The 72089-nt window shown below is 43.8% G+C and overlaps 2 protein-coding genes across 2 annotated transcripts in view; both read right to left on the reverse strand.

Moving 5' to 3' along the window:
- Positions 1-12505: 12505 nt before the first annotated feature.
- Positions 12506-47235, reverse strand: CFAP65 (cilia and flagella associated protein 65). Its single transcript, XM_044438470.1, has 29 exons — positions 47179-47235; positions 46216-46382; positions 44922-45118; positions 44350-44495; positions 43904-44126; positions 42220-42485; positions 39959-40159; positions 39117-39479; positions 38804-38941; positions 36956-37201; positions 35362-35586; positions 34928-35086; positions 34450-34615; positions 34224-34352; positions 32605-32821; positions 32227-32355; positions 30896-31072; positions 30340-30406; positions 28787-28897; positions 27697-27888; positions 26002-26160; positions 22277-22420; positions 21731-21847; positions 20463-20600; positions 15758-15972; positions 15149-15319; positions 14248-14526; positions 13286-13423; positions 12506-12632 (listed from the first exon to the last, which is right to left on the reverse strand). The coding sequence occupies exons 1-29, from the start codon at positions 47218-47220 to the stop codon at positions 12506-12508; spliced, it is 5049 nt and encodes a 1682-aa protein (XP_044294405.1). The 5' UTR covers positions 47221-47235.
- A 10371-nt stretch (positions 47236-57606) lies between these two features.
- LOC123027536 (motor neuron and pancreas homeobox protein 1-like) overlaps positions 57607-72089 on the reverse strand; it is an 18662-nt gene continuing 4179 nt past the window's right edge. Inside the window, exons 2-3 of the mRNA XM_044438471.1 lie at positions 59749-59909; positions 57607-57918 (exon numbers count right to left, since the gene is read on the reverse strand). Coding sequence (XP_044294406.1) covers positions 57607-57918; positions 59749-59909 — 473 coding nt within the window. The remainder of the gene's footprint in view (positions 57919-59748; positions 59910-72089) is intronic.

Below are 72089 nucleotides of genomic sequence, written 5' to 3' on the forward strand. Positions count from 1 at the left end.
ATCTGCCAAACACTTCCTCTTTTTCTTTCAGCATCATCCAGTGTAGCAGGGAATCGATATTGATAAAAGGAAAAGCAACACCTCTTGTCTGTTCCTATGTTGTGGTTCTACCCTTACCTTGCACCCCCATATGGATGACCATTCTGCTTTTATATACAAACTTAAAGAACAAATTGACACAAGATATTCATAATGTGTCGAGTAGTTGTGTTGCTAACCAGGAAGGTGAAACCCATAAGGATCACAATTAGGAACAAAAATAAGTGAGGGAACCCACATTGGAAAGGGGTGCAGTAGAAGGAAGTGCTCTTGGAAGCCAATCAAAATACTGTCTCTGTCATAAAATCCTGCTGGGTTTTTGGGGAAATTATTCTGTTTCAGCTTCTCTGAAATGACTCCAGGAGCATTTGCACTATTCAAAGGGATCTCAGAGGAGCGATGAAATTACGAAGGCCGACATAGCAGGTTGGGGATAAAATGGGTACCAGTGTTACAGGTCTCTGTCCTGTGCTGGCTTTGAAGTACTATTCTTAAAGGTGCTTGTACCTTTTGGAAAGCCTTTTTCTAAGCATAGCTGCTACGTATTTCCAGCCCAAGACTGCAGACAAATATGTCAAAAGATCCCGTTGGAACTACTCTTGGAGAACGCTGTGTGGGGTCCAAGTCCACCATATTGGAAAGCCACTCTGCTTGTTTCTCCGATAGGCTGCAGTGCTAAATACAGTTTGTTAGAGGGCCTGCAAATTGCATGAATAGGGGGCAGCAGCGTATGGTGCTATGCACACACATACAGAGCCCTGTGCACGCACAGTACATGTGGGTGTGAATGCCACCTGCGTGCCACCATTCCCATCCCACACGCATGCCATGTGTTTGTAGACAGGCTGGACCTGCCTAACGCGAGCCGAACGAACAAAACATTCACGTCAGGTCTTGTGCGTGGGGCTCGACGCGAGGCAAGCACAGCAAATGCCCAAGCAGAGGCCACCCGGGCTGGGGAAAGGAGCCCATTCATGCCAGGTTCTTCCACCACTGAGGACGTCTCAGCGGCCACCTGTGCACCAGTCAGAGTATCATCTGGAAGGGGAGTTCTTGGCATCTGCAGATGAGAAAGACCACAAAGGAAGAGCGGGGAAAGAGGGAGAGTAGACAGGAATGGGGAAATAAAAGAAAAAGAAGAGTAGTATTAAAAATTAAACAAACCTTAAAATAAACAGAAGACGTGGAGAGGCAGATAGCATGACTGGCAAGCAGAGCTTAAAGTTCTCGGATTCGGTCTGAGGCAGGCTTCTTTATCCTTAATATTCAACACCGTGGAATCGGTGCCAAGTGGGACAGAGTGCTCTCTGGAGTTTGGAAGCTCCAGTTTAATTTCTCCCGAGTTACTACAAGCTATTAAAAATAATGGCAGGGGGGAAAGTTTGTCAAATGTTACTTCCCCGACTGTGTTGACAGGAGAAATTGCATCCCCGATTCTCTCCTGAAGGCAGAATATTGCGGTTCAAAGTCTGGCAACTCCAGCAGATTCCCTCTTGTGCCTCCTCTCCCCACCACCACTTTTGAAGAGATAATACTAGGTTACAGCCCCTTTGGGGTGCCCAGCCCCCTGTGAGCCCCCATTAGGGCAGCCTCCGCTGAGCTCCTCCCAGCACCCATCCACTCTCCCCCCTCCCGCCCCAGCACTGCTGAGCCTCAGCCTGGGAACGTCTCACCTGGCTCCAATGACACGTTGGCAGCTCCAGGTGAGCGAATCACCTTCCCAGCGGAGCGGGTGGAAAATGAGGGTGATGCTGGCCCTGCAGTGGCTTTTATAGGCCTGATAAAAATAGCTCTGGCTTGGCAGGCGGTGAGGGGGGCCAGGGCGTTGGGGGCTGCACAGACGAGCCGGAGGGCTGGGTTGTCACTGAGAGTGCGTCTCCCCTGCACACCTGTCATGGGCTCTGCATTTACTCAGGGCAAATATTGACACAGCAGGGCAGGAAGGCAAGCTGGGCATGTGGGGGGAGGGGGCATCGGGAGCCCCCCAGATTAGCACCAGAGCCTTTGCTAATGGGGTTGATTAGAGCCAGCAGCCTGGGCAACTCACTCTGCAAAGAGCAGAGGGGGAGGGAGGGAAGGAGATGCTCATTAAACCTTCCCTGGAACAACACCAGCTGTCGCTTTCCGCCCACCTGCCTCTCTCACTTCGCTGCCCCAGGGCTGGCAGCGTGGGGAAGGAAGGGAGGCCAGGGCAGGTGTATGGGCGGGCAGGCGGCGCTGTTGGGAACATGGAGAGAGGGAAGGAGGAGATGGGCTTGGCCGAGGGAGGGGAGGAGGAGCAAGACGGCCACATCCTGGTTCGGGTGAGAGGACTGGCAGGTGCCAAGAAGAGACAGGCTTGCCCATGCAGGTTTGGGAGCGAGGACAGGAGAGGAGAGTGGCAGGCAGAGCCCTTTGCCACACTGCCAGCTGGCCCTGCAGACCAAGCAAGAGCAACGCGGCAGGTCGTGGGGCTTGGGCTGCCCAGTTGTGCTGGGGGAGGCTGGCAAGTTTAAATCATACTGAAGGAGGAACAGAGCCTTGATTTTCCTGTCTCAGTGCGGAAGGCCTGAGGGATTAGGGAAAGTCACAGACTGAATGTGACTCAGCAAGGTAACACTGCTGTGCAAATAGGTTCAGTGTGAATGCGCACGTGTGCTTTAAAAAGCACCCCTTTGGAGAAGCACTAGGAGAACTGTGCATGACCTGCAGGTACTTGGGAAGTGACTGGGTCAGTCTGCCTGGACTGCTACTGGAAAACAAGATCCAGTCCTCCTATTAATCATTTACCCAGTTCCTGTAAATGCTTTCCAGTGTTAATCTTGTTTGACTTTTGAACACGATTGTGACACCTTCTTCCCATTATATAGATGAGGCACTGAGGCTGGCAAAACTTCCTCAAGATGAACCTCCAGTCAGGGTCCCTCTGCCTTTAGCCTTCCGTAAGCCCAACGGGCCTGTGTTCGGAATGTGGGAGCTATTATTTTCAGTGGCTTTCATCATCCTACAATTTTACAGGCCAACAAGGCCACTGACAGCCATTGTCAAGCTCAGGTGGGATGGAAAAGAGACAGTGCCATCAGGCACTGAGAATGAGATTTCTTTTACCTTTCTGAGCCAGGTACAGGGACAAGGGCTTTGCGTTCCTAAAGCAAGACTGTGGTCCTATGCATACAATTAATTAAGAGTCCCACTGAATATGGTGATACTTATTTTTGAGTAAACATACATAGCATTGTGCTATAAGACAGTTTCATATTTCTGACAGGAACAGTTGAAAGCTTGTGTGTATGTGAACACATCTGTATGTTTATTATTCTGTGACTGCGTAATCATAAGTCATGGCTTCATTTCTATATCACAGAGATAAAAGTGTACTTCCAAACTGAGTTAAACAATATGGTTTAATGAAGCAGGCTTTTTTCCTTTTAAAAAATTGAATAAAAGTGGTACTAGATATGGCCCAGAGGCTACAAGTGAATCTGCTATGAAGCACCTACAGCAGAGATCCCTAACAGCACAAAAGCTGCATCTCTGTAGATGCGACCTGAAACATAGATCGGCTGCAAAAAACAGCCATGCCATCTTGAGTTCCCTCTCCTTCCCCCATAAAACACAGTGATGTCAACATTATGCTGTGTATTCGCATCCGCCACCCTCCCCAGTTGATTGGTATCACACGGAAATGAGATTGTTGGCCTTAGAGACCCTACCCTGTGTTGGATAATGCCTTCTTGCCTTCCTACCCTGCCCTCTTACCATGCTCATGATGAAGGCTTCTTGAAAAAAGTGCCAGTGTAAGGTGGGTCGGAAATGGATTTGGCCATCATTTAGTGTGGCCTGCCAGATATGAAATCTCTGTATTTCTAATTGATGGCATCATAAATACAAATTTGCAGCCTTTGCCATAGGACCCTTTAATAACTGTAGAGTGTGAACACAAAAGAATACAAAGGATGGAGGTGCATCTTAGATGTGCGTGTAGGTTCAAGAAGAAAAGCAAGTTGACACATATGTGTAAAGATACAAAAGATCAATAGGAATGAACAACGGTTAACTTTTGGCTAGATTTTGCTCTTTGTTTCAGGGTAGCCTGACACTGGAAGGGTAGGAAAACAATGGAGATTTTGCACTGTTGTTCTGTGATTCATACAGCCTGTGTGGTGCGGCAGCGTGTTTTACTGTTCAGTTTGATTTCAGGACAGACATATGAGGTACGTAGATCCATATTGTTCCCATTTGACAGATGAGAAATTGAGGATGAAGAGATGGCAGTCTGTCAGTCTGTTTTTTCTTACTGACATGGGTTTTTTTTTTTTTTTTTTTTTGGTCATTTCTGCCTTACTTCTGCTACGGCTTTGGTTTGTGTGTGTAATTTTGTATGCATCAATGTCAGCAACATTAGCAAAGCCTGTATGTGGACTGGCATTTTTTCCAGAAAAAAATTACATATAGTACACAAAATATACAGCGACCCATATATTCAATATACAGCATTAATATAAAACAATGTCAGACAGCATAATGAAAATCCAGACAAAGGTGAACACTGACTTTTAATTTTGTTGCAACCGTCACGAACAAGGAAGGTATCCCAGCAGCCTGGTATGCATTTCCCCTTCCCCAGGCTGCTTAGGAATAACTCCATTTATGTGTCTCAGTGTTACACCATGAAGAAACAGGATACATGGGAACCATTTAAGGCAGCTCACCCCTTTTGGAATGTGATGCTCCATTTTGCCTTATCAATAGTCCTTTCAAGTCCCCTGTATATCAAAGAAGTCCTCACCAGGCACCGAACACTGGCAGCCCAAACCGGCCGCGGATGTGCCAGTAGCCTCGGGAGAATGGTATCATACATCTGTGAAGAGCAGCCGGGTGATCCCAGTTGCTGCTTTTGTTCCTTCTTTCATTTTTTCCAGCTTGACAATGGAGAACTTCAGCAGGTGTTAAATGTTTAACAGATCTCGGGATCACACCTGGCCTGAAGAGTCCCCTCCCCACTTTATTTCTGTCAGATGGTAAGCATGCAGCAGAAGCGCTCTGCTCGTTGTATACCCGCAGGTGAGAGACAGAGGAGGTTATTTGCAGTGGGAAGCTGCCACTAGTGAAATTGCCCTCCCAAAGAAGTATGAATGAGCTTCCAAAAGAAAAACTTAACCCAGTAAGGCTAAGGTAGTAAACTGGTATGTTTTTTCATTGAAAATTGGTGTTGGTACTAACAAAATAAGAAAGAATCATATTTTATTGGAGTACTTCCCCACCAAATCCCCAAATATATTGTCCATAATCAAATTATATGATCATTAGTGATAGTATTCACTCATCTCCCCTCAACCCCAATTTTGCTTTGAACTTGGGCTAGTCGAGGGGAAAGAGTAATTTGGGGGATTCTGTGGTGAGGAGATGCCGAAAGACAAGGCAACAGGAAACCTTTGCTGTGCAGTATATACATCTGTTGGGACTACAGCAATTGTGCAGAATCATAGTAATTTTAATAGTGCTTACTTTCAGATAACTATATTTAGAATTAGGGCCCAGATAGTCAATTGTACAAGACAATTTGCCCATGGCTTCCATGTGGCATCTGTCAGAAGGAAAAACCTGTTGATTCTGCTTAGTGGTACAATGTCCAGGGTCAGCAGGCTGAGCAGAAATAGGGCTCAAGTCCTGACCTTTGTTATACCCTGTGTAGCAGATTTTGTGTCCAACCCTTTTGACATATTGCCTCAAGATCATTAAAAGCTATAAATCATTGGGCCACCCGCCTTTTTATTTAGCAAAGATGTTAAAATGTCAGTCTTACGCACACTTAACTGGAAGTAAGTACTGTCTACTTGAGTGGGGCTTATTTTTGAACAGACAAAAATAGAACTGTATGTTGGGGCAGGTGGCATTTAACAAAGATAACACTTTTGATCAAATAACACAATGTTTGTCGTTTTATGGAAATCATCTTAAAACATGTTATTTGCATCAACAATAGCACTGGGATAGCACCAGTTAAAATTCAGATCAAGTATCCACATATTTAGTCTGCAATTAATAAAGCAAGACATTGATCAATGACCCTAAGTGATTAAATAACACTGCCAGACTTAAGAAAATGGCAGATCCCCAGCTGGACACAAACTCAGCCAAAATCTCTGGTTCACACATGTTCAATCTTTGTGCATGAACAATTTTTTAAAGCAACATCCTTTGTGTTGCTGCTGCCTACTAGGTATTTTTGTGGTGTCTGGCTTGGAAGGTGCTTTTTAAAGGGCTACATAGGTGCTTGTAGAAAAACAACTTTTTCCATTAAGGGTGGGGGGGGGGGGAGGAAGGGATCAACCCTTTGATAATAAATTCGGATTACTTGAGGTGAGGTAGGGGGGTGGAAGAGATGCTCTCTTCTCCTACATGTCACTGGTACTGACCTGCATGTGCCCATGACAATTCTGCAGCAATATGCTCTGATAATAGACAGAAGAGGGAGGAGATTTGGCAGCAAGAGCAATTCATAATCGGTATGCTGGTAAAACTAGTTTTGCCAGCTGGAGAGACTCACCCTAAAGGAAGGGCAAATGTGTCCCACAATCGAAGGGCTCAAGGGGTGTGGTGATTTGCCAGCAAAGTCTGGATGTCTGCTCATATCCCTTTAACAGGAGGACAAACAAGGGATGGAATTTTTTTAAAAAGGTATCTGTGAGAAAAGGCTTTCCAGTCTGTAAAGAGAGAGCAAAAGGTGGTGCCCGCTCCTGGTGGTCGTTGTCACTTATCATGCTTGAGACAGATAAACTGAACTACAGCATATGCAGGCAGTGGGAAGGCAGGTCAAGTTCACTGCAGACCATGTAAGTCTGTTGCGTAAGCAAGGATGCAGACTCAGTCCCAAGGTTCTACTCCAGTCCTCTGGAGTCCTCAAATGTTTGCAGCCTTTTGTACACGTTTTTGCTCCTTCCTAAAAGATTGGAATATCTTGAGGACTTAGCAATTGGCATCAAGAGCTTTAAGCTAAAACATGATGGCTTTTGTGTGTGTGTGTGTGTGGGGGGTATTTTCAGTCACTGGGCTGAAAGAGGTGCAGCCATTTCCCCTGGAGAATAGGATAGGCTGTTGAGGTATCTTCAAATCCTGTGGAATTATGAATGAGATACTTTGTGGTCTTGAGAAGATTTAGCATTCTACTGTCAGATTGGCTGGTGGTGTGTGTAGGCGGCAGGGGCAGATTGCATGATATTATTGGCTGGACACCGGAGCTATGCATGGCACAGTGCAAGATCACAGTATCTGCGGTGGGTCAAAAGATGGTTATAAAGGGATTTTATACTGTTCTAAATACCAAATGCCCATTTCATGGTCCCGTGGTCTGCTGCAGAGTGACGTACACACTGGCCACACTTTTATCAAAAATGTTCCACATGACTGGGGATGGTTCTGCCTGAGCCTTGGTGGGAGTAAAGCAAATATGAATTTAAGAACATATGAACATACAGATAAATCAAAGGTCCATCCAGTCCAGCACCCCATTCGCATGGTGGCAACCCACCTATACGCAGGCTCTCTCAAGCAGGCTGGACACAGGACTCTGCCTGCCCAGGCTCCTTGACAACTGGTGTATGCAGGCAGGCCACCTCCGGTGATGGAGGTAGCCACAGCCAGCAAGACTAGTAGCCACTGATAGCCTCCTCCTCCATTCCTTTTAAAAGCCATCCAGATTGGTGGTCATCACCACTTCCCACCGTGATGGGGATTCCATAGTTTAACTATACATGGGGTGAAAAAAATACTTTCTTTTAGCTTTATGGGATGATCTCAGGTTCTATTATAATGGGAGAGAAAGAAAAATGTTTCCTTCTCTACTTATTCTGCTTTATGTGTAATTTTAAATACTTCTATCAGGTCTCCCCTTACTCACCTTTTTTTCCTAAGCTAAACAGTCTCAGTTGTTGTAGCTGCTTTTCATTTGGGAGCTGCTCCAGCCCCTTGATCATTTTAGTTACCATTCTCTGCACTTTTTCCAACTCAATAATGTCCTTTTTCAGGAAAGACAAGCAGAGCTGCACACAATATTCTATGCGCAGGTGCATCAAGGACATGTATGTATGTATGTATTTATAATGTATAAGAGGAGTACTGTCTTGGCAATTCTGTTTCAGTTCTGATCCTAATTATGCCTAACATGGAGCTTGCCTTTTTTCACAGCTGCCGCTCATTGGGTCAACATTTTCATTGCGCTGTTGAAGATCCCTTTCATTCCCAGTCATTGCTAGCTCAAAACTCAGATATTGGAAGCTGGTTTTTTGTTTGTTTGGTTGGTTTTTGCTCTAATATGTATTTATCCCTCTCCATTACTGCAGTGATCCTGCTGTTGCTCCCTATTACATAAATTGGATAACAAGATGAGACAGAGAACCAGAAGGTTCCCTGAATCTTAAACAGACTTACAGTAATCATGACACCTTGTCCCTTTTATATACCATAAAAACACAGGCCAAGTTTGTTAACCATGGATTGTTTGGGGGGGGGGGTGCATGAGAATTAGCATGCATACTAGCTCCTGACTACTCAATTGTTTCCAATGCAGGTTTATGTCACTTTGGCCACAATCAGACCAGGACTGCCACCTTTTATCTGGCTGGCTCCTCTACCTTTACCAGGAGTGTTCCAGGCAGATGTTTAACAGGTGAAACTTAACATGGAGGGACTTTGATAGGGAACGCTTCACTTGTTCGTATTTCTGGTTGCCATACAACTGCTAAAGGGATGGAGTCCCACCAGAGAGAAAACGAGTGACAACACTAAGAGCTGACAGCACCAGTATCAGTACAAGTTGCCAGGGGTAGCAGCCCGGGCGTGCAAAGCATGCCGCACCATCAGTAGGGACGACATGTAGGAGCAGTGCTGCAGTGAGGAGGCCAGGCTGGAGACATTTGTGGTCCCCATGTCTGGTGGGGTGGAAAAACAGAAGATTGTCCTAGGATAGGAGCTGGAGTTCATACAAGGTTGCCAGCTAACCCCAAATACTAATATATACAAGCTGGCTTGAGTTTCTGCTTTTAATAACTTCTAGATCAGTAGAACCTTTCCAAGGTATGGAGATAATCCAAATTGTGTAGGCAAACAGCACACATCTGTTTCTCACTCCCTATTACCTGATTAAAATACACTTGTGCTTTGTGCGTCTCAAATATTATTTGGTTTATCTATCTTGGTCACTAGGGAAAGCAACCAAAGCAGTCACAGGCTGCTTAAACTAGAGAAGATGTCATCTAAAAGAGGACGAATTAAACTCCTCCCTGCACCAAGGCTTCCCTGAGGCCATTTTTGGAGCCTCAGAACATGTGCAAGTGCATGAATTGAATTAATATAATTTACTTTCTATCTAGTTTGTCCTGAAGTTCTCAAATAGACAAGCTCTGTGCTCATATGCCCTTGTGAAGGCCCACTATAGTGAAAACTCACAATCTGGACAAAAGAGAGCTATAGAACATGGGAAGTTGCTTTAGACAAAGCCAAGCCTTTAGTTCATTAGTGTAGGATTGTCAACTGCAATGGCAGCTCTCTGAGTTTTTGCAGTTCTGCTTTGTGATGTGAGGAAGTGAACTTGGGGCCTTCTACACACAAAGCAGTAATAAGCCATGCCTTTTCAGCAGCCAGCCCTTCCAAGGATGCAATCACACCAGGCCATATTCTAGTTGAATATATTTCCCCAACTTCAATTATCAAATATCTTTCTAAAGCTGCTGTTCTAAGCATCTCTACAAGGGAATGTGTCCCATTATATTGTGGAATTTACTGCTGGATAAACATGTGCTTAACATATAAAGCCAAGTCCTGCCTCCCCTGGGTATGAATGGGAGAAGGATGTTCTTGACAAGGCATCTGTTCTGGCTCCATCTGCATTTGTGACCAAATCCTACCATGTAGTTGGACAGAGCTACTGTTATCATTAGCATTTAGGTAAGGAGGTCCTACAAAAGCAAAGGGTTTAGAGTAAAAGTAATTTAGTCTTACTGAAATGAATCAGCACTCCAAATACTTCGATGAAGTATTTCCAAGGTAACATAGTCTGCGTCTGTGGCACTGAGACATATTCTGTTGTTGAGTTATTGCTGAAGTAAGCTACTTGACAGCACTCTGGCAATGTGGAGAGTTAAAAAATGCTCACTGTTGAAGTAAATTTGTGTTCAAAAGCAACCACAGTTTCAAGTGCTTGAGCACTTCCATTCACAGCAACTTCTGCTCCAGAAACACAACAACAATTTATGGCTGCAATTCAAGGCCCTTTGTCATCTAAAAGATGTTTCCAACCATGGCTTGTCATCTTCCATTTATGTTTTATCCCCTCAGCAGGAACCTAGTTCAAAATGTTGCATTATCCCTTTGCATCTACACCTCTTCCTGCTAACATTGCAGGCTTGTAAATTTGTGGTGAGGCAGAGGCTGCTTTTCTTAACAAATATTGGATTTACTTAGTAGTGCTTATACACCGTTCTGTACCCCAGTACATTTAAGGGTTTGGGGAGGAAAACTTGAAATGGGTTAGTATTACATTTTACCAGCTTACATTTTCTACTAAATGAAATAAAGAAGGTGACTATGGCAGACAAGTGTATAGGTGCGGTAGCACAAATTTAGATTTGTTTTCTTTTAAAAGAAAGGATATGGTAAGGAGGGTTGTGATAATTGGGTAAGAGCCAAAGCAATACTGCTGTTCAGACCATTCAAAGGACAGTGTCTTGTTCTGTAATAAAATACACGTTTTCATACAAAAAAAATCTCAGGAAATAAAGTGCTGAATGCTGACCTTGGATGTGGTGCAACCTAACATCCTACCTAGCCTTGGATGTTGCCTAAACAGAATAAATAGAAACATGTGACCCCTTACGTTTCAAATTATCTATTCCGATTTTCATAGGGGAGTGTATGTCTGCAAATCTGTGTTGATGCCCTGCTTCATGATTTGGAAGCAACAGCAGAAAAAGAAAAAATCCCCAAAGGCAGGAGAATTTGAGGAATGATGACAGGTTAAAACTATCAAAACTGCCTAGTGATATTGTCAGTGTACATCATTGCACAATCCACTTCTGCTTGCACCTTCTTAAAAGTTTGTTCAAAACTGGGAAAAGTGCAGAGAAGGGACAAGAATTACCAGAGCCCCTGTTTAAGGACATCATAACATATATATAAAGGCTTTTGAAAGGAGATAAACTTGGTAGAGAGCTGTAGGAGTATGATGAAACATGTAGAGAAAAGCTTTTTCTACCATGAAAACTCACAGTTCTATGGAACTGTCTATGGAACTCACAATTCCTGGGATAATGCTTTTTGTACAGATGTCTCAGCTAATTCAGAAAAGAACTGCAACAAATATTTGAAAGCTGGGCAGAGGGCAAGCTGAGCAACTAAGAGTGATTCCTATGTCAATGAGGTTTCTTATCCATTGCAGCTTTTATTCTGAGCTTTATCAGAGCTATTCATGGTTCTAAACCCCATCCCTAAAATAGATTCATCACCGTGGACAAGAAGCTACTGACATAGGAGTCTCAAACCTTGCTGGAAGAATGTGCCTTTGAAGTTCTGCAACATTGTGATTTGTGCTCCTGCAGCTACAGATTTTTGTCTTTTGGGCCACCAAAAATGGGTAGCATTCTGCTCATCCAAACAGGCTTTTATGCCTCATTCACTGCATTTTACAGGGATTCCAGGTGATGATATTCTCTATCCGTGTATATAAGTACATTTTATAAGTAACCCTTCTAAGTTTTCTCATTGTTGGTTCCAACATTTTTTCCTTATGTGCAAGAAAAAAAAGTACTCAGGAGGAAAATACAGATAGCTCCACAATACCTTCTAACTTGTTAGTGCCAGGAACCCTCTGTATGGAAGCACCATGCAGCATCTTTTTCTTTGAACCATGTTCAAAGTTTGTAAACTTCTGGCTGCTGGAAGCCAGAAAGAACAATGCAATGCATGCATCACTCCATAAATGCCCTGTTTATTAAGCAGCTGCATCTAAAGCCACTGCAGCTGAACTGTATCTTGGTTCCTACTGTTCACTGTGGCTCTGAGGCAAGTGTGTTTGGTTGTCAAATGTCATGATCACCCAGGGACTCTAGCAGCAAAGCGTAGCAGCAAGTGTGCTGAACTTGGAGGCTAGAAGCAGCCTGCACTGCCCCCTGCTGAAAGAAAAGGGGAAGCCTGACAACGCAAAAGGCTTGTAGAGAGGAAAACAAAGTCATCTTAGTTTGAAGAATCTCATCATTTCTCTCACATGGAACAACCGAAACCACATCCCCTTTGAGGCCAAATGGAGTAGCATACAGCAAGCTGCAAGGTTATTGCACAGGACAGATGAGGGGTGGGTGGAAGTTTCACACAGAATTCTTCTGCAAGGCATTTCTCCTTTGACCCATCTCCGAAGAAGCAATGTTCCCAAAGAGCTGTGGCTCATACAGGGGCCACAGAATGGGCCTAAGTAGCCTCAAAGTCCTGCAGGCCCTTAAGGGGGCAGGATAATGTGCCACTGCCCTTCGTCACTCTTGATTTCACTGAGAATATTGATCACTGGAAGTGCAGAAGGCTGAGATGCAGGTTGGTTGTGCAGCGAAACAATGGGACTGACGCGTCTGTAAGAAAAAGGTCCTTTTGAATTTTTACATTTTCACTGCCACCCGTGCAAAAGATTTTACCCATGTAAAGCCCCAAGTCCAATTTCTGGCTTTCAAGGTGTAGGGCTAAACAAGTTCATTGGCTGACACCCTGAGAATAAAACAATGAGCTTAAGACTTCTGATATCCCACCTCCTGATTTTCCTTCCATTAACAACAGCTGCCATAAGAACTTTCTGTTCACTTCTTCCCTTCACAGAGGTGGTATCACTGCTGCAGAGCTTTCTATGAGCTCAGAGTGCTTAGAGTTGGCCCCTTGCTGTTTTATTCTCCATGCCTCTGTACGTTCTTCTTGGGCTTACTGTACCCAACCCCTCTGTCCGATTTGCCACCCACTCCCCTAAACCTCCTCGCTGCAAGCCCTTCTTCCAGGACTCCTGGGCTTCTGAGCCAGCTGCAGGAGGTGCCCTGATCAGTAAGCAGATAAATAAGGAAGACAGGTGCCAAGCGAGGAACCGATAGGATGGAAGATGGGAGGAAGAACATTTCAATTGCACTCAAAGAGCTTTCACAGTCAGAACAGCCATCCTCAGCAGTAGCCCCATGCTAAAACTGAATGTTAATTTTGGAGCAATTATATTAGGATAGGTACCCACACCCCACCTACTCACTTTTGGGAGAAAACAGGAGGGAGTGCAATGATTCTGGGTCGAGCTGTCAACACCACCTCCCCGTGACTGGCCTCCACCAGTATGTTCTGGATGGCGTTGTCCAGCACCATCTCAGCCAGATTTGCAAAGGCTGGCAACCTGAAAAGAAAGAGCCGTTCAGTTCCTCCTGTCCAGCAAAGCTGGTGTTTCCTGAATACTTCCCACAGCAAAGTGCCTATCCTACTTTCTCTTATATGTTGGCAAAGGCCATACCCAGGTCTAACCAGGCAGAGAAGGTCCCCTGCCCTGCAGTGCATTCATGGTTGAAAACTTGATTTTCTGTGGGCATACGACTGCCTCTGGCCCCTGGATTCTGATGTGCTTTCTCTGGAACTTGACCATGATCGATTTGGCCATGTCCCTTGGCCACACTTCCCATCCCACCCAAAACCAGCAGCCAGCTTTCATGGGTTTCAGAATCCAATGGCCTGGAGCAGCCTTCTGCTGAGGCCAGATACTAGAGGGCATGGTCCAAAGTAGGCAACTGTGCCAGACACCAAAGCCATATACACTACCTCTGGGACATATGTTCAACCTTTGGGTTTTTAAGCAATGAATAAACACAATCTGCATATTTTCAGACCCTTTTCCTTAGCAAGATAAGTGAGACACTTTCATTTTAAACCAGGTCAATGAAGAGGAAGTTTCTCAGGAAACTAAATCCACTGTGAAAGCTCAGAAATTGTGGCTCCAAGTGCAGGTACTGAACACGGTGGGGTGCATGTGTGACTACCCTCATCTTCTGTAGGGCACAGAATGCAGTGAAACATGGCATGCTGCCGATTAGCTTTTCCAACTCCTGTATTTTTCTGTGGGCTGGGTTTTCATAATCTGTTTCATTACAGAAATATTGACCCTTGAGTACAGGTATTTTACTGGCAATCCCTAGTTAGCGATGCACTTGAATCATGGCTTAGGCTCACCTGATAATAGATTCTTTCTGCTCCCGGAACTGTTCCTTGCGGATAATGACACTTAGGGTCTCTTCAGCATCAACAGTACCTTCAGGAGATGCCTCCCTTCCCTCAGAGTCTTCGCCTTCAGTCCTAGTGCTCAGCTCTGGGGAAGTTGTTGTAAAGGTGCCACCAGGACTCTGCTTCTGTTTGGCTGACTCCTCACTCCAGAACTGGCAAAAGTAGGGTATAGGCTCTGCAAGCTTTCTGATTACTGCTTCTTGAAACTGGGACTCCTCCAGCAGGCCTCTGGGATGTCGGGAAGGACATTTGCATTGGAATTAGACATAAGAATGGGTTGCCTTTGTATGACAAGCCAACATACTTTTGAGACTATCCTAGTGTGCATCAGAGAAGGGCCAAGAGTAGGTGTAAGGACTAGAGAACCTTCCCCAAGTACATTTCTACACATCACACAACAAATCCTGCTTGAATGAGCTATGAGATGTCATGGAAAATTATCACCCTTGCAAGAAAACGTGTGAGTCAGAAAGGCATAACTGATGCATATTTACCATATGCCCATATTAGATGAAATGTTCCCTTCCTCCAGGGATTTGAACTAGATGATGTTCAAAGCTGGAATGATCTAGTAGACTTGGAAGAGGAAGCCCTCCTTACAGCCTGGGGTGTTGCTTGCCTCACTTTAACTTATAAGGTGAGGGCACCTCATAGGGTTTGGGTAGATTTTGGAGTGCAATGGGATAATAAACCCAAGTATATTACCCTGAGCTCCTTGGAGGAGGAGGAGAATAAAATTCTGGTAAACATCTCATCCTCCTCACCCTTCAGTTTTGTGAATCTGAACACCCTCTCACAGATACAGAAACCTCCTTAGTATAACAGGACTTTGGGTATCACATGCACCCACTTGATCACTGTAGATAGCAAGTCCGTCACCAGCTGGGCCTCTTGTTCCATACAGTTTTCTAGTGCCAGCCTGCTTTGATTCTTTGCGGTTCTTCGCTTGCCTTTGTTCGCACTCCCACTGAGAGAACCCCTGCCTGCAGCATCCCTTCTTATTTTCCTCTTCTTCATTTGGCTGGAAAGAGGACAACATGGAAAATTAAAACACCAATGCAAATAATATGACACAAGGCTTCGGCGAATGGGGCGGCATAGAAATTTTTAAATAAAATAAAAAATAAAATAAATAAAGGTGTTTGGAAGCACGGGAACAGGATTCGGTTTCCTGGCTCAGTTTTTCTAAATGTTCCCATTTCTCAGAAAGTGTTGGATTGTTCTGAGTCAACATTGCTTCCCCATATTGCTTTTCCTAATTCTAACATATAAAGCAACTGTCAGACAAGTTCCTAAGGATGCAATTTTTGTAATTTTTATGTACAGCGTATTTTGAAGGAAGGAATTTTGTTGGCTACTAAGTTACCAACAGCATCCCATTACATGTCTGAGTGGCAAGTAGGTAAAGAAGCAACACCTCCTTTGGGGAGAAGACAATGGGAGAAGAAGTTTGCCTCACCGGTAGAGGAAGTGCTGAGGGAGGTCATCTGGACAACTGGCCAAGAAATCATCAATTGAGTGGGACCTGGCTGTAACTCCCAGGTGCATGAGGAAGGGCTTGGGAGGCTCTGGCTTGGTCCACAACCTGCTGGCATCTCTGGGTCTTATGTGCCTCCTCTGGCTGCGGCTGGCAGGAGGGTTAGGCTCACGCATGTTCTTAATGGGAGGAAGAGTCTGTTGAGAAGGAAGGAAGGAAGGACGGATGGATGACAGGCAGGCAGGCAGGCAGGCAGGCAGACAGACGGACAAGACAGTCAGTGTCCTGGATAAAGTAGTTGATGCAAGGATGACAGAGGAGGAGTATGCAAATGTGGGTATGCATTTTCTTTTTGTTTTATATACAGTTCTATATTTGGCCTTCCTTTTGCTCCCCTATGACTTAGTACTAGGTATGAATGGAACTCTCCCTCTCGCACATACTCATTAGGATCATAATTAAATAATGCATAAATACTTACAAAGACAAGTTGCTGCACTCAAAAAGTGTATTTGCCACATTGTAATTAGATGTATGGTATGCCTGGTTACAGTCTCAAAGAAAACTGATTCTCCAGGTTAGAAGCAGGAAATAGTTTTGCACAGCACTGACTGCCTGGCAAACAGTGGTTGTGAATCTGTCTGTCTCCAGAGCAGTTCTGCAACTTCAAAAAACAATACAGATTTTACATGCCAAATGGAGTTCTGTATCACAAAAATATTGAGGTGGTACTTCCATCATCTTTTTAAAAGCCACACAACCTCCCTGGGCAAGAGGGCCTGACAAATAGGTGTTTAAAGTAGAATGTTCAATGCAGTATAAGGGAGAGAGAATCTGGGTTCACCCTTTCAAAGAAGCACATGCTGCCTCCTGTTTTTGAGCACCGCAAATACGCCATGCCCTCCAGGACAAGACCACACCAGATTGCTACCCAGTCTCTCTAACTCTAGCATCAAACAGCACTGAGTATTTCATAACACAATGAATACTTTGCTATCACAAAAATGCCAAGTTCTTAACCAATAGATTAGCTCTGGAATAAGTGCCTCATTGGCTCTTTGCCTCAACCAATTACTTGAAGGAACTCTCAGTTGCATAGAACGATAGACTAGTAGAGTTGGAAGGAGCTAAAAGGCCAAAGGGTCCAATCCTCTGCTATTGCAGGACACTGAGTTACACCATCCCATTTAGATGACTGTCCAGAGATGTTCTGAATGTCGCTAGCAAGGGAGAGCCCACACCTTTCCCTGGTAATAGGTTCCATTGTCATACTGCTCTGACTGTGAGGAGATTCTTCCTGGTGTCTAGTCTAAATCTGGTTTCTTTTCACTCAAGTTCATTTTTCCATGCCCTGCACTCTTTTTGACAGGCTTTCAGGTACTTGTAGAGTGCTATCATAACATCCCTCAGTCATTTCTTCTTGAGATCGAACATGCCCGCTTCTCTCAGTCTTTCTTCATAGGGCTTTGCCTCCGTCCCTGAATCATCCTTGTTGTCCTCTTCTGTACCCTTTCAAGATTTTCTGCATCTTTTTAAAACTTAGGTGCCCAGAACGGGACACAGTCGTCCAGGTGAGGTCTGACTAGTGAGGAGTATGGGGGAACGTCATGTGTTCTAGAAGTGATACTTCTGTCAATGCATCCCAAAATAGCATTTGCCCTTTTTGCAGCTGCATTGCACTGTTGGGTCATATTTAGCTTGTGATCTACAACCCCAAGAACCTTCTCATTTGCAGTATTGTTGAGCCAAGTATTCCCCATCTTGTATTGGTGTATTTGCTTTCTTGTTCCTAAGGGCAGGACCTGGCATTTGTCCCTATTTAATATTATTCTGTTGCTCTCTGCCCTGCATCCTAACTTATCGAGATTAACCTTTCTAACCTATTGAACCCTGTATCTTATCTCTGTCTTGCAAGGCATTTGCTATTCCAGCCAGCTTTGTATCATCTGCAAATTTAATTGTCTTTCCTTGTACTTCCTCATCTAAATCATTAATAAAAATGTTGAAGAGTACCAGTTCCAGGACAGAACCCTTTGACATTCCACCCTTCACTTCTTTCCAGTTTGAGATTGTACCATTAATGAGCACTCTTGGAGTCCAATTTTGCAGCTAATTGGGGATCCACCTAATGGATGCACTATCTAGCCCACATTTGTTAATCAGGATGTCATGAGGCACTTTGTCAAAAGCTTTGCTAAAGTCTAGACAGTTTGTTCCACTTTGGAGGATGGTTATAGTGTACTTTTATACCTTGTATTTCCGGATCTCTGCAAGTGCCTTAAACACTTTTGGAACCTCCTAAAGAAAAGGAAGAAAATTATTGCAATGGATATAAGAGAAGCACAACAATGCTGCTGTTATACAGGAGGATATGGTCAAGTATGTATAAGAAAGCCCTGACATTTTACTTTGTTAAAAGAGCCTTGGGAGGCTGCAATTTTGAGCCCAGAAGCTCAGTGGAAAGAGTGCTAAATGGTTTCTCTGGCAGCCATTTTCTACTTAAAATGCATCTTCCCAAACTGCTTCTCTCCCAAGGGTGTAGGGCAGAGACAGGCAGTTCTTTTGGTCCAGGAGCCAGATTACCACCCAGACCAAACCTAGCATGACATCAAGGGGGCAGGGCCTTGCCTGAAATCCCACTGCCTTCCATGGCTTCACTGGGACACTAGCCACTTTTTCCTTTTACTCTGTCTCTATACAGAGAAAGCAGTTCAGCAAGTGCTTGCAGGAGGCCTGCTAGCACCAGCTGAATCCACCACCTCCTTCCTTCACAGCTTATATCCCAAATGGGGCATAAGCAGCACAGGAAGAGCTCACCTGGACTCAGCCTGGATACCCCCAGCTTAACATGGCATCTGTGGAACATGAGCAGCCTGGGGACTTACGCAGGCTCTGCAAGTCCCAACCAAACACAGTGACATCTCCAGACAGAAGTTGGAGCTAAGATGGGGATTTCTTTCTTCAGCCCAGAGGCAGAGCATGGGGAGGGGGGAGGGGGGTACCCAACCTTCTTCAGGCCATGGACACTGATTAGGGCAAAGCTTGCCTTCTCCTGCTGTAGGGGCAAGGTGGTGTGGGAGATTTTTGGTGGGAAACTGCCTGCAGAGAAATAGTTAAGAAAGAGACCCCTTGTTCCTCAGCTGCCCCTTTGCTGAAAACTGCAGCCTCATGAGATCCCTTTGCATTAAAAGCAGCTGGTACTTAGTCATATGCACTGGTATGTAATATGTGTTTTGTCTTTAAGTCTTCTATCTACCTACCACCTTACATGGCAGGTTAATCCTGTACGCTCATGAACTGCACATCAAAAATAGCCTGGAAATAGAAAGCTCCAAATTCTGCATCCAGAACTTTGATAAAAACCAAAGTAAATGTGCCAAAATAAAAAGTAAATGTGTGAACACAATAGGACTGACTTTTGCAGAGACACATTTAGACTGCCAAGCCATATACAGGCATTGTTCACCTGTAATCTGGTTCAGCAGGGCTAAAACAGGAAAGGGAGGTGAGTATGCATGTTAAGTTAGCTACTTTAAAGACACTTGTGTACTTAGCCTGAAAATCTGAAAATGTAAGGACATTTCATTGTAGATGCTTACAAAGCTTCCAGTATTCTGAATCCCTGCAGAACTTCTAATCACAAATAGGGCTGAAAATAGGCTTCAGCCAAAGAGGCCAAAGAGAGGAAGATCTCTAATGCACCACTGCCTATGGCCCTTTTCCAGCTGCATCCTACTCATGTTGCAGGCAAATGCCTCCATAACTTCTGCAATGTACAGTGTGAATGTGAGAAACATATGTTTAAAAACTGTGTGTCATACAAGTGCACTATTCAGGAACCTGCAGTTGACTGCAGATCTTCACCAAATATACATTAAGTAGAATGCCAAGCGCACTTTTACATAATTTGTGAAATGATCTTGGGTTTCTGTGAATGTGGATCTAGTAAAATTCTATGAAAGTAGTGAAATGTATCAAGCTATGATAAGGTTTGCACAGCAGTACAGAACAAATGGAGACTGAATCTTCTTCTTCTCTGTTTTCTTACTTTGCTTGGAGTTCATTTTCAAAATGTGGTATTAGCATGTCTAGACAGATTAGGCCCGATGCCAGTCCTTTTATAAGTGAGAAGGAGACAGCACTCATGCATGGGGGCAATTCACTGGGCCATTCTCCTGTGAAAGCCCCACTGAAAAGGATGGGAGTTAATGATTTTTCACAGGAAGGCTTCCTAGAGGATTATGTTCTGTGTTAATTAGTGTGAGGGAAATGTGGCTTGGATTGGTGTGGGCTAGACCTACACAAAGTGTAGATGCTTAGGGAATCTGACTATCAATTCTTTCCTATTTCCCCACGTTCATTTGAAAAACATATGTGGGAAAGCAACCTCAGAGCAGCACAATAACTTTGCAATGTTTGAACTGACAAATGCTAAAACTATGAGGAAAGGCCTGGCAGCTTTCTAAAATGTGTGACTCAAAGTCATTCTCATGTCTGACTATACCACCGTTATGAAGATATTAATCTTTTATCATTTTTGGCCACTTTCTTACCCACTTTTGAATAACATGACATAAAAAACAGAAGCATGTGATGGAAGAAGCAGTTTAAGAATGAATATCCCAGCTAAGCAAATCCTACTGCTCCTGTTTCACTGGTAACATCTCTGGTAAGGCAATGCCCTTACATCTGGAGTTTCTCTCAGGTGCTTCTTCATGTCCAGATCTTTCTCTGTGATGGTAAACTCCACAGCCTGCCGTTCCTTCTCCATTTCCCATTTTTTCAGGTCTTTCTCATACTGATCTAATGGGTGCTGAGTATAAATCTATGGGGCAAAAATTATGGTTATCTCAGTATTCTGCAAGTTTGCATTCCTGCTACTTTTATTCTCCAGTGCATTGAGAGCAAGGTGAGCTTTGCCAGTCTACAAATAATAGGTGCCTTCTAAGTCTCAGTTTAAGCCCAACTCTGCTTAACTTCTCAGCTGAAAAAGAAATAAGGATAATAGCAAGTGTTAGTCCTGTGTAGAGTAAGCCCCTCAAAGTGAATGGGCCAGTCGCCAGAAGAGTCTGGACACAAAGAAACCCTCACCCTAAAACACCAATTAATTAGGAGAGGGACAAACACCATCCCATCCAGCCAATGCACTAAGGTAGAGCTAGCACTTGTAACACTTCTGTCAGGATTTTGGGGGCTTTTGTGATAGGCAGCATACCAATTCCTGTAGCATCAGTGCAAAAGCATACACCAGCCAACCCTGATTACATGTGTGCATGCACATGCGTGTGTAAGCCACTTTCAGTGCAGCCTCCCTCCCAAAGTGGCATACATCAATAAAGCATATTATAAAAACAAACACTGTAGTAAAAGCTCGGTAATATATAATTGTTGTATAATTGTTATATTTGTATATTTTGTTTTTGTTGTGAGCCACCCCAAGGCTTTGTTGTGATGGGGGCGGCATAAAAATGTTTTAAATAAAATAAATAAATAAAAGCAGCAGCAAATATTCTGAAACAACACCAAACACCAGGATAAAATAAATCTAACAACAGAAAACTAGAGCTACAACCCAGTCTGATAAAACGTAATCAGGAGAGGAACAGAATGAACTAGTAAATTTTCAGGGCCTTCTTAAAAACCTGTAATGATGGGCCTGCCAGGCCTCCCAGCTGAAATTTATTACACAGGTTCTGGGGCCAGTGCAAAATGTGTCCTCTTTTGTAGCCACTCACCTAACTGCCCTTACCAGTGGACAAATGGGATGGGCCTCCCATGTCATCTTCACTGCAGTTACAGGTATGTTAGTGGAGCGATCAGTAACAGCCACAATACAGTGCACACAGGCCCATCCCTTGGAAGGTTAGCCTGTATGACTGACACTAAAACTCCCTGAAAGCAACCGGTCTGGAGTATCAAAGGACATGAGGCTCTCAAGCACCCACTGAACCTCACCTCACAAATCAAATCCACATTGTAGAAGCATGGGTTTTCCCCGGCTTGTAGTGTAAGAACACACTGGGTGCTCTCTCCAGCCTGCACAACTCCAGTCTCCGGAATGATTTTCATTACCTAGAAACAAAGCAAGGGATTGTTATCTCTCTGCGTGTGTGTTTGATTAATGTATACTGCAGCCCCACGAAATGTTTTCAGCACTGTTATTTTTCACTCCAGATATAAATCCACTCCCTCAAATTGCCAAAGGGAAAAAGCATGTGGCTTTAGAGCACTGCATCACCAAAACCCACAAGAGTAGAATGTGACAGTTTAAAATTTGCTGTGGGGTAGTTAAATATGTAAATACGATCAGTACCATGCTTCTCCCTTTAACATGTGCTCACCACCTCTCATTTGAAGCCTATCCATTTGTGTCCCACTCTAAATGAAGCCAAATATCCAACTCTATTGATAAAGAAAGGCCCAAGTCTCTAAAAAGTTTGAAGGAAAGGGAAGAGCTAGGAGATCACCAGGAGCTAGAACAATCAAGCAGATGGAGCTCACCACCATGGCATTCGAAGACCCAGTGTGCCAAGCAAAAACAATGGCCTCATGCTCAGAGGCGTTGTTGAGGAAGAAGAGGCGGCTGCATTTGCTGTAGACAGGGATGTTGCCAAAACAGATTCGGGGCTGAGACAAGTATACTGTCTGGAAAGAAAATGAACACAGGATGATCCTCTGACCCCACAAAACGGGACCAGTTGCCTTCTTTACTTTTTCATAGAAACAAGCCAGCTGACATGCAGTGACAGCTGGTGTCACAGTGAATGACAAACACTCAAGGTCACACTCATTTTAAAAAATAGACCTGATGGATAAACAAAGCAATCCTTATCCAGAGTGAGACCAAGCTTAGCCATGTTGGGTGATGAACTGCCTATCTCATGAAACTGTCTCAGCTTCTAAGAAGGTGGTCATGGCTCGGGAACCCTCTCCTAGCAGGAGGCATAAGAAGGGAAGGATAGATATATAACTTAAAAGTTACTAAATGCCTCCTGCTGACATCTCAGTAAGAATAGTATTCCACATTTACACATAAAAATAGACCAAAACCTCAGCCATTTAACTTTCATTTTAAAATCTAGAGGGTAGTGAAAAAGCCCTGGCTGCAGCATCATACACCCGTTACACATCTTCTTTTGCTAAGAAAAAAATGAACCTGCACTCTATTATCACAAAATGCATGATACTGAGAGGTTCAAAGGAAGCTGAGTCTCAACCATAAAAAGCCTCATGTAGGTCTCCTCTACATAGATTTCCTAACATTCAGTCATACAGCCAATGCACCATGTTTTGTAAGGGTACAATGCTTCCATGCGAGACGTTAATGCCACAGCCATCTGTGTACAAGCAGCAACCTTGGGGATTGTTCTGTTCTTCTTGTTGTTTAGTTGCAAAGTCATGTTCGACTCTTTGTGACCCTATGGACAACATTCCTCCAGCTTCTCCTGTCCTCTGCCATCCCCCAGAGTTCAATCAACCCCACATCCACCTCCCCAGAGATCCCATCCAGCCACCTCAACCTCTGCTGTCCCCTTCTCCTTTTGCCTTCAATTATTCCCAGCATCAGGGTCTTCTTCAGTGAAATCCTTCCTTCTTATTAAGTGACCAAAGTATTTGAGCTTCAGCTTCAGTATCTGTCCTTCTAAAGAACGGGCAGAGTTGATTTCCTTTAGGATTGACTGATTTTATTTCTTTGCAGTCCAAGAGACTCTCAGGAGTCTTCTCCAGCACAATTCAAAAGCATCAATTCCTCAATGCTCAACCTTCCTTATGGTCCAACTCTCACAGCCATACATTACATCTGGGGATTGTTCTGATTCCATGCTAACTCCTCATATCAGCATACCTTAAGACTGCTGACTCTGGTAAAAAGACTCTTTCATGCAATCCAATTGACCTATGTGGTTGCCCTTTGCAAACGCTGTGGCCATGAGGTGGATTCCCCACAGGGTAAGTAGGTTTCTTCAGAAACCATCACACACTTGCAGGGTCTGAAGCTGGCAGTAGAAGGCCACCAAAGGACCAGAGTATGGCATCCCACTGCATCAGGAGTCACACTAGTAACAAACTGTCCTTTTAAAGAATGACTTAGCAAACTGTATTTAGCACTTTAAAATAAAATTGTATGTTTGAACCCTTTAAAGTTTTTTTTTTGAGGCAGCACTTCTATCACCATGCAGATGGTAACACAGTAATTTCTCCCATCTTTATGCCATTATTGCAGGTTGGCAGACAATAGCAAAGACTGCATGAATGGCTCATTAGTATAATACAAGGTGGGCACCCTGCCATAATCTTGCAACAACATCACTATTTCTACTGGGGAAGAATATTTACAAACTGGCTTTCCCAGCAGAGTTGCACATACTTCCAGCCTGCCAAACAATTGTGTGGAGGACTCAGAAGAGCACAGATCTGCAGGGAAACAAGGTGTCAACTTGTTACAAATGCAGTTTCCCAGCAGAATTTCTGGGAACATGGTGGCCAGACAGCACTATGGGCTGTACCACAGAGGCAGGGGATCCAGTGGAGGAGGGCAAAACTCCCTCTGGGAGCAACATATGGCCCACAAGCCATGCATTTGCCAGTCTTGGTGCAGCATATTTAGTGTGTGATCCAAATGATTGTGCTATTGCTTATACATGGTTTAAAATAGGCCTGTAGAACATACAACTCCAGGAATACATGTGACTTGATAGTTGTAAACAGTAGCTTGCCAGGTGCCTGAAGGGAAAACAAAAACCCTGGCTTTATATTGATCTGCCTTAAATTAAGCAATTGCACTAAGATCACTGTTGTTGCTCCTCATGGGAACAGAAATTATTATCAGTAAGAATAAGAACTATTAGCATGTCTGTCTGTTAAAGCCAAAGTGCCAAAACCATTAAATGACTGTCTTGCACTTAACATACACACTAATCATGTGTATGTTCCTAGAGCATGACTGCCTGGCGACAGTGACACACGCGCTGGTAACTTCCCGATTAGATTTCTGTAACGCGCTCTACGTGGGGCTACCCTTGAAGACAGTCCGGATACTTCAGTTGGTGCAGAATAGAGCTGCCAGGTTGCTGACGGAGAACTGGGGTTATATGAGAACAACACCCAGTCCCCGTCAGCAACCTGGCTCCCGATTGAAGTCCAGGCCCAATTCAAGGTGTTGGTTATGACCTATAAAGCCCTAAACGGCTTGAGACCTGGTTATCTAAAGGAACGCTTGCACTCATATATGCCCTCCCGCCCCTTGAGGTCAGCAGCAGATGCCCGCCTCTGGGAACCCTCTGTGAATGAGATTAGGAGGGTGAGCACCCGGAGGAGGGCTTTCTCTGCGGTGGCGCCCCATTTATGGAATGCGCTCCCCAGAGAGGTCCGCCTGGCATCTTCGTTATTTGTTTTTCGGCGCCAGGCTAAGACCTTTTTATTCAAAACTTATTTTAACTGTTAATTATTTATTAACTAGGGTTTTTTTTTTAGGCGCGAATGCACTGGGGGGGGGTGTTACTATTGTATTATTTATTGTATAATGTTAGTATTTATGTGTTGTGAGCCGCCCCGAGGCTTTGTTGCGATGGGGCGGCATACAAATGTTTTAAATAAATAAATAAATAAATAAATAAATAAATAAATAAATAATCAGACAATAGGGATGTACACCTTGAATTTATTTTATCTTGTAAATGCATGAATAAATTTTAGGTAATGTAAATGTGTTTGAAGGACTCAGTACCACTTTCAGACACAAGGTGGCAGACGTCCTTAACCAGCACATAGTGTTGTTGTCAATAAAGTCTGAAACCAGGAAAAACTAACAGTCCAAGGGCCAGATGTATACTGTTGTGGATTATCCCTCTCCTCTGGAGGGAACAGGTTGGACAGAACACATCCCTCCAAAAAAAAAGAATCAGTATATCATGGCAAGGGGGTATATCATGGCAAGGACCATGCCTAGGGACGCCAACTGACATGTCCTCACTTGCACAAGACAGACACAATGCATCCAGTTTTGACCACTATGTACATTTTCTGGAAGCCTCTGTTGTTTCAAACTACAGTCTCATCCAACTTGTGTGAAGCTAGGTCTGTTCACTAGTTCAAGATAAAACAAGACTGAATGGAGTTGAACAGCAATCCCAGTGCCTGGGGCTACTTCACTCCATTGGCAATTTGAAATTGGTGTTCCAGTACTTCTGCATGAGACTGGAAGAAGAGTAACCTCTGACACTTACCAGACCAGGAACTGTTAACTTGGCAGAGCCTGGTGTTCTTGCAGTAGACACTACTTTGTCAAACTGTGCCGTCTCTCCCATAACATGTGGGTCATAGCCTATCCCTTGAAAGGTTATGAGAGCAGAGTCCCCTTCAAGGATATGGATGGGCACGTCCACCTGGGCAAAGAAAGGAAGACAGAGCTGTAGCCAAAAGGTTTTTGCTTTGTTCTGGAATTATCGAGTGTTAAAATCCAAGAGGCAGAGGTTGGTCAGAAGCAAATTATATCCACCCTGTGCTGTTAAAGCATATTGTGTACACAAAGATGATGTTTTTGTGCAATAAACAAACATGTTTTTAATCTGTCAGTCATACACACCTATCCTCCTTCAAGGTTGTACCTCTGCTGCACTAATGTTTTCCCAGCATTCAAGCTGCAATATTATGTGGCAGAGAAAAATGCAAGATTGGTTCCCAGGTAGCACATTTGTTGCTTTTCTAATTTTGTGGAATCTTGTTGTGAGTTCTATATCCACCCAGTAGAAATTTCATGTGACATAATCAGTGCTATATAAAAAAGCTCTTCCTATCCCACCCCAAACTGACCCCATTATGTGAACTTTTTAAAAAGGGGTTACTTATTTAGGTCCTCACTAGCAATACACTATATCCTGTAGTTCAATTCCAGTTGAGGGATATTCATCCAACTTTTTCTTTTAAAGTGGCAAAGAAAAGCAAAGCTATCCCACCCCACAAACTCACATATCCCAGTACTCTAGCAGGTTCTGAAAAATCATTTCATTGATAATTATGTGTTCTCGTCTCCTTAGAAGGAACACACATTGGAGCAGGTGTATTGTTAAAGGGGGATGAACTAGAACAAGGTCCACCTTGGAAGAGTATTATTATTGAAAACATGTTTGGTCATCACATCAGGGCTAAAATGCACTTGTGGTGCCTTTTGGAGGATTGTGCAGAAAGGCCAAGAGGCTTTGTCCTATTCCACAAAAATTTTAGCAGTTCACACTGAGAATGCAGCTCGGGACCAAGAATTAAAGGAAGAGTGGTAAAATCAGCAGTAGCAGCAAAGTTGGAAAGATGAAGATGGTCTCAGCCTCAGCAGCAGAGTCACAGCAGTGAACCAGAGGTAAAGGTATCAAAGCAAGAGGTAGGTGAATTATCCATTTCAGTTTCTCTCAGTTTCTTCTTTTCCTACTTTTAACTTAACTTGTCCAGCTTCCAAATCAGATTGAGGTTTGGTTTTTAAAGGTTGTATGAAAAATTATGTGTATTTTCATCTTGTATTTCTGCTAATATACACATTTTTGAATGCACTTTTGCCTAATATATATTTTGCAACAATTCCCCCCCAGTGTTATGCATTTTTGTATGTTACCTTTAATCATATACACACTTCTGTGTGCACTGTTCTCCAATTTTTATTGGAGAACTGCATGGAAAAATTCAGAGAAGTGTGAATGTTGAAGGATAACTGTGTTTTAGTTTATATGTTGGTTTAAAAAATGTGTGAAACTGGGCAGTTTACATTAAAATGCATACCAAATGAATTTCTCCACTTCCCTAATCAAAACTCAACAGGAAAAAAATCAGTTGGAGAAACACAAGTCCTAACTGGCTCGGTAGATAGTATCAAGAATGCCAGGGGATACACATTCTCCAGGAAGAGTTCTTGTTCCTAAAAACGAGAGCCTTACCGAATACATTTTGGCTTCCAGTGGGGAAAAGATCCATTCAGTGTGGGCTGTCAGGCCTGGACCAATCTCTCCTCTTGGGTTCAGGCAGATAAATACAGAATGCTGGTGATTCTCTTCCTGTACTTTGGTCAGAGCATCCACCTGGATTTCATACATGGCACTTGTAGAACCTCCATTGTAGAGTTCATAGATCTGAAAGGAGAGGCCAGAACGATTTAGTTTTCTGGGAGAAGACTGGCTGTCAGGTTGCTCATATGGACTTCACATGTCTTCATTTGGTGTGATTACTTCTTCCTGGTCCTCTTCTTCAATGGAATCCCTCTTGAAGGTACCATAATCTTGGCACCTCTTGCTTGACCAAATGATTAATATGTTGAAGTAATTTAATATCACCCACCCCGCAAATTCAAAGCTATTATCAATGCAGGTGCTTTAAACAAAGTAATTTTACTAATGGCATCTAGCCAGTTACCCATCTCCTCTCAGAGTGCTTGAAATAGTTCAGGAAAGTGTGTTTGTGACAAAGATTCTTCCTGACAGATTATTTACATTTCTCACTCTTTGCCTTGCACAAATGAAATGGACTGATGAGTACGGAAACAAGCTTCAAACATGGACTGATGAGTGCTGCCTAATCCTCCAGGGCACTCTCTAAAGCTAAACCTGAATTTTGCAAAGTACATCAAACACAGGGGTGAATAAACATTTATAGGAAAGAAACAGGAGAAAGATGGTTGTCTGAACCACCCTTGTGCCCTCCATTTTTCCCATGCAAATGCACCTTTTCCCCCCACCCCAGACTTGCTTCCAATTTACTAAAAAGTGAATTAAAAACAACCTGGCATGGCACTTGCAGGGTCAAATACACCACTGCCAAGCATCACTTCTCTTTTGCAAATGCTGACATGGCTTGTAACCCTGTGTTTGCCTTATAATATACAGTACCACTCTCAGCCACAGCATGTTGGGTTCCTTCTATTGGGAGAGTCTCAATCTGGCCTCTCAATTCCCCCTTTTGTCTTTGGTAATGCTTTCCCACACTTTATTATGAAGCTGAGAATAGCTATAGAAGACATGAATTTTACTATACCTGTTTAGGAGGGTCATATGTGCCAATAGCAATAGGTGTGAATACATGCTTGGTCGAAGTGAAGTGAATGTAGTGGCACTCCAGATTCAGGGTCACACCAATGAAATTCAGCTGCAGAGACAGAATAAAAGGGTGACAGGGGAAAGGAGAGGCTGTTAGCCTGCACTACACAATCACTTCTACTATAAACACAGAAGGCATCTTTGGGATTGCTTTAGTCAAAGAAATGATACATTTCTTCCTGCAACTGCATGAAATAAGGAGTTTTTCATGTCCTTTCTTGGGAATATTAAAGCATTATGACCTTGGAACAAATGACAAGGAATTTCTGGCCACATAGGATGCATGCCCTCCAGTCAGGACTCTTGTACTCAACTGCCCAACTAGGCAGCCAGTAAGACTTGTGCCAAGTGGGCTGAGCCAAGAGAGCCCATCCAAAGGGCTTTGCACAAAAGCACAGTTAAGCCTGTGTTTTCACAGCCTGCTTAACTGGCTGGATTTTCAGCTGACAGCAGTCCATAAATGGGAAAGAAAAAAATAAAAATAAAAGGCTGATGGGAACACAGGAAATCTTGGGAGGGTGATGGGCACCTGGTACTGGTTCAGTGGGGCATGAGAAAGGTGTCCACTGGAGTGGAAGGGAAATCTGGCTCTAACTGAAAAGTCAGCGGGGAGAGGAAGGAGAAACGGGGATGGCAAATGGAAATAAATAGGGTAATGAAATAGTGGAAACACTAGTGGGGTAAAATTGCAGGGCAGAGAATAGGTTGGGATCTACAGGCACATCTCCAAGTGCCTTACTTGGATCAGCAAGGGTTCTGATTTTCAATGGTTTAAGATCAGATAAAACAAAAAAGTGTTGTTCTGCTCCTAAACTAGGCTGCTACCATCAAGAAAGCTTGTGGAAAAACAGGAGCAGATTTGAATGTGAAAGGATCTATGTGCAAGCTCCAGTTCTAGTGCTGAAAACTGCTTCAGCATCAGTTGCTGGTCTGGTGGTCAGAAACACCTAATTTCACAATTAAGCTTGCCTTCTTGAGCCACTATTATGCACCTGGCTCATGAAGGAAGCCATGTAATCATGGAAAAGGATCCTTCTGACCGGGTGCAAAAGGGAGATAACCTGATGTCATGGGACTGTGGTTCCCATTTCTGCTAAATGACCCAGCTGTGTGTGTGTGTGTGGGGGGGTAACCTCCCCCACCCTCACCAAAAGGCTACACTTAATTTGATTGCTGCTTGTATAGAGGAGATGTGAACCAAATATAAGGCTTCTGCTGGGGACAGGCTGGCTACTGATGAGAAAATGTTGCCATCAGTCCGGCTATACCATGGAGTAGGCACAGTAGTATGCAACAAAGGCAGCTATGGAAGAGGGGCTATGCATCTTGGATGTGTTATGAAGTGTGTATGTATACCAAAAAGCACACTTTGTGTTTCCATCCAAGAGAAGGACATTTCAGCAGTACAATGTCTCCTGTTGCTAAACCCACAAAGGAATTTGATGCTGGCTTCAGGGTTCTAAGCCTCTCCTCTTCTTCCTAGTATCATACCAGAATTTCTCGACCATGGGAGATCTTCAACAGGACTGGGAGTCGGTCAGTGCCAGTGAAATCATGTCTGGTGGCAGAAAAACAAATATGAGTGTCAGGAGCACACACAGAAAGATGAAACTGGTCCAAACTCTGAGCTGGAGAATCCCGCCTCAAACAGCAGATTAGGGACAACTCACTTCCCTGCCAGAGAGTTGCACTGTTGCATGAAGAGCTTCCTGAGCACAAGGACAGCCATGTCCGCATGTGCAAAGTCTGGTTAGAATGGCCTTGATTTCTGAGCTCCATGCTAGAAATACAGGACACCCAGTACTCAGAGAGAAGCAGAATCAATGCAGTTTTCTGTGTTAATGGAACCCATGATATGTCTGGGCAGGGGGAGTGAAGTGCTGGTTCCGTCTAGTTTCTTATCCAGGGTAACTATAATGTTGCCCAGTGAAGTGGATCTTGTACATGCCAGAGCTTGTGCTGGTGCAGCCTAACGAATGTGGGAGCACTTGGATTTGTGAACATTTTCCATATGAGGAAGGGGTTTTTTCCCATGATTTGTGGGTACCTGTGGGATAACTGTAAAATTTGTTCTTGCCCTGGAAGAAGCTTTCCTGCCTTGGGAGTGATGGTGAAAAGCTGATTATCCTGGATCCGCATCTGATGCAGCTCATTAGGGTCAAACTCAGCACTTTCTGCCCAATATTCCATGTCAATCTTCTGGTCAGAAGGAAAGAGAAAGGCCCTAGAAAATAGTCAAAACCAAATTAAGAGAGAGGAGCCCTATCATCAGAAAGCAAAGTTAATCAAGATTGGTCAGGGGGTAGATTGCCTCATGGTTACACTGACAAAGCTCCTAAACCCGAGTAGGGCTCTATGTATTCAGTGCTTTAAAAAAATAAATAAACTTTTAAAAAGGAAAACTAGATTCTGTGACCTACATAAATTATTCAGATTCAGCAAATGGGCATGAACTTTCTTATTTGAAAATTCTGAAATGTTTATTACGTTGCACAATTTGTTCTGGATTTGTTAATTGAAGGGACAGGCAAAAAGCCATATAGATTAGTGAAGCCACATCCCCAAAATCCTGGGAATCATGTTCAGTTCTCCCCTTAGCTTCCCAGAAATGAATTGTGTGCAGTTCTCCCCTTTGCTTCTCAGAATTCTGTAGGCATTGTTTAAACACTTTCAAGAGTCTTCATAGCCATACGGAGTAGAAACCAGGTTTTAGCTTAAAAAGAGAGATCGAATTGCATGGCCCTGACCATGGTCCCCATTCACCATCCTACTATTGCTTCCACAAAGCACACACCCAGCTTGGATGGTGTCCCTTAAACACTGGCTTGCAGCAACCCCTCGGTGTCCAGTTCAGCCAATGCAAGGGCAGTGCCAAGTAAGGGGCCACACATATGCACATATGTACTTCATTTCTTTCCCCCACCCCTTCTGCATTCTGATACAGGCTGCTAGGTAGACCTGGGAGAAGCTTTAACCTCAACCAGCTTCCAGTGACCCTGAGTAAGATCAGAGGAGTGGTAGCTTTAACCTGCTCCTCAATGCAAAATGTTGAGCATTCTTTTTCCTGGCACCTGTGCAAACCTTAGAATGCTGGCGAGAGAGAAGTGGAGGAAATCATCCCTGCACACTCTTCTGCAGTGGAGGCAGCTAGAGGTCGGGGGATTTAGGGGTGGGGGATGTGGCACTGGACGCCCATGGTGGGCCACCAGGTGGCCTCAGAGGGTTGCATGCAACCAACAGGTTGCCCACTGCTGTACTAATGGATGAGGTCAATCGCTCGTTCAGGTCAGGACAGTATTCTGTCTTTGACTCTAACCAGAAGCAGTTAGCTATTAAAAGCTATTCCCTGGTAATGGACAGTGAGTGGAGGTTACTCACCAGTTCACAGGCACTGCCCCATTGTTTTGTAGCATCAGCACAACCACAGAGGGCTCACTTCCAACAGGAGCTGCACCAAAATTGAAATCCAGCATGACAGGAGTATAAACTGGGGGGATTCGCTGTGTGCTGCATATGTTGAAGAGAAGCGGAATGTGAAAAAAACATCCCCGCTGTAGAATTCACAAATGGTGCTGCAGGCCCCAAGTTATAGCTCACAAAGGCACCATATTCCCTGCTGTTTAGTATCCTAGAGAAGGAAAGGAAAGGGAACTGTCCTCTCAGACTGTGAAGAAATCAAAAATATTCCTGGGTCTGAATGGGGAGAGCAGAGGAGCTAGAGGCTTGGGGCCTGGGCAGAGGAATAAACATTCTTACCTGTGTCTGGTAGGCACCCTGAAAGTGAGCTCCTGCAGCGTTGGGTCACGTTCCAGGTACTGGTTCAAGGTCTCCAAAGAAAAAAGCCGCCAGAGATGCAGCTTGCTGATGCCACGGGCACTGCCTGTCCCACAGGCGTCAGTAATGCAGATGGATGGGTAGATGCCTTTGGCTATCACACAGCAGATGGGCTGCTTTTTCCCAAGAGGATTTGGGTCTTGCATGGGGAGACACAAAATAGAATTACAACTATTGCATCATAAACAGAACTTGGGCCTTTGCCAGACAATAATTCTAAAGTGCCATAAATGTCTCCTCCTTCACAGTCTACAAGTTCCCCCTCAAGATTTGTAGAGACAATACTGAACTAGATAGAACAGCAGTATGACTCAAAACAAAGCAGTTTCATATGTTCAACAATTCTTCCCCAGATAATTCATTGCTGCTAGGATTGCTCTTGGAATGCTATTCTGTGAGTGCTATAGGTGCTCAGTACCTCTTGCTCATATGCCTTAAGTGACCAGAAGGGCAGTGGCTGAAAGACCTGCTGCCCTTGCTGTCGCCTTAGATGAGCCAAAAATTCTGAAGTCCACAGTGAGGCAATACCATTATTAGAACCATTCAAAATGTCACAAAAAGATTGTGCGAGCTTTCAAGTTCTCCAGAATTCTTCATTAGATGAGATGGAAAATAAACATGGAGATGAAGGAAAACAGAAAGTCCAAACATTAAGCCAGATGTTGTGGCCACAGAGTCTGCAAGTTTCAAAATGGAGATTGAAGATGAGAAGAGTGATTTTGTGGCTCCTACAGAGCATTTAGGATGCCTCAGGATTCTTCAGATCCTGAGATCTAAGGTCAGAAATCAAGTTGAAACCTCAGAGCTGAGACTCCCTACCTACCCTCTGCAGCCAGGCAGGAAAGTACTGCATTGCTTCTCCAAGGTTGTAAAAACAACTTTGAAGAAGGGGGAACACAACTGGGGGGAAGGGTGGGCAGGAATTGGGGTTGCTAAGATACATTACATCCTGGCAGCATTCCAGCTTCCCTCTCCCCCTAGTTTTATCAAGCTTGACTGCAGAGTAGGAGAAGTGGGAAGGTGCCAATCACCTCCATGCTCCTCTTGCCATGCACTGGAAGCTCATAATCTTCTGAGTTCAGAAATCATTACCTTTTTGGCACCCATTCGATTGTGTCCTGAATTAATTAGATGTTGCAGGTATGGTATTATACATGGCATTCTAGGACAAAATGGTAATGGATGACCCACATTTCTAAACCAAAAGCCTGGTTGTAACTCAGGTCTATCTCATGCCTTGGGTGAAACACACAGCTTATCAGATAGGCAGAGAGCTATCTTATAAAGAAAAGTGTAACAGTGTTTATATTAGCAAAACTGGAGATTAGCTTTAGGCAGAAAACTTAAGGTCAGTTGAAGCCAAACTGTGTAGTAGTAGCTTCTATTAACTCATCACTTAACTTTAAGCCATACAGATGTTTTGGCTGGTTCAGTGTGTAGTGAAGCAAGAAGCACTCTCCTACCTGTTGTGGGATCCTCATCTCCCCCATGCTTGGCTGTGAGAGCTACATTAGTGTCTACCAGTTCCCCTCATCTCTCACCTTTGGGAGTGGAAACAGCATAACTAACTGTCCAGGTATAGTGCAATTGGCGGGCTGGTCTAAGAGTTGCTTGCAAAAAGATCTTTCCCCGGGAAGAAATGGTCCCTTTGTAGTGGTCAAGTTCTATTGCTGTAGGAGAGAGGGTCAGGGAGAGAAATATTGTGAGGATAGAAGGGCGATTTCAGATAGCAACAAAGTACAAACAATCTACACTTCCATTAAATACCTAAGGGGTCACTGGCAACTTCCTCAGGGTCACATGGTCCAGTTATCATTTGCTCCACGCTGAGATCATATTTTAAGGAGCAGGCCCCGTTGTTCAATAATATAAGTTGACATGACTGTGTGCTGCCAACCAGGATATTGCCTACATCCACCTGCTCCTCTTGTGCCTGCAGCCCAAATGCAACAGAGACGGATCAGATTCATTAAGGGATATGGATTATGGGTACTCCATACACTGAGGGAAGAGAACAACAACACAGGGAGAACTCACTAGAGCTAATGTTCAAGCTGGCATAGCCAACAGATGAATACTCTGTCGCACTGTCAATAGGAAGGGATATGTACTTTCTATAGTGCATGTCTCCATAGGTGCTGGGTATCCATCTGGGTAAATCTGAACTGGCCACTCTGTGATTGGTCTGTCATGATCCTCTAACATGGCCATGACTACTTCTCTTGCTCTGAATGCTGACACTTACGGTTAAGGTGCCAAATGATCCTTCCCCAATAACCCTCAGGACATAGCGAACACTCTTTGGCGTCTTGTCTTCAAGTTTCTCTTGTTTTCGCCACACTGTCACCCAACTCCGCAGAAGATATTTGGTCTGCTCACTAGGAGTGAAGGTCCAAGTCTGAGCCTGAAATAACATGCAAAAGAGGAATCTGGGGAAGAACCAGAGCACTTTGCCTGTCTGAAATGCAGCATCTGGATGAGCAACTTGTCAGAGATACAAGGAAACCCACAGGAGAATCCAACTTCCTTGCTCCACCGGCGTCTTACATGTTTGCACATCCAGAATGTATGTGCAAGAGTAAACACATAGGCAGGCATCTTTCAGTGGAATTGGAAACATGTTTTGGTATCATTAGCTCAAGGAGAACTGCCGTATTTCTGTAGGATTTCCTTACTCACCAAAGCTTCATTGGGCAGTATTGTCCCTTCAGCAGGCTGGACAGACAGGAACTTTTTATCTGACTGCTGAAGTTTCCATCTGAAGAGCATGGATAACCGTGTTAAGTTCTTGATGGTGAAAGTGCGTGACGAGGAGGTGCCTACACAAGTAGGTTTGAAATACAGGCTGCCATCATTTTCTAAGAGTAGGACTAGGGGTTCAGCATTGCTCTGAAGAGAAATCTCCTAAGGAAGCAAATAGCAAAAAGATCTTTAGTCAAAGCTGAAAACCACAGTACTTCCATAGGAAAGCTGAACTGGGTCCTAGCCTGGCACAGGCCAGAAAGAGCTGATACAAAGAAGGAACAAGGGCAACATTTCCAAAATAAATGTTTAATTTGTGAAGTTCTAAGAAAGTCATTGAACAAACTCAATACTATTTGGCTGCAATGTTAACCAAAAGTAACTAGGATTGACAGAAGGCCTTTCCATGCAGAAACCAGCATTCAACTCAATCAGTGCACAGTATTAGCATGTTCCTGGAGATGCAGGTTTCTTCCATAAGGTAACATGGAATGTATTTTGAGGAAATATTGTTTTCAGTATACTAAAACCACAGTATCTTGTGCTACATATAGAAATAATTTTTCCCTATAATGCACCTGCTGTGATCATTATGTAGATGGCAGCACAAGTGTCACCAACACTGTCTGATATGACAGCCATCCACTTGCTTTCCAGCCATTTTGCCTTTTGAGGTATTCTTTGTTAGGAGAGCCTCAACTTTCTTAAATCAAACCATCGTTGAGATATACAAGGAGAACTGAACAGTCACATAAAATATTTAATCTGATCATTGCACTGTTGATGTCTTTTTTCCCCATGAAAACTCACAGCAAACCATGAGAAGCTGTGCAAGATGTTTAGCAGAAAATGGGGAAGAAGTCTTTTTGAGCACTCCCATACATGTGAAGGAATGAAATTGTTAAGCCATTTTGTGTTTGTTCTTAATCATGATATGTTGCCCTAATATAGGTATTGCCTGGAGGAGTGTTGCTCACGGGGTCGCGATGGGTCGGACGCAACTTCGCAACTAACAAAACAACAACAATATAGGTATTGGGTTGGATCTCAATTTAACTTTTGACTAATTTAATTCTTGTATTGATTCCATTTCAGTATTCTTGAGACTTCAGGGGCAGTTCTTCCATATGACAATAAGAGACTTCCATAAGCCAATAGTGCAACATTCAGCCCAAATATATGGAAAGCAGACAACTGCACTGCTGTTAGCCCCATTGCTTTAAAAATCAGGATAGACGTGCTTTCTATCACAGCAAAGAACTAAATAAAAGAAGCAAAAAAGTCCATGAAATAGAGTATTGCTGTGTACGGATGCAGTAGCCCAAATAGCTGGTACCTGTCACATCTTTTTAAAGGTGAGATGAGAGTGCTCTCACTTTAAAGTGGCACAGCAAGGGTGTGCCTAGCCTCTAATGCATTAATCAAATTAAGTAACTTACAAGAAGTCAAAGAATGCTACGAACAATGGGAGGGGGACACAATGAATTAAGGGAGGTAATAGAAGTGAAAACCTACACATCCCTGCTCCTACCTGTGTGTACAAGGGCCAGAAATTGAGATGCAAGGACAATATGTGCAGCTGTATGGATGTTTCCACTGGGCAGGTTGAGAGGATAAAGATCTGATGGGCACCAGGCGCAATACACCCACAGCTGGGCTTGACCAGGACAGAAGGGCACTTCTCCCGGCTCATCTTGAAGCTGATGGAAGTGGTGCCCACATTGCGAAGCAGCATGCTGCGGTATGTGGTAATGTTTTGGCACACTGGAGGAAAGACCTAGGAGATAGGAAGCAGTTTTGGTTGGAGAAAAGCCCAGCTCCATATGGTTGGCAAGGACTGTAACGTCTAATCTAGAGACATAGGGAAAGCAACAAAGACCACATCAAATGCAGAAAATGAACAATTTGATTTTGCTTGCTTTGCAAAATTAATTCCATGAGCTGAACAGCCTCACCACATTTTTCTTTTTATAGACTAAAGAAGACCCACAAAATACAAATGTCAAGAATGCACTGCTACTCATTTTGCTTCATAGAAGGAATTGATATAACACTGAAGTCATTGCTGTGGGAAGCAAGGCTACATAGAGAAGCACTTGCAAGGAAGAGTGTGGATAGGTTGTTGTCATTGTTATTACAATTATTACTACATTTATATATCATCACTTTTTCTCTTGGAAGGAACTCTGCTTACATTTATTTATTTAAAGTTTTTTAAAGTTCTTTAGCAGGCACTCTCAGAGTTTTTGATTTAAAACAATTAAATCAACATAAAAGACAAGACAAAAACATATAAATAATAAAAATTCAAATATAATAAACCACAGTAAACCAAGTAAATAATAATAACAACAGCACAATCACATCTGATCCACAGCAAACCAATCATCATTTAATAAAACCAGTGTAAAATCAGAGCCTTCTATTCAGTAATTAAAATAACGGGCAAATAAAAAGGTTTTAACCTGGGGCCAAAACATATAAAGGAAAGATTTCTTCCACCCTTCATATTTAATAATAAAGCTGACCCACTTTACTCTCAAGACTGTGCAATGCTATATGCATTTACAGTACTACAGAAATACAGATATTATCCACTTAGAGGGTCCTTGGACTAATTTAATGAGGAATATAAACTGAATGAATAAATATTATCCATTAGAGATGGGCCTCTGCTGACCTCTGCTGTCACTGAGTTGATTAAGTCAGCAGCCAGAAAATGCTTCTTCAGAAGCCTGAGTGGCCACAGAAGAATAAAGATTGCCCTTAGATAGCTGAGGAGAGGAGTGTTTCCATTGTGGGAATGCTTTCAGATGGAAGGTTCCTAGTACAATCAAGCAGAAGCCATTTCACAGTTATTTTGTCTTTTCTTTCTTAACAGATTTTCTGTGGTAAAGAAGACAAGAGGGGGAAAGAGATAGGTAAATGTAAGAGAAGCCTGAGTTGAAGATAATGCCATCTGGACCCCCCACCCCTCAAAAAAACAAATTCTGTGAATGAAGTGAGGCAATAGCACAATAAAGCCCTCATCTGGAAGCACCCCAAATCATTTGCGGGATTTGCAAGGGTGCAGAAGTGAAAAGAAAACCAGTGGGGACCAGTAGATAAAGAGCTGGCCTTTGTTTCACAAGACCCAGATTCACATTATGTCTACTGGTTGCCCTTGACAGCTGGTTGCCAATCAGACACTGCCAGCCAGACACTGCTGCATGTCCCTGGCAAAGTATGACTTTGTCAAACTTGTCAAGTTTCTCTGGAAGGGAAACAGCAAAAACTACCTTCTCAGTGTTCTGGGGACAAATAAAGACTATGAAGCACTTTGTATACATAGTAGTGACAAATATTTTTAGCCCAGGAGACAAAGATGTATCCCTCTCACCTTGTGGCAGTCCAAGGTGTATTGTGGGATGAAATGCTGTCGCCCAGGTTGAAAAGTGTGTCCGCGCAAGCGGATGGTCAAGCTCCAGGAAGGGCACATTGTGATGGGCTCTTCAATGTTACTGTGCTGTCGCAGCACCTGTTGGTAACATGAAATGGGGTAAGATCTCTCTGATAAGCAGCAGTAATGCTGAGTGCAGAACCTTCTTCTGGTCATCCTCATGACCAAGGAAAATTATTAGAAAACCAGGATGACTGGGGCTGGAATGTCCATGCCATAAATGTCAATACTTTTGGCACTGAGTTCTACCCACCTTGTAGAAGGCAAAGCCCTCCAGTTCTGCTGCATACAGGGAATTGAGATGAAGAGGCTGGAAGGTGATGCAAACAGCCATAGACTTCAGAGGGGGGATGTCACAACTCTCTGGGATCACCTGGAAAGGACTATCTGGTTTCTTTGTCCATGTAACGGTAATTTTTCCCTTTGTGTGATTAGTCACACAGAGTGGAAGTGGTTCAACTGCTTGAAGGTTTGCACAGCAACCAAAATCAAACTCCTTGATGCTAAGGCTGACATGGGGAGGAAACACAGTGAAGTCACTGCTTACACCATCATGGAAATATTCAACCATGGGTTCAATGACGGGGTACCCTTCAGGGGGCTTGTCCCCAAGAATCTAAAATGAAAAAATGAGTAAGAATCATGAGCTGTACAGAAGACAAATATCCCATCAAAGTAAACAAAGTAGAGATAAGCCAGTTAGAATCTGTGGAAGCTGGTTTTGCCTTCACGGGTTCCTTTAACATCACTAGAACTGGGAAATGAATGGTAAAAAGATGTTACCCCTGGTATTCCTCTTCTAAATAACCTCTTAATTTCACAGAGATGGAGACTCAGGAAGGGTGAAAGGTAGATCCAAAGCCCAAGAAAATTTAGCTGCTCTGAACTTGAAAACGGCATCCTATCCTCATAGTACATCCTTACCACTGGGGTAAGCACCCATATCCTGGAAACTGTGGTTATAGACAGGTGCTACACAGTTGTGAAAACAGCATGGACACCAAGACTTCAATATTTCTCATGGTGAGCATCCATATCTAGGGAATACAAATGGAACAGAAATAGCACTCAGCCCTTGTAATAGACATGCTTTACCTCTGGAGGGAGTGTAAGAGCTCCATTTTCATCCACCAACAATTTGCCTTCCTTCAGCATGGTCCCTAGGATGTCCGGGGGGAAAAACGTTAGTCCTCTGGCCATGTGTGTCCTGTACATGGTAAGGTCCTTCAATTTCAGAATTACTGGGCTCATTGTTTCTGTGTGGCAGGTTCCAACCAAATCCAGGAACAATGGGTCCTGAGAGGTGTCAGAAATACAAGGAAAGAACAGCCTGTTTTGCCTGTATTCTAGCAGGATCACAGCTCTACAACGCTCCCTTATGAACACATCACATCGACACCCTGTAAACATTAACCTACCCCTTCTCCAGGAGCAGGTGCACAATTAGGGAGCTTCTAACTGGCACAACCGCATGGACAGGGCCAGTCATGTTGAACCTGACCACATAGTCAGATCCTCATGGGAGCTGGAGCTATTGATTCCTTAAAGCGCATGTAAAAGGCCCTGCCTGCATATTTGGACCGTTTAAACATGACCTTTCTGTGGAAGAGCTACTCACAGAAAAGCAGCTTCTATGTTTATTTATTTATTTATTTATTAAAACATTTTTATGCCGCCCCATTCGCCGAAGCCTCGGGGCGGCTTACAACAATAAATTAAAAATAATTATAATATTACAATAAATATAAACATAAATTAAAAATACAAAAATATGGGAAAAATATGTTGCTATGGGAAAATATAAAAGCCTCCTCACTATTCATACATTCTCATTTTCCAGTTACCTTCCCACTTTTGAGAGCTGGTTGTGCTATATTGAGAAAGATACACAGGGGAAGGCAATGCACATGAATTTCTGTTAGTATTTAATCCTAACCCCCTTCCAATGAATTATCTTTATCTCACAACAGTCCTGTGAGGTAAGCTACAGGCTGGTGGGTGACTTGCCCTTGGCCATCCAACTGAGCTCCCATGGCTTTGCTAGGATTTGCATCAGTGTTTCTTATGTCCAACCCAATGCCCTAGACCAGAGGCACATAACTTTTTGGCTCTCCTCTGGGTATGCTAAAAGCTGCCAGTGGTTGTGGCACATATGTCTTTTTACACCAAGCATACAAAATAGTGGCCAACTCCATGGCTTTCTCCTCAGAAGTAAGGCCCAATGCCACAGTTTTCAGGCATGTCAAGCACAGTTCAATCCTGAAATCTAAAGGTCTTTGAACTGGGCTTATCTCCAACAGGTCTCCCTTACCACTGAAGAAAGCTTCCTTTATTTGCTCCTCCTCTCTGCAGCCTCGTCTTTCAGCCCAGCTGACCATCTGGACAAGGCAGGTGGAATGGATGGGTTGTTTGTCCCTGTTCCAGACACTGTATCATTCTGGTTTATTTACTTTATGTATTTATGTATGTATCCAGAAACCCTTTTTGATTGCTAGTTCATGAAGTGCTCTTATTAAGTTGATTTTTGAGCTTGTTAAGTTAGCTGCTGTTTTCCATCATTATGATTTTGTATGTTTTATCTATTATATAATACTATATAATATACATATTATATAACTGTATCTATTGTTTGCAGTTTTATCATTGTACGCCATCTTCAGCCTTTTTTTTGAAATGAATACAGTATATATGTTTAACTAAACAAAATAATACATAAAGGGATAGAGTGTCTTGTTCTAGGACATCCAACCCCCAAACTGCACACCAGCAAGCTTGCACTGGTATCCACATCCGAGACAGAAAACTGAAGAATTGGAAGTGTAGATTCTGGGCAGGTGCCTTTTGCTTTCATTCCAGTGTCCCTGTAAGCGTGCCTTTTATATTCTTGCTTGTGTGATAGTGCTCTGAAGCTGAAGTGCACGAAACTAACTTGGGAGATGATCTGTCCGTCCTTGTATTCCAAAATTTACCAGGAATGGGGGCACTTCTCTCACCACCTCAGTTCACCACATGACAATCAATTAAAATCAAAATCGCTGCGTTATGCGGAAAAGTGCCGTTGGGCTTGTGCGAGAAGATGCAAAAGGTCAGGATACAACCTGCACAGCCTGGGGCCTAAACCAAAACTAGTGCTTCTGGTCAACTTTACAAAATATTATTCAAGATATGAAAAAGGAAGTATTAGTCTGAGACAGCAGAAACATTTTATTTAAGCAGAACTGCCTGAAAACCATAAGAACCAGTCAAGTGGAGTATGTTCTCTCCATGAAACGGTAGTCAACCATCATCTGCTTAACTGAGAATACACAACGGAAGGTGATTTCACTGGAAGAAGTATCCTAAGTTAACCCTCTTACCTGATGATGAACAAGGCAAGTGACTCGCCGGTGGCAAATTATTGGGTGGGTGGGCTGGAAGGTCACCTTCAGTGTCAAAGTGGACATTCCATCCAAGATCCCACAAGGACGGTCAAAGGAAAAGACACTCTGTTTGCAGTCAATGTCAAATTGATAGTAGGCTGGAACTTCAGAGTTGTTGGTGACCTCTAAAGGCTGAATTAAGTACTCTCCAAGGTTAATGCAACTAAAGTAGACATAGGGATGCTGAAAAGAAACCTCAGGACCTAGAATGGCAAACATGGTCACTTTTTAACTGCTTGCTGTTGATACTGAGAAAAGGGCTTTTTCAAGCCCAGTGGCTCCCAGTCCTTTTTCACTCTAAGGGTCAGTTGTTATGTTTGATGCTAAACAAGTGATCCTATGGACTAAACTCCCCTTAGAAGGACGATTTCAGTCTCAGAAATTCCAAGTATCCAATGCCTTGCCACCTGCTGGCAGGGTAGAATAAGTGAGGGAGACAAATTTTGCCTCTCCATCCTCCTTGTAGAAGACATAGGATTTCTTGTATCCCAGCTTCTCTTCACTCTTCCCTACCCAGAAGAATGCTCTTTTTCTTTCCCTCTGAGGCTGCATTTGCAACCTTGGGCTGGCATGGCATATTCCATGATGGCTGCAAGAGTGCAGAAGGAGGGGACAAGAATTGAAGAGTCTCCCTCCTGAGGCTGTAGCAGTGTCTGTGGTCTCTGGACTTCAAACAATTCTATGTTCCCTGGGTCAGTCTCTGAGAGACCAACAGAATGATCTCTGAGCCTGACTACTTATCTCCATGGATATCTCCTAATGCTCCCAAACATAGAGGGATAGTCACACTCACTCAGTCACACAGAAATGCAGAGTCCCTCTAAACCCAATGGAATCAGTCTCTTTATGTTGGAGAGATACTATACATTTCGACTAGGAGCCAGTAGCTGAAGTGACCTCTCTGCTACAGATCACAGAAAAGTCTATAGGACACCCCAAGTTCAGGATTGTAAACTACAAGAATAGGAATTAAAACTAATCAGTGACTGATTGCAAGTTACTACAATCTCCAGGAGGGGTGCTGAAATTCTTCCAGCCAAAGGCAAAATATACAGGACCAAAAACACCAGTATATTGTAACTTAAAGCTTTTATTGTAGCGATGGGAAACTTGTGACCCTCCTGACATTTTGGTCTACAACTCCAATGAGCCCTAGCCAGCATGACCAATAGTGAGGAATTATGGGAGCTGCAGGTTGCAGTACCTGTTTGAAGAACCATCCACTGCCCATCCCCACCCTATTGCCAGTAACTAATACTTGGGAGAGACATTACAGCCTTTTAAAATGGCAGATGGGGGACTGCACAAAAGTCAGGAACATGGTGGTTGGAGCCACCTTGGTGGTTGGAGGAAAGGGGTGGATCCAGGGGAAGGAGGACTGAGCTGGGACTCCAGGAGGGCCAGATTTACATCCCTGATCTGCAAAAGGAAAATCATCTCACAGCTCTGGGATAGGAATGTGGTGCAAGTAATTCAGACACAAACTTTTGATCCTATCATGGCCAAGCCCACTATCTAGCAAGGTTCTGAAACCCTAAATCTGTTTTACTCTGATCAGGAGTAAAACACCATATACTTTGATGCAGCAAGAAAAAGCAAAAGGGCTCTCATAGCTTCCTACCTTTACATGATCCTGTCACCTTCAGCACGGAATGTGTGCTGTTCCCAAAAGGCACAATTGTGAAATAGTCCATACTGTTCATACCCACAGTGTGTGGGCTGAACTTCAAGGGGATGACTGATGCCCCATGGGCTGAAACAGTGGCTTGTGCAATATCGCAGGAAAATGCATGATCACGAAGCATTGGCTCTTTTGTTCTTTCAATCCTGAAGGGGGCACTGACCTGCCAAAAGACAGACAGGGTTACATCCTTCTCACTGAGAAAAGAAATAGTTTTCTGCATATGGCAAATGTCACAAACATGTTAGCAAACATGAACATGACAAATATAGGCAAGCCATATGCACTAACAAAGCAGAATTAGACCGTGAAGAGCCAGATATATAACCACACTTCCAGATCACTCAACATTCTCTTCTTCAAACCAAAAGATAAACTTACTGTACCATGGACACATTGTAGATCTCCACATGTTTTTCCACAGTGGTGCCAACAGCCACACTGCCAAAGCAGAGTACATCCCGGAATTTTCTAAGTCCAGCATCTTTGCATGAGTCTTCTGGAACATTCACCAGCAGGTGGGGATATTTAGCTATAGAAAATTAAGGTTAATTTTAATAGCCAAACATGAGGTCTTCCTACTCAGAAAGCATGTAGATTACTGTATTTCTGTCACTACAATGATTTCTAGAAGTCACTAGGCTAGAAATTTTAGGCAGAAGAAGAGATAGTGGAACTATGTAACAAAATTAGCTAAATTACTGGGATTCCAGTAATTACTGGAAAGACTAGGTTCAAAACTAAGTTCAAATTAGGCAAGTTCCTAACGATCAGGAACACATGGGAGTTAAGGCTGCCTGCAAAACAAGACAGGACAATGGATTACATGCTTTCTTTAGCTCATGGGTAACAGTAGTACAGATGAATTCATAGGCAAGAAAACAGGCTATTCATAAAACTTAATCTTATGGCATATTCTGTGTACCCTTGCTTGCTTTTAGAGACTAAATGTCCTCACCGATCGCTTTCAGTTTGATGGACTTCTGCTCTGGTGTATCTCCAAAACTACATATTGCTGGTATGTCATATACCAGAGCCATTTTAGGTTGAAATATCACCTTCATTAAACACTCTTTGCCTGGATCCAAGATGCCACGGGAAGGAATAAGGCAGAAAGGCTCTGGCACCTCCCAGCTAAAACATGTCAATAGATCCCTAGAAGAAAAATACTCTATAAACCAAAGACTCTCCATCACAACAACAGCTCTTTTCTCAAAGAATGTGAAAATCTTATGGAAAGGTGATGCACCTGCTTTCATGTAATTTACAAAGCTAAAGGTGCAGGAGATAGTACATGCTGTGTCACTGTGTCTTGCCAAGATAATGCAAGATAAGCAGAGTTCTGTTATGTATATGATAATGACCTGTAGCAGCAGGCTTCAGTGTCCTTGATCTCTGCAACTAGAACAGTAAAGGCAAGCTATGTGATCCCTGCACCAATCTAGTGTACAGCTTTGGGGCTTTTCAGTAGTCCAGATGCAGAAATTAGAAATAGCTCTGAGGCTATTAGAAATTCACCCCAAAAGAGCTAGTATGGAATATATCCGTATTAGCTAGGTGACTTAACCTTCTCTGAGATTCTAATTATGACGGGATGATACTCTGAGGGAATGATATTTTGTGATAGCCTTTAAATATCACTTAGTGTTAAATTCTCTTCATAGATTATCCCAGTAAAGTTAATACAACTTTTAAGATAGATTGATATTACGCTCATCTTGCAGTCAGCCTAAGAGTGAGTGGCCTGCCTAATATCATGAACAAGCAGAAAGTTTCATCAGATGACTTTCATTCTCTTAGCTGTTACACTACACTATCTTATGGACTGGATTTACTGTCTGAACTCCCTTCCCTCATAGTTTCTTGTCAAGATGATCCATTCTGAGAACATGATTACTGGATGGATTAAATACACATATGAACAATGGACACTGAAATAACAGAAGCATCTGAAGACCCAAATATACTATGTTGTTTGAGATGTTTGCTGCTGAACTGAGGACTTCATTAGCCACTGATATGGAGAGCTCTCAAAATTTATGTTCATGTCACCCCAATCACAACTATTTACACAATCCAGATCAGTTGTCATTTGGAAACATTAAGAGATGTCTACATGTTTCATAAGAAGTATGTGGGGAAAGATGATGCCAGCCTCCAGTGGCAACTTGGCAGAAGCAGTTCAGTTGCATGGATCCAATCCAAAATCCAGAAAATAAGCAGCTTTGAAGGCTACACACAAGAACACTCACCCATCATTGTACAGGGTAAAGGAGGCCTCTGTGCTGTCATAGACAGCACATGCAGGAATCTGGATGCTCTCTGGAAAAAGCAGATCAAGGTGTGGTAACTTAGCATGCAGCATTACAGAGAACTCTCCCTCTGGTTTTTCAAAGAAGATTCTGTCTTCATATTCCTTCTGCATAAGGAGAGAACAGACAGGCTGAACTCCTCCATGTCAAATGCAAAGAACAGGCAGGCCATGTCTACATATACGAAGTAGGAGTTGTGTATTCATGCTTTCTGAGAAGCAAGTTGAAGACCCACTGCATATCAGTAGCTCTGTCTGCACTTATGTGGTTACTTTATATTTTAAACTATTTCTGTTCTGCTTTTCAAATAACACTTCCAAAGTGGCTTATATAAAGACCATAAAGTATGATATAAAAATTCAAATGTAAATTTCCCTACAATAAACTGGTCCCAGGTTGTTTAGATCTTTAAGTGTTATTGCCAGCACCTTCAACTGCACCTAGGAACAAGGTTTACCCATACTATATTTTGCAGTAATGCTGGATAATTTTATTACATTAGGTTTTCTATAGAGGTTTGGTGGATGGAACATGATCCTAATAATCTTGTAAATACTAAGGACATGTTGCACTATTGCCAATATATCAGTATTTTGAAGGTAGACAAGAGGCTCTCCCCCATGTTTTCCAGATTTGGATTACTTCCAGGTATGGTGAAAAAAATTCATTTATGCATTTGTAACAGCAAATTAAAGCAGCAGGGATACAAAGAACCACAAGTCCCAGGGGAAGTACTGGTATCATTTTAACCCTTACCTAGACTAGTTAGATGCAGTGTCATCTTCCCCTTTCCTACTCTGCAAAGTTAGAGAAGGACTTATAGAAGGAAACAGAGGGAACGCTACTGCAACCCACAATTGTATCAGTGGCTTTGGAAGAGAGGTAAGTACATCCCTGGTTTACCTTTTCTAAAGGGCGGAAGATGATGGGCAGAGTTAAGGACATCCCAGGACTCAAAATAATTGGCTGTGGGAAAACAGTAATGAAGAAACATGTAGTAGGGGGTCTGGAACAAATCAAAGTAAAGAAACAATGGAAATTAAACAGAATTAATGCCAAGCCATGATACAAAACAAAATAATAATGTTGTCAAACTTTGTTTTTTCCTTAAACCTTAAAACCTAAAATAATGCTATGAGTATTAATTAAAATGCTAAAATAATGTTAAGTGTCATGGAATAGCTGAAAAAGTACACAATACAATAAGCATGCTATTAACAAAGCAACTTAAAGCACACAAGAAATGCAAAGGTAAGGTCAAATGGTTAAAACAGGAGTGCTGAACTATACTGTGGTAGTGGGCTGAATTGCCACTCCAGAACCTCCAAGGGCTGGATGATTTCAGTGGGCTTCTTCTACCACCACCGCCCATTTGCTTTTCTCAGTGCTTCTTTCAGCATGGAGAGGCAGCCAACGCTCCTCTTGATGTTGAGTGAATCCCTGGCTTTGCAAGGGTGCATCTGCCCTCTGACAGCAGAGCACTGCTCAAAGCCACCCAGCTAGCTCTGGTGACTAGTCACTCATCTCAGCACCAGCCAAGTTCTGCCTGCACCCCAACATCCTTGCTGCTATCTCTGATTTTGAAACAGAGATAACAGTGGGGATTCTTCTCGTGGGTCCCCAAACTATGGCCTGCGGGCCACATCCAGCCCGCCATGCCCATTTATCCAGCCCACCTCAAAGGTTTTGGACTCGCTCAGAGAAAACGATCTCCATGCGAGCAAGCCACTGCCTCACCATGCATACCCGCCCCCACCTTGCCTCGCAGTGTGCATGTGCGCACCCCCCCCACCCCGCCGGAACTGCCTTGCTGGCCTGCACTCACCACTGGCACCTTTCAACTGGCCCCCTGCTGAAAAAGTTTGAGGACCCTTGCTCTAAAGGAAGGTATCAGAAAGAACCTAAGCAGGCTTCACAGGCTAGATGTGGCCAGATCAGGCCTACAGGCTGGAGATTCCATATTCCTGGGTTAGAAACTGCCAGACTTGTTTTAAGAGGTTTCAAATGTAAAATAGTACTCCTAGGCCCACTTACTGAGAAAACTTACTGAAACCACTGGAAGCAACTACTAAATAAACATGCATAGCATCAGCCTGCACAATATTCAAACAGTAGGATTTAGGCTGAGCAGCACCTCCATAGGACATGTATGTATCTGTGTAATTTGAAATAGCAACACAGTTCCAGGTGAAAAACATATTGCATCCAGCAACATTTCACCAAATGTAATTGGGTTCAGAGGGGAAGCTCAAATGAGAACCAAAACTAGACTACTGGCCCAGTAGTAGAAAAAAGCTACTAGTTAAAGAAACTATGTCTCCCTCTGCCTTTGACATGCCTTACATACCTGAACTTCAACTTCTGAGTTTTCAGACACACATTCCTCAAAATTAGGTGCTTGGTGAATTCTTTTCCCAGACACCATCCTTGCCAGTTTAGAGTCTCAGCTACCTCAATACCCCAGAAAATATTTTTCTTGGTTTTGTTCACAATGGACCCTGAAGACCTCTGCACAGGCACCAGCAGCTTCTGACAACATAAGGAAAAGCATGTTGCAAATCAGTTCATTACTGCATCAGAAGGTAAGCTATCCGAGGAAATATCAATGCTAGTGTTGACACCAAATGCTAGTGTTTGACACCAAATACACTGTGAATAGCTAAGAAAATGTCAGTGAAAATCTAATCGCTCCAGATTTCAAACATGAGAACATCCTTACCTTCTTCAAAGATTACTCACCTGATTGTGGCCACCATGATAGAGTCTCTGAAGGGGGTCTGAGTTGGGCGAGTATCTGTGTGTTTGAGTGAGCATCTTTGCATCTAGGAAAGCCAAACAGCATGCTAGTTAACAAGAACTCTGTAAGGTGCAGGTGGCAGGAGACTATTCTGAAGGGCAGGGATGCATAACCTTTTCTTAGCTGCAAGGTCACACCCCCATTGGGTGTCCACTGGGTTTCCAGGGATGCCCATGCAAGCATGGACTTTTACATTCCTGCCTCCCACATATACAAATATGCAGGGGTTTTTTTTGTCATAGAACGCACCGGAATGGCATTCTGGCACCTTTTTTTGTCGGATTTTTCCAAGTGATTGCAAATCGCCCTGTTGGGCATAGCAGATCAGTGGCAAAAATCATTAACATAGTGCCTGCGGGCTGCTTGTGTGTCGTGTGGTTGTGCGCTGAGTGCATACTGCCGGCAGCAACCATTGTGTAAAAATGTGACCCCAAGACGTGAGTTCCGGCACATTTTTTTTTTTTTTTTACAAAAAAAGCACTGCAAATATGCTTGAATTACATGAACCTCTATGATTCTACAGTAGTGCTAATACAGGAACTGAAAGGGTTTCCCTACCTAGTCCTAGCAAAGGAAACAGTTCTTTATCTTCAGTCCTTCAGGAGGAATTGGAGATAAGAGAAGGACTTCCTTTGCTAGTGCTAGGAAGAGAAATTCTAGACAGGGCCCCCATGGCTCTGCTGGCTGCTGCTGAGAGCTGCATTGTCTGCAGGTTGTACACTCCTACTCTAGGGTCACAGCATGGCCACAGTCAAAATTTTAGAACTGATTACACATTATCATAGAGGCTAAAAAGAGCTCATTGAAAGGAAATGTGTTATATTTGAAGGCATTTTTATTATATTTGCTAGGTATTTCCAGAAAGGCACAACCCTAAATATTTTCACTCAGAGGAGAATCCCACTGTATTTAGAATTACAGCCCTGATTCTAAGTATGCTTACTCCAAGGAAATCCCTAGACTTAGGAGAATTCGCTCCCAAAGCAATTGCAAAAGATTGCATTTTTCATTAATTCTGCAAAGTAAACACACATGTTTATCCATAGCCCTCCATGCTATTTGTGAAGAGCAGCTAAAATCTATACCAAAAGAAACAGGCATGGGATCTCCAGATAGCCTGAGGTTGCAGTCTTATGCTTGATTATGTGAAAGCAATTCCCACTGAACTAAGTGGGATTTACCTTTCAGTCAGTATACACCAAGAAGAGAAGGGGACAGCAGAGGATGAGGTGGCTAGATCGAGTCACTTGGGCTATGGGTGTTAGCTAGGGATAGGGGAGGACTGGAGAGCCTGGAGGAAGGTTGTCCATGGGTTCGTGATGGGTCAGGCATGACTTTGCAACTAATAACAACAACAAGTGTACACCAAATGTATGAAACAGCTTCAAGCTGCTACCCATCTTCAAAGGGGATGTGCACACTTTAATTCTGATCCTCCCCAAACTGTACAAGGGCCATCAGGAAGGATGTGTGGATGATTTCTCCGCTGCTGCTAGTACTCGTTTCTCCACTGCCAATCCTTCCTGGTCTTGGGGCTCCCTGTGGCATCTACTGGCCTCAAGCCCCTCTGCAGAACAAGATAGAGTACTACTGGAGTCGGCATGCACCAGCCTTCCCCAATCGGGTGCACTCCAGCCGCGTAGGTCTGCAACTACCGTGTGCCTGGCTGGGGGAGGGGAGGTGCTAGGAATTTTAGTCCATCCGATCAGGAGGACACCAGGATGGGAAAGGCTATTAAGTGCTGCCAGCTATTTGTTGCAGTGCTAAGATGGAAGAGGAAGGGGCTGATGGTCACTGTCATTCCCCGTGCGCCGTTAAGGTCAGAAGGAGAACCCTGCAGGGCCTGGAAATAATTCCTGGATGAACTAGGAGGCAAGCGGCGTCTAGAGGTGGGAAAGGGGCGTGGAGAAGGAGAGGGTCAACTGGGGTCGCTTGCGTGCCTTGGCCCCGAGTCCGACAGACCCACGGAGGGGACCCCAACATCACATCTGTCGCAAACCCCGTAACTCCCTGGGCGGACCTACCTAATCGCCGTCGTCTCCGGCCGAAGAAATGGAGATTCTAGGAGAGGTGGGAGAGAGGAGCGGAGACGCCGCCGTTGCTATGGGAGCAAAACGCGGAAGTCGCCGCGGCGTCTCCCCGATCTGATTGGTAGGCTTGAGGGAGGAGGCGGGGCAAAGTTAGGAGAGCGCGGGGACGGGTCGTCTTCGCGCGCGACATGAAGCTGGGTCGCCGAGCTGGACCAAGTTACTCTTCGCTTGGCAGCAAAGCGCTATCCCATGGCTGCCTTCTCCCGCCATCTTGCCTGTTCTCTCTTCGGCAACTCCCTGGTTTCGTTGGCCCATAAGTAGCTCGGGTCACGGTGGGAGTCGCTGGGTCATACCCACTCCCTTTCCTCTTTCATCCTCCCGGTCAGAGCAAAGGAGTTTCATTCCTTGCCATCGCCTCCTTCAAGCTTTTATGTGTTAGCTCCGTAAATCTTAAACCCTGCTATCTTCTGCACCTTACCCCAACTGATGGATCGGAAACCGTATTTTACAGTTGAACTATGACTGTAATGTAAAATAATATGCATTTATTTGACACCCTTCTGGTATGCACATATCTGAAGGAGTTTACACGGTCAAAGCTTCAGTCATCTGTTCCACCCTTCCAAGAATTTATGCTCTTATGTTTTGAGTTAGTTTTACACCTAGGTTTTATTATTTTGAGTTTTTAGAAATATATTGTGTATTTATATATTTGAAGTCTGCCTGAGAGATTTATACCCTAAAAGTTAGCTTACAATTTTTTTAAATAAATTAATGAATTAAAAGCCATAGATCTGTATCCTCCGTCATGGCAGTGGATCATCTGATTTTTCTGTCAGCATGTTGCAACCTGGAAACACTAAATCATAGTTGCTTTGTCTTCTGTATATGCCTTTTACCCAGCCAATTCAGTGCTGATGGACAAAGGAATGCATTTAGAGAAGTTCACGTGCTCAAATCTTCAATCATCTATTTTTAGGAGTAGAAATACGAAAAGTTCTTGTCTTTAAAAAAATTATGGCACTTCTGAAAGTGAAAACAAAACCTTTAAAAAATCTGTATATTCATTAGTGGATCAAAAAGGGAGAGGAAAATGCAGTCCTACTTGTTGCTTAGGGTACAGTCCTATTTTGTTGATTGTAACCCTAAAACTCTGAGGCATATATTCATCCCATACAGAGTGGGAGGAGTGGCAGAAGCAATCTTTGCCTGCACATTCTCATGCCCTGCATTTTTGCTTGGTGGGCTTTTTGCTTGTCTACCAAAAGTGATTCAGAGGGGGAGGGAGATCACTCATATTCTGGCCTTCCCTGTCCCCTCTGTTTGGGGCTGGATGTGTTTATATACTTTGTCCTGGAGAGGGAGTGAGAGAGATCAGGCATCTAGAAACATCCTTGCAGGTGCCCTTGGTGCTGTAGAACTGCACTGGTTTTGAGGTGTATAGGGAAGGGTAAAAAATGGGTCTTTAATGTGATATGTCTGTTTACATTCTGAGTCATGCTGCTAAATGACTGTAAATCAACCCTATTCCCTCTCTTTCCAGTAGCACCACTCCCTCCAATGAGACAGGTGCCCAGATGCCTCAGTAACAATCTTATAAATAACAGCCACTAAATAACATGCTTTGCACAGTGGCAGGAAGCCACAAACAGACTCGGCATGAGCTGAATGCTACCATCCATCACTTTAATGGGTGTACTCTGGAAATTAAACCTGTCATGGCACATCAAGGGGAATGTTTCAACCTGGGGCATTCTGATATATACACGTCTGACATCTTTTTTTCTGCTTCATGCTACCTTCGGCATGTTCTACCACTTAACCTGTGTCCTTTGATACTCTGGTGCTCTATGTTGGTCCCCAGTCCTTCCATCAGAATCCAGCAGTGCTATGGATAAAAGGGCAGATATTGGCTAGGCAGCCTTCCTTAGTTTGGCATCCTCCAGGTGTGTCGGACTACAATTCCCAGAACCCCTTTCATGCTGTCTGGGGCTAATGTGAGCAGTAGTCCAAAATATCTGGAGGGCACCAAATTAGGGAAGGCTGCTATAGGAAACAGTATGCTGAAAAGGAAAAATGGAAGCTCAGTTATGTTGGCGTGGAACACAAAGCTGACCTGGACTTGATGCTGAAGGATCATGCCTCTTATTCTGTTTGCTGTGAGGTGAAAAGTACCCTTGCCTGAATGGCAGGGACAGAAGCATTGGCCTGATTGGGAGAATCTCAACAGCACAAAATTGCTTGGGAGAGGACCCTGAGAATAGCACTTATTTTCAGGAGCATCATTTATCTGAACCTAGTTCTAAAACTCCCTCATTGCTCTTCAAAAGCCTGTAATTCTCAAGTTGTTTTATCTGGGTTTGCATGCAACCATGCAAAATAGCTGTTAGGATAGTCCTCTAAAATCTCAAATGTGATTTGACCATATTTCCTTGCGCCCTTTAACATGATATACCAGCATTGACCAACATGTGCTCTACTACACCACCCATAATCCCTGACCATTGGCTATGCTGACTGAGACTCATGGAAGTCTGGAGAACCACAAATTTCCCAGCCCTACACTACTAGGGCTGCTAGTGTGGCATCTCATTAACATGTTCTGGGTAGGGGAGCAGCCTCCTCATGGGCAGCACTACTGCATCTTGTCTTCTTATTTATGTGGGGAAATGAATGCTCCTGCACAGCTAAAGGCACTAAGCCCAACCCTGAGAGGGCTTCTGTACCTGTAAGAGTCACACTGCAGGGAAAGGTGCAGCTTCCCCATCACTACAACTCTTTGCCATGAAATAAGGAACCTCTGAAATGCTGCCTTCTTTGCGACTTCTGAAGGGACTAGGATCTTCTTAAGGATTTCTAGACTAGCCTTCTGAATCTGGTATCCTCCACATGTTTTACACTTCAATTCCTATCAGTCCCAGCCAGCATGAACAATAGTCTGGAAGACTGGGAGAGCACCAGGTTGGGAAAGGCTATTACAGACTTCAGCTGAAACACAGAATAGGGGAAATGCAGACACCCAACTAGTAAGAAGGGAAAATAGAAGTTTCACAAACTGAAGCAATGGGGAGAACTGTCTTGCACAACTTTCTTGTGCATGCGCCCCTGTGCAGACTTAGCAAAGGTCTTCCTTTAGACAGTGCCTGTTCCAAATTTTTGCAGCAATGGATCGAGTGCTACAGATCTCAGTACAACTAAAATGTAATGAGAGTTTCTTTTTAGAAGACATGATTAAGATCAAGCAGCAGCACTTCTCAAATTAGGAAGGCATGGAATTACAGAGCTGTTTCATTTATTTCTGGATACTATTTTGGGTCAGTTTCCGAGAACTTTGATAGGGATAGATCATAACTGCAGTTATTCACTGCAGTCTCTGTGTGTCACTGTTACTCTACAGAGCTTCTGCCTGTTACATTGGAGTTGCTGAGCAAGCTGTTCATAAATTCATGGCCTGGGTCTTTAGGCAGGTCTCCCTAGAAAGTTGCAAGCACTTGTTTGGGAAATGTTCTCTCTTTCCTGACTTGTAGTACAATTCACATAATGCTCTTCCATAGGTATTACACTGTGTCTCTCTCACATGAATCTCTACATCAAGGATGGGAACCTCAGCACATGGCCCTCATCAGCCAATGGAGGCCTTGGCAAAAGTGAGATAATGCACAGCATAATAGGGTGAGAATGCATGATAAGTTGTGCACCATGTTATAGAAGTGAGGTCTTGAATGATGTGGCTTTTCACTGAAATCAAATCCCTTCTCTTGGAAGTAGCTGCATAATGTTTCAGAACTAGATCTCCAGGCTCCTGAGATCCTCTTATAACTTTGAGGGTGCCCCCTTTTCTTTAGTTCTCTATGCTGATTTTTTTCAGTGCTTCCAAAAAGTGGCAGCAATCATCTTTAGGATTCTTCTAAGCATTATTGTCTATGTTCATGACCTTAGAGCCAAACTACACTGCTGTAAAAGTACTATTTGCATTGTGAAAGGATTAAACTCTCACTCACATTTTTTTTATCAACTGAGGCTGTCTGGTCTTCTGTCCCACCCCCCACCCTCAAAAATCCACATTAATTGCATTTACATAATTAATAGTATATCTAGTATGGCAATAAGATACATCTTCCAGATCAGATGGAGTTTTGATCAGCCCAGCATTCTTTGGAAAAAAAAACCCAGCAATTTTCAGGCACTAAGTAGGCCACTCAGCAGTAGGTAATAATCTAACTTCTGCTCACCCCCACTTTTCTATATGCCTTTTTCAGTATTGTACTATTTATTCAGCAGGTGTTTCTTCTGTGATTATGTCTTTTAAAGTGGCCATGGTTTACTGCACTTGAGCTGATACATATATCACCATTATATTTCTTTTTGTAGAATGGATGTCATTGGCCACTTAACATAATGTAGCAATCATATTAGGAGATGCTGTTATGTGTGCTCATTTGTGAGACTGCTTTCTTTCTTTCACTCCTTCTTCCCCCACCCCCCAGGACAGATTGCTGTTGGGAATGTTTTTGAACATGAATGTATAAAGAACAATGAATGACTACAGCTTTTTCTCACACTATTAGGTATTTTTCATTCCAAATGTCTCCATCGGATAGCAACTTGGATACTCAGAACTGAGATTATGAATTGGAAAAAAGGTTTGTTTAGTTACTTGGATAGGTAACCTTTAGGGATGTACAGATTTTGTTAAATCCATTCTCTGTAAGTTTTGTGGATTGTCAGGCATCTTTCATTCCATTTTCCATTCATTCCCTTTTGCACTGGCACAACCTTTTATTCATCTTCACATTTGCACAAATGTGCATGTGCAGTAATGCTCACTTACACAAATCCCCCAAAAGGTTAAAAAAGAAAGTCTGCCAGTCCACATGACTCAGAAAAATCAGACAGCTGTGGACTTTCCAGATTAAGAAATAGACATCTAATCCCATTTGAATCCATTTTGTCTTTCTCCAACATCACTATCTTCTCTCTGCGTGGGTTGCCAAGTGTTCAGCAGGATGGCTGACTGCTTATGGAGGAAGACACTTTTATTAATATTCTGGATCAGGTGGAACACAGGCTCATGAATGTTTGTGGCTGGGTGGCTAACAGAATATTAAAGCTATGGAGGGTATAGCTGAATGGCACAACACAGGTAAAGATTTGGTTTCTTACTTGAAGCAACTCCTGCTATTCTAAAGGCTTTTGGACCAGCCACTGAGGTTCCATCATTTATATCAAACTGAGAAGATTCTAGGGCAGCCATAAGACAGAACCTTGTGGCTAGGCACACGCTTCGCCCTGTTCCCATACAATAGTGGTGATCCTGTCCACCCAGGTGAAGGCCAATCAGTGTGTCAAGCAACCAAGCATCCTTCCTGATGTGCCACATAACACTCCAGTGTTCACCTTAATTTCCTTATCTCCCTGGCACAGTCAGAGGAGTTACTGAGTGTCCAATGTTTATAAACAACTAATATTTTAAATGTTCATAAATATAGCCTTTGATTCCTACTACCTCAGCCTCCGTAAACACCATACTTCTAACTTTAGCCAAGTCCTATATCATTGTTAAGGGGTGCAGCGCAACCTCCAGCCCACCTATGATCCCAATCTGCCCCCTTTCCAAGTACTGCAACTGGCCATGCTGCCTTCTCTGACCACAACCCTTTCCCCTTCTGCCTTCCTGGCATCTAAGTTTTCCTCTCCCCCATTGTAAAAGGTTGAAATGTCTCTTGTAAGGCTTAGTTACTGGCAGTAAAAGCTTTAAGCTAAAACACGCTGGTATTCAGAGATTTCTAGCTCTTCCCCTTTTGCCTTTGGCTCCACCCACCCAAGAGCATCTCCAAAACTGAATGTTGCCCTTGGACTCAAAGGTGCTTCACACCTCTGCTGTAGGTATTTCCCAATTATGCACCATAGCCATCTTTTGCCCAGTTTATGAGCCTGCCTTGTTCTGGACCAGAATTCCACCAGCTCTAACTATAAATATCACCTCACTCTTTTGTCTTAATCTACTGAGATAATCTAGCCAGAAGGGTGGAACTTCTTGTCTGTACCAGTCAGTGTTGCAGAAATGATATCAGGAGTCTCCTATTTGTTCCCCAGCAGAAAGGGCTGAAGGGACTCAGAACTGGTATCAGATTGCAGGGTGGAAGGCTTCCAGTATCCTTTTGATGCGATTAAGTCAGTTACCTGGATGAAAATGCCTGGAAACCATTGCTGGCAAAGCAAATAGCAGCCTGCTGATATGCTGAAGTGAATGTCTTTACACCAAGGTCAGAGTAATACCAAGGTAATACCCACCCACCCAAACACACTAACAGAACAATTACAAGATAAATATATTCAAAACACACATAAATTAAGTGGCACAGTTTCCCAGGGCACCAGCCCAGGCACAGTCTTTGCCTTCCTTCCTTCCAATAGCAGAAGAAAATCCCGCCACCATGTTTGGTGGGCAAGAGGCAGTTCCTAGATGCTCCCACTGCCCTGCTCTTCAGGCCTGTGGTCTGCTCATAACAGCAAGTTCATCTCCCTGTGGGTGGAGCTTTGCACATCCTCTTCCTCCTCCGAGCATGAAGGATCTGGGCTATAGCTGAAGGTGTTGGCATTGTGGTGCAGGAACTGTGTGCTGGCACTGTGCCTCTTGCATTCCTCACCACCACTCGCATCTGCCTCTTCCTGCCCTTGCACCTCTCCAGACAGCAGTTTCTCAGACGCTTTGTTCATTCCCTTTTGTTTCTCCATCTCAGCTTGTGCCACCTGCTCCTTGGCCTTCCGACTACGCTTCCACTTCATCCTTCGGTTCTGAAACCAGATCTTCACCTTTGAGAGATGGACAGACAAAGACAATGGCAGGAATTCCTTTGGAACAATAATCCTAAATAACCCTTCAGCATCCTGGTACTTTCAACCTTCTGCCCTGTCCTTTAATCTTTAGAGGGTCAAGGAAGCTATAGCCCTCCAGGCGATGATGCTATACTCCCATCAGCCCTAACTACCTTAACTAATGGCCAGGCATGATGGGATCTGTAGTCTAGCAACATCTGGAGGGCCCTAGAATATATCTTATCTTTGCCTGTGTCATTACCTCTTCCATCATTCCTGCAAACATCTCTCTCCTTTGTTCCAGCTGAACCAGCTTTACCTCCTTGCTATACATAATGCCAAAGTAGGAAACATCTTTCAGCCCAAGGGACAAATCTAACTCCAGAGTTGTTCCCAGAGGCCACATCCAGTGGTGGGTGGAACCAAATGCAAAGTTAGCAGAGACAGAGGCAAAAGAACTGGAGCCAAAATGCAAATAATAAATGTATTCTAGCTTAAAGCTCTTATTGCCACTAACTATGTCTTAGAGACATTTCTTAGAAGGGGTGGTGGTGATTGCAAAAAAGCCAGAAATGGCATGTGTCCATCAAGGGAACCCAGGAGAGCCAGATATGTCTCCAGGCCTAAAGCTCTCCATACTTGCTATAGTCCTAACCTTCTATGGCTTATTTCTTTTCCTGGCCACTGGACAAAAATGTACTTATTCTCTTTATGCTGAACGGAAACTGTTTTCTTTTCACAGAATTCTGTGGTCCATTAAATTTATCTGCCAAGGTTGCCTGCACTTTTTGCCATGAAACTGCAGGCCTCCACATATTTTCTTCACCCTGCCAGGGAAAGTTTGAACCAAGGTTTGGTTCAAACATACCAGAAATTTAAAGAGAGGGTGGTTCAAACATACTGGAGGAAACATTCTAGGGGTGAGTCAGTTTGAGGGATACAAGATATAGGCATCATTCAATCCACAAAATCTGATTTGCTCATGGACAACCTTGTTTAGAGACACTAGAGACAGTGGAGGTTGGAGACTCCAATGTCAGTAGGGCTACTTAAGCCTCACCTGCTGTACCAGCCTCTACTCCCAGAGATATGACCCGTTCATTGCAGGTGGCATTAGTATCACACTGCATTTATATCTTGTCTCCTTTCTTCTTGTGAGGAACCCAGAGTGGCTAACAAAATCACTTCAGTAAAACTGACCCACACTCTGCCTTTCTCTTTTAGCACTAGTTCCCAGTTGTTTGTTCCATTTTAACTCCATGAAACATAAACAGACAGCATATGAATGACTACTTGAGACAATTTATTTAAAAATTATGATTGTTACATGCATTTTTGTGGGGAAATAGGGGTTCATTAATTCCCTCTGCAAGTGCAGCTACTTACTTGACAAATCTGAGGCTCATATGCAAGGGATGTGGAACATACAGCCCCTTTGGGTGTTGTTGGGCTTGGGAAGCTAGTATGGCATAGTGGTTAGAGTGTTGGACTGGGATCTTGGGAGATCTGAGACCCCTCTTAGCCTTGAAGCGCGCTGAGTAATTTGGAACCAGTCACAGACTCTCAGCATAACCCACCTCACAGTGTTGTTGTTGTAAGGCTAAATTAGAGAGGAAACAAACATTGTAAGCTGCCTTGGGGTGCTTGTAAGGATAAGAAATGCTGGATATAAGTGCATCATAATTATTATTAATATTATCATTATTTCCATCATCCCTCACCAAGCACAATGTTGGCTCAGGCTGATAAGAATTGCAGTCCAGCCACATCTGGAACATCACACATTCCCCAGGCCTCTCATATAAAGCTTCTCCTGCTGAGCTGTACCTGTGTCTCAGTTAGCATCAGTGACGTGGCCACCTCGAAGCGCTTGGGCCTCGATAAGTACTTGTTGATCTTGAACTGGTTCTCCAGCTCAAGAAGCTGCTGACTTGTGAAGGCTGTCCGAGGTCGACGGCATTTGCCCATCAGGCCAGACTGTGGAGCAGCTGAAAGGGAAAGGGAGAGTCAGGGAGGGTGTGCATGGCCCAGAAGAATGTAAGCCAGGCCGACTTGATGGGAAGTGTTACTTTGCTGTGCCATTTGCCAACCTGCAACTCTCAGAAAATCATCTGTTGCAAGCATATCTGAGGTGTGAGATAAATATGTTTTGAAACTGTTCCTGTGTGACCTTCGCTGTTTTACACAGGTAGCCTCATAAGCAGCCATTTTGAAATGTCCTTTACCAAGTGCCATCAATGCATAGTTTGCTTTGCACAGTTTCATAAACACCAAAGTAGCAGCATATCTCACAGGCTAACATTAGACCAGAGGCTGTAAGCAATAGTAATAGTATGACGACCTTAGCTACAGCCAGAGTTGTGCCAAATAAGTCATTTATAATGTGACTATTTTTACAGTGAAAGCAGTCTTTTGGACAGCTCCCCAAACCTCCCCTTTCATGTTGGTTTCATTGCTGATCACCTTCAAATAGGCAATTCCTTCAAAAGAAAGAAAGAGAGAGAGAGAGAGAGAGAGAGTGCGCGAGCGAGCTGCCTAATCCCAGCTAATGGGAGAACACATAGTGAGCTTGATATCATTTCGCCTTCACATAGTCCGGGGTGTGGGATCTCTCTGAGCCAAGGGGCCCTATTCAATTTTGTCAGAGCTCTTCAGGACCACATTCCAGCAGCAGATGGGACCAAAAGCATAGGGTTGAAGCTGAAGGTAAAAGAAATGGAACCAAAATACAAAACACCTGCATGTTATAATTTAAAGTTCTTATTGCAAGTAAATAAGCCTTATTTTCAACATTTTAGAATGATGGGGAAAAGTCACAAAAGCTCGAAAACTAACAAAGAGTTACAGTTTGGGAAAAGGGTATACAACTAGGATAGCCTAGAGCAGTGGTGACGAACCTATGGTATGCGTGCCACAGTAGGCATGCAAGCCAAGTCGCCCCAGAATCGCCCCAGCAGCCCAGCATTGGATAACAGCGCACATAGGGGCCATGCACATGCTCGGAAAGGAGTAGAGGCGCCAAGCGATGACATCACAAGCTGCGACTCATTTGCCATGACTCTCCCGAGTTTTCACATGGCCACTCAGTTTGCTGCCAAGGATATAGATATAGATATTTGCTTGGTCTGGCTGCGAGTTGTTTTTTCTAAACTAAAGCCTCAGTATTCAGGGTTTATTGCAGTGTTGGCACTTTGTGATAAATAAGTGGGTTTTGGGTTGCAGTTTGGGCACTCGGTCTCTAAAAGGTTTGCCATCAGTAACCTAGAGGGTCAGACTGGAATCCCAGAAGGTTCAGATTTGGTCCCTGAATCAGAGGTTCCACCCCAATGTAGCAGATCAGATTCAACATGCTACTCACATCTCAAAGCCAGTTCAGAGCAAGAACAGTAAGTAATGCCCTCACTCTGACTGGGCAAATATTATCTCTTTCCATACAGGCTTTGAAAAATAAATACATTTCACAGAAAGTGAACATTTTTTTTCCAGCCTCCCCACCATTTTAGCCCATCCCTAGATATCACTTATCAAATTTACTTCTCTGGAAGTGTACATGTAATTAAAAAAACAGAAGGTCAGCTATGGGAGCACTTCCTTACTACTAATGGCATTTGATTATATGTATGAGGCCTAGCAAATTCTGTGAGGAGACATAAACTAGACATGTTGAAGCCACTGCCTTCCCTTCAAGTAATGACTTTATTGCCTAGGCTGATATAACCTGTTTGATAAGTTATCAGTGTTCATTTTAACAATCACAATCAATTCCGTTGGTGAAATTAAACCTCCTTTATTAGCCTAAGGTGTATTTAATTACCTCCAGCTGTCCTGAGGCTGTGATAAGGGCAGTCCTCCTCCACAGAGACTGGAGAGCATGTATCTTGTTAATGGGTGGTTATCGGAGTGCTCTGCTGAATCAGGGGTAGGCTGAACAAAAGAGGCTTTGAGGGTGGCTTCTTGCCCCCACAGGGGCAGAGCAGGGAGGGGGCTGCTTGATTCCCCTATTATCACCAACTTTATGAGCTGCCTCCAGGATTAGGTTTACTGCTCCTGACTAAACAGATAACAGACATTCAGTGGTGAAAGTAGGTAGGGCTGGCCAGGTACAGAGCACCAGAAAAACATTATGACAGTTCTCTACAAATGTGCAAACTTTGATACCTGCACACATTTTAAACTGAAGAGTTGATTCTGGAGAAGGAAGTTGACCTATCAATGAGAAAGCATCTCACAAACACCTCAAGGCCTTATTGCCAAGGAGGGAATCTCAGCATGTAGAGATGAACTGAAAAGTGTTGCTTCTAAAAGCAACTCCTCTGCCTGATCATGCCAGTGAAGACATGCCTGTCTAGAAGTCAGTGGAGTCAGCTAAACACTGAAATACAGCTGCTCATCATGACAAATCCTGGAGTCACAACCCCAGTGAGAGTCCAAGTTGAAGGTGGCCATATTGATACATATCAACAAACAAGTGGTAGGAGTTTTCTGCTTGGAAGCCATCTTGAATAAAGCAGAATTATTTTGTACCAAGGAACAACATGTGGCTGCTGAGATAATTTACTTCTTTCCCCACCACCCCAACAGCCGTTGTGAGGATTGCAGCTAAGTTCAGAGAAACCAGAGAAGTCTAGTGGGTGGGGAACATCATTGATGTCTGCATCCCTGCAGAACAAAAAACATCTCAGTGTTGCAATCCTGTGAGCCTTGGTTCCACTACATGGGTGCTAAAAGTATCTGACAAGGAATTTCACTGAGCATTGCCCTTTAGCCCTCCTTGGTTTAACTATCTTTATTTTAAACCCTCCTTTTAAGCTATCTATGCCGTAGGGCTCCTTGCTGCTCCAGTTCCTAGTGTTGAGTGTAATTATGTGATGGTAACTTGAAAGAAATTGCTTCCTGAGGAAAAAAATCCTATAGTGAATTCCCCAAGGGAGGATCTGTAGCCCCACAGCTGCTGTTAAGAGTACAGCTCCCATCAGTTCTAACTAGTGGCCATACAGGCTGAGGCTGAAAGGAGTTGGAGTCTAACAACACCTAGCAGACCACAGAAATTCCCTTCCTTTGTCCTAGCTGGTTGAAGGAATTGTCTGGAAACGAAACACTAAACTGTTTTTGATTTGCTGTTTCAGTCCATTTAAAGCAAATAGATACTTAAGCAGGGTGGTCCCAATCTGGCCCTAGTTAGTAGCAGCTAGCAACCGATCCTGTGAAGAAGCCCCTCAGTGTATGGAATAAAGTTGCAAGTCCCCATGAAACCACTGTTTGCAATGAGAACTCAAAAGATGACAAACTTTTATTGGAAATGAGCCATGAGTCAAATAAACTTCTTAAACTTCTGTGACCCATATTCATTGGCCTAAAGTGGAAATGAATATTCAGAAAGAAGTGAAATTCACCAAAATGTCCAATTTCTCCATTTTGTTTTCACATATGAAATTTCAACGTGTAAATGCAGATCCTGACTGCAAAGCTTCAGCCTAAACATGTAACCTATCTTGATTTCTTGGCATTTCTGAATCATTTTATCATGAAATTTCATAAGCAAACACCTGTTGATTACTAAATAGCAGATTTGGGTCAGAAGACAGTAATTGGTCTTTTCTTGGTATATCTAAGTCTGGATTGTACCTAATGATTTCAGTAAAGCATGACTGATTTGTTCTACTGGTTTCTGCCGGTCACATATTCAGGTTCCATGCACACTTGCTTGGAAGAAAGTCACACTGCCAAATAGAATGCCGCCTACTTCGTGAGCAGCTTTAGCAGGGTTGAAACTTTCTTGTATCAATATTCAGAATTGTTATTCTTCTTCCATAATCAACTACATGATCACAACTGATTTCAGGGCCAGCCCTACCCAGCACAGTGAAGTCACAGACACCAAACTTGGAGGTTCTGGAGGGAATCAATCTTGGTTACCTAGTCTTTGATTAAAAACACACTTATTAAGGAGTAAATCCCCATTCTGGACAATGGCCTCAGGACTGCATTGTTATTTTCATTTTGCTATCCTAGAGGGGAGGATACCACGTAGACTTTCAGCCTAGGAAACAAACATTTCTCACTGTGTATAGAAGATCCTTGTCCTTTCAGGTGGAACCAGGGTGCAAAGTAGCATTCCCTAGCCTGACAGCTTTGATATGTGTTGGACAACAATGCCTATCATCCCTCATGCTGCTTGGAGAGTGATGAGGAGCTGTAACCCAGCACATGTGGAGAGCACTAGGATGAGCAGTGCTCATGAAAAATATATTTCTGCTTCGGTCTCAGTCATTCTACCCACCAGCATGCCACTACAGCCTCTTCTCCCGAGTGCCAGAAATGCAGCAACTCCCAATTTGGTGCTTTCTTGTAGTCTGCCATTTCAGCAGTATATCCATGCAGATTTTCTATCTGGCCACTTCCTGTATGGCAGGGCAAAGCAAAGCATCTCTATTATTTCCCCTATTACTTGGCAAAAACATGAAACATCCTCTTCATATCTGATCTGTACATTTTCAGTTACATGATACAATGAAGCTTTTAGTTTTAGCTTTCTGTTTTTTTCTTGCCATCCATCACCCTGCTTCTGTGAAACTTTGCTGTATGCTTCCTCTAATTCCTCTATAATATGTTTCATCATTATTAAAATGCCACACTTTTAAAAAGTTTCATCATCCAGGCAGCCAGATTGCTTGCACATAGGAACAAAGGATCCCTTGCTTGTCCATTGCCAGCACAGTTGCTTTTTATCATTGGCTGGTCTTCCACGACTGGAGGGTACTTCTCATATACCAGGTGGGTCTTCACTCTCTGGAGTGTCACCATATTCCTGGGCTTTGTATATTCACTGTCATTAAGACCCCATCAAATTCATCCCAGAAGAGAAAAGTTGCTCCCCACCTTATCACCCAGGGAGGCTGTTGGACAGACGGACGGTTTGCCATCAAAAATGACCCCAGCCTCAGAAAACTCATCTGCAATGATAATGGGAGAAAAATGTGCCTTCTTCCCATGAAGGCTGGATTTAGGATGGTTTTCTGGACTTGAAGAGAGGTGAGGATTTTCTTCCTGGATCGTTTTCCAGAAACATTTAGCAGAATTTAGCTAAATCTAAGGAGAAACACCTGTCTTAATGCTATTTAAATCAGTGGAGTTGTGAATGATGTTGTGTTGTGCATAATGTTGGCTCTTGCTATGTACAGCCACTAATTTCTAGATAGGGGTTTTATTTATTTATTCATAGAATGTGTAAACCACAGCAATAGTCCTAAATAGGACTCTCCATTTTCAAAATTATATTTATTTATTATTTGCAGCTGCTTCGAAGGTGATAGCCCAGTTAACTGATGGCAGCAAAAACAGCACCTGTGTCACTTAAAAGGCTAGCAAAATTATTTTTGGCACAAGCTTTCGTGGACTGGAGGTTGCTCCACCATCTGCAGTAAGTTGTGAACGTGCCTTTTAGGTCTATATGCAATAGATATGATGGGTGGGGATTGTAAACACTGAGGTCAGAAGGAAATTAAATGGTGAAAGTATTGACAGGAGTTATATATAGACAAGGGAGAGATGCCTTAATGAATCATACTTACAGATTTACATTTGTTATTATATTGTACTTGTATACTATTTTGCTAACCACTTTGATCGTTTAGTAACTGAGTAGCTAACAAAATACTACATATATAGAGAATAATAGAAGATATATGTGCAAGTACATCTAGCAAGTGTGGGAGTGGGAAGATAAGGAGAGTAATGATGAAAGCTAATGGGATATCAAACAGCTGATTTTTTTCTAAGTGGATGCATGAATGAAAACCAAGATTAAAAATACAACAGCCTTTCCCCCTTTTCTTGCTATATCTAAACAAGTATAGTATCAACGGTTTGTCAAAGCTTTCTCAACTTGGTGCCTTCCTGGTGTTTTGGACTACAACTCCCATCATTCCAGATTGGAGAAGGCTAATATAGGGTAAACCTCCAGAAGGGAGGTGGTAACATCCTATATTGTATTGGATCGATTTAACTATACAGGACTAGGCAGGCTTTCAAGTTTCACAGAACTCTTCAGCAGGCTAATGAGCAGTGTTTGCGGCTCAGCTTCTGCGAGCTCACCCTGTCTGCCAGGCGTTGTTTCCCTGCATTGCTCTCCCAAGTTTCTGGATGCAATCCTATACATTGTACGGAAACAGTTCTGAAACTCCCAGCATTCCCCAGTCAGCCATATTGTCTAAATTAATTAGCCATGCTAAATTAATTTAGGACCCTATCCTGTGCATATTTGGACAGAAAATACACCACCCCAAACTTGAAATTGTATGACTTTTTTCTGCTAAACATGGGAGTTTGATTCACAGGGCTACAAGGGCACATCGGGAAGGGCTGAGATCCCAACTGCCTGCGCTCTTCCTTTTGTCCCGTGCCAAGGTGAAGGGCCCTGCTGCAAGGATTGGTCGCTGCCCCTGGGACAGGGGCAGCGGGGCAGAATCCAGGCATTCCCTTTGCTGTGCAGCATTTGTTGGTTTGCCCAGAAAGCTTGGGGAAAATCACACACGCTCTGATTACTATCGCACTTACCTGGAGTGAGTCCCACTGAATTTGTTAAAGGTGCCTTCTGAGTGAACTTGCATCGGACTGCATGGAGCTTAAAGGGATGGGGGATGCAAGTCCACCAGATGCCCCCACATCCCCTTGTGAAAACACAGCGCCCACTGCGGCTTCCCTCTCAGTGGTCCCCAGAGAAGCCCACCATGTTAACTCAGCCTTTCCTTCTTGCTTGTAGTTCTGGCTTTTGAATCTCTAGCAGGTTTCCATTCAATATTCCTGGCAACCCAGGCATTCGTCCCCGGAATGTCAAGGGGAGCCAGAGAGAGAAATAGAGAATATGAATATAACTTGGCTGTTTACTTCTATTTTATCATAGAATCACAGAATAGTAGAGTTGGAAGGGGCCAGAAGACCATCGGGTCCAACACAAGTCAAAACTTTTCTAGTGTGTCATATGCTATATTTTATGGTTGTGAATGGGCTGGAGAAATGAGAATTTGGGCATTACAGAAACTGAATAAATACATAACCCACTAAGTGCACATCCTATACATGTTCAGATGGGGGGGGGGAAGTATCCTACCACTCACAGCATCCCCAGAACATTTTCCCCTCTTTGAACATGCGTAGGATTGTGCCTTAATAAACCTTTCTTACTATTGTAACTCTGACTTCACACAGGAGGCCATTGGGGGGAAACCAGTGAGATCCCACAGTGCAAATACATAGATTTTCAGAAAGGGGAACTGAAACAAGACTTTTCTATGGAGGCTCCACAGGCATTGAGCATCATGGTGCTGCCAGGCAGAGGGTCCTAGCACTAGCTGTCTGAAGAGACTGTGATGATGGCTTATCTGGAAGCACCTTTGGATTCATGGACACCATACAAGTGTGGAAATTGGTTCTATGAGTCTCCATATTCCATAGCACATCAGAGGAGAGCCAGTGCAGTGGGGGAGGAAAGGGCTTTCATGCACCTAGCTGAGCCAGAGCAGAATTTGTTGGGAAGAAACCTCTCTGCCTGTTTGAACTTCCACACTGACCTCCAACTGCCAGAGAGAAAGCCCTGCAACCTGCCTAAAGGTCAATGTTAAAATTCATCTGACGTGGAGGCCTTTTAAGGACAAAACTGCAAATAGGTTTAGATGATTTGATTGTAAGTTTTAGGAGGCATAGACCCTCTTGTCCACCCTCAGCTACAGGCACACCTTGCCTGTTCCCAGATTGTGCTGCTCTGTTGTATCCGTCTTTCAGATCTGGGTGCCATCAGATGCCAACTTCAGCTCCCATCAGCCCCAGCCAAGGAATGCTGGGAGTTGTATTATGACCTAGCTAGGCTTGGGAAAGCTGTATTATCTTATCATTTTAGCAACAGCTACCAACTTCTCTTTCCTTTCTCAGTTCTCTCCGTGACTGCAACTCAGCACTGAATTTTGCCTTATGCGATGCTGGCAGGATTGAGAAAGAAGGTTTGGCCCATCAAGCAGCTTCACTGAATGACCATCAGGTTCTGGAGAGGAGAAAAAAGCTCCCCCCACCCCAACACACACACCTTTCTCCACAAGGTGTGTCACTTTGCAAACCCATTTCATGATCACCAGGATGAATTACTAACAGTGCAATTCTCTTCGCCTCCACCCAGAAGTAGGTCCCATGGAGCTCAGTGCATCTTACTCCCAGGTAAGATTGCATAGGCTTTTGGGCTAAAAGATCTCACCCCTTATGGGATGAGGAAGACTACCATTTAAAAAATAGTGTGGGGGAAGGGGAGTAAGTACACAGCTGAGCAAAGAGGAGGGGGAGTGACCCACCTGTTGCGTTGAGTGCTGTTTTTATTCAATCCTCATCTTGTTTTTAAATCGACTTTCAGTGGATGTGTTGTATGAATTACCTATGATGGTTAACCCCCTTGGGTGCCATTTTCCTGCTCGAAAGGCAGGATACAAATCAAATAACCCAAATAAATAGAGACAGCAGGGCAAGGGGAAGATACCTCAGAAAGAAAGTTTCCCAGCACTGCCTGTGCGGACTCATTCGCTGATGCGCTCACATTCTGTCGCTTCACTCCGCCCCCCCCCCCCCCCAGCTGCCTTCTGCCAGGGTCTTCCTCCTCTAATAGCAAAAGCCAAGTCAAGCCCGCCCTCAACACAGATACTGGTCCTGCTTCATTGACAGGCTGATGAGGCGTGAAATCCCGGCTTGTCCCTGAGCGCTGGAGCGGAAATATTACAAGGTATTTGCACCAGGAACAAGTTCCTCCCTCCTCTTCTCGGAAGGGACAGCTGCGAGCCGAAGCCATTCCCCCTCCCCAGCTCTGGGACCCTCTGCCACACCCCCGCTCACTTTGCGCAGACAGCTTTAGAAAGATTGTGGGGGGGTGAGCCCTTGGTACCCTGCATTTCTGCGAACTCTTCCAGTGTAAGCCCATAGGGAGGCGCCAAAGAAGTAAGCCCCGCTAACTCCCATGGACCCTACCCGCAGGAAGTGTGTACAGCATTGCAGCCCAGGCCAACATGCCACAAGAGGAGAGCTACCTGCCAGGAATCTCTGCAATTCATGCAGAACATAACCAAATTTTGCAAACAATGAGAATCGCCCCATCACCAACAAATATTTATTGCAATAGCGAACACTGCGGAGACACAATCCAGACAGCAGCGTGCTGTCCACAGCTCGGCGACAGAGCAGGGTGAGAACAAAGTTTCCCTGGGGTAGCGCATCAGCGCCCTTTGATGGGAGAAGAGGCTTCAGAGCTGCAGAAGCCCCCTCTCCAGTTCAGGTGCTCCGGGGCTGAGTGGGCTGCTGCTTAAAGGGGGGCTTCAAAGATTGATGTTGCTGGCAAAGGGGTAGCCAAATGGCTCTTCTGAATCTAGCGTCTGTGCACCAAGTCAGGAGAGCAAAAGCAAGCGGGGGTTTTCTGGGGTGGCTGTTCAGCCAGGAAATTCTCCGGCAAAGATTTGGTTCAGAATCCATTTGGGTGGCAGTGTGTTTTCAACAGAGTGACTTTTTAGTGGCTAGGGTAAATTGGAACGTCATCACAGTCTTATAGCACAACCACATATGCATGTTTATGGGAAGTACTGCCCATGGAGTTCAATGGGGCTTATTCTGAGATGAATGTGCGTGATAGCGCCTAACCCTAACCCTATACTTATTTGCCTGGGACTAATCTCCACTGAACTCAACAGGACATGCTTCTGAGTAGACTTCTGTATAGGACAGGACTACACTGCATAGGCTCCCTGCTCCTCCAGAACAGAGTTGCGGCACCCTACAAAGGTTAGGATATGAAACTGAGAGAAAAGCATCGCAGCAAATCCTCAGATGACCGTTATCTGAAGCAGCATGTTGCTATCTAATGCTCATACTTCTTGCCCCGTTCAGGCACTGCTGTTGCGAGCTGCCATTTTGCACCCTTCCACCCCACTGATTCACCAACTGTCGTAATCATGCCTCCTCGTGATACCTGGTACAAAAATCTGGATTTTTTAAAAAAGAATATAGGAGTAAAAGTACTCAGAGAAACTAAACTTCTAAATGTCGAAGGGAACAGAAAATTATACTAAGGGATGAAAGAGGGAATTGAGATACTGGATCAAGTCAATCCTGTTCTGATTAGTCTCCAATTCAAAAAAACAAAAAAGGATAGAAATTTGTCCCATATTTATCCATCTGAAGTTAAGTTCCAGGGTGGCAAAACAGCCCAGCAGATAATACATAGAATGCTATTTCCACTAATCATAAAGCAATTGATAGAAATCATTCAATTCATTAAATGGCCTCAAAATGCACTAACAATAGTGACCATTGTGTTAAGTGATGAATGTCAAGCTGTTCATTAAACATTTACTGAATTTTTTTAGTTGATTATTATTTTTTAAATGATTTTATGGTGTTTGTTTTTAGTCTTTAGAAAGCCGTGGAGATTTTGTTCTAATTTCGATACACATCGCCGGACTTTTCTTCACTGTGTTCTATTTACATATGGCTCACCGTAATTTTCGGACTCATGAGATTCCACTTCTTTTGCATCCCAGACATGCTGGAATAGGAAATATGGCTTACAGAGCCTCCTATTGTGCCATTCTAAGCACGTTTACTCCTACTGGATTCAGTGCGATTACTCAGCTAAGTGCATTTAGCCAAAGCAAGAAAGTCCAGTTTATAACGAATTAACGAGATATTCCTATTTTGAATAGAAGCCAGTCCTTGAATTTAAGCAGGCTAGGGCTCAATTCTATCCACGCTTCGATATTTCAAAAATGGGGCTTTCCCCTGTCTAAATATGTTTATGATTAAGCCCTTAGTTTGTCAAATGGCATCTTTTAAAAAGCGAAAAGCTTACAGGAGGGGACTTGAAGGCTTCGCTCTCCCTGCCCCCGAGAGATACATGCGGATTTGTTTTAGCGTCTTAATTTTGATTTTGTGTTGCAAGACCCAGCTGCGTAAAAGGAAGTCCAGCAATTCAATAAATTCTGGACGTAAACGCACGCAAAAAGCCTTCCCTCTTCCTCCCCCGGGGCGTTTGTTTCCCCGATGCCTCCGAGCTGACCGGATCGAGACAGTCGCTCTCCTTCGCTCCAGCTGGTAACCCATTAACTGCGGCAACCCTCCGTCGAAAGTGCCGAGAGACCTTGGGGCGGATTAAAGTTCAAAACCTTTTACAACTTCCCCTGCCCCGGGGCGAGTGATTGATGTGGGAAAAGCCGCCTGCGGGGCAGCAGGCCGAGGCGTCGTCGGGCGCAGATCTCGCTCCCGGGGAGGAGCGGGGCGAGGCGAGGCGAGGCGAGGCGAGGCTGGGAGCCGCGCCGACTCCGGGGCTGGACGCGGGAAGCGGCTGCTCGGAGCCCCCGCGCCGGCCGGCTTCACGCCCCGCCCCGCGCCTCTGCCCCTCGGCGGACGGCGGGCTCGCAGCCCCGCGCTCAGGAAGGCGCTCGCAAGCAGCGCCACGGAGCCGGGGCCAGCCGGGGCTGCACCTGAGAGAGAGGGCTTGTCGCCAGGCCGGGGCCCAGCGCGAGGCGGGGCTGCCCTGAGCTTTCTCTGCCCCACAGACTTTTTTTTTTTTTACACACGAATAATAATAATAATAATTTTTTTTTAAAGGTGGCGATTGCCTCTTTAAAAGGCCTGAAAACCAGATGAACTGCCGCCTTATTTCTTTGGTGTGACTCCTGTACATAACTTTTAGGTTGACTACAGCTCTGTCCAGATACAGTAATTTTTAACAATACTGTTATATTTATAGCCCACCGTTTTTTCCTCTTGCAAGAAACCCATGGTGACTTACACAGTTCTCTTCCTCTCCATTTTATCTTCAGAACAATAACCCTGTGAGGTAGTTTAAACTGAGCGGCAGTGAGTGGCCCTAATTCACCCAGTGAGCTTCATGGCTGAGTGCGGACTAAACTTGAATCCCAGGCCAGCATTTCAAGCACTGCACCAAATTGGCCCTCCTATAGACTTAATAGGTCTTAGTAATGGTATATTAATTACTCATAATCATTCACTGGGGTCATTGGTTTCAGTGGGTCTAAGCTAAGTGGAGCTATAGCTGTGGATCCACAGAACCCCTTCCACTGTCTTGGTTTCCAAGCCATTTCTGCACCATTCTGCTAGTTTGCCATTCACCTAAATATTAGGTT

Source organism: Varanus komodoensis, unplaced genomic scaffold, assembly GCF_004798865.1.
Source record: "Varanus komodoensis strain SLA01 unplaced genomic scaffold, ASM479886v1 scaffold32, whole genome shotgun sequence".
NCBI lineage: Eukaryota > Metazoa > Chordata > Lepidosauria > Squamata > Varanidae > Varanus > Varanus komodoensis.

Coding starts and splice junctions, on each gene's coding strand:
- CFAP65 (XM_044438470.1), bottom strand. CDS start 47,220: ATGTCCTTAACTCTGCCCATCATCTTCCGCCCTTTAGAAAAG. Junction 30,407..30,895: donor ATTTTACAGTTATCCCACAG/GTACCCACAAAT, acceptor TTCTGCCACCAG/ACATGATTTCACTGGCACTG. Junction 27,889..28,786: donor CATATGACCCTCCTAAACAG/GTATAGTAAAAT, acceptor CTCTCCTTTCAG/ATCTATGAACTCTACAATGG.